We start from the raw sequence: 72,089 nt of genomic DNA, 5'->3' as shown, positions 1-72,089 counted from the left end.
TAGACGTTGAGGAACTCTGACGGATGTATCCTGCCATCGTACTTCTCGGGTACGTCTGGCTTGAAGTTCTTGGTACTGGGCCACTGGACCTGCCGCAGCTCACGAGTGAACTCAGGGCAACCTACCGCGTACGGCAAGTCGCCGGTTCCCCTGGCGCATGCATATCAACAGTGGGCCCAGCGCGCTGGTCAGACTGACGTCGCGCTTCTCTTCGACGCTCGAGTACGAGCGTCTTCTTGTCGTCATTCTTGGAGAACTTGACGTTGATCGCGGCGAGATCGCGGGTCCGACGACGCGGTGGAGTCGGTGTCAAGGTTGGCCCAGTGAGTCGGCGATCTTGGCCTTCGGGGTGGGGAGTGCACGGTGGTGGCACCCCCACCAGTCTTGTCGCCATCGGCTTGCGCCTGGGCATCTTGCCGCGGCTTTGACGTGCTTGGTTGCTGGGGCTTGTCGCCATTGGCGAAGTCGATGAGGCTCTGGATGGTGATCCTCCAGTCGTCGATCTTGTCCGGCGCTGGAGGGTAATCTAGTAGCAGTTGGGCTCGAGCCATGGCTTCTTCCGGGGTTTTCGGCGGTGGGGCCGAACGACGCGAGGAGCGGGATATGCTCAAACTTCTAACAGTGTTAGAAGGAGCAATATCTCGTCCAGGCGACCGTGTTGCGCTCGCGCCAACGTGTTGACGTGCATGTTGGCCTTGAGCGTCCCGCGACCCACCGGCTTGGCCTTGTCCCAACGCAAGCACGGTGCCAGGAGCACCATGACGTTGTCGATCCCGCGCCTCCTGAGAGGGGCGCGGCGCATGTACGGACGCCGAAGTTTGCGGGGCCTTGTCCTTGGATCTGGTGACGATGTGAGTCCCCCCATCGGCGCCCGTTCCTCCGCCGGTGTCTACCCCACCGCCCGTTTGCTCCGGCGGCGGCGGGATCGACGTGGACGGAGCGGCCACCTCCGAAGCCTTCCTCTTCGGTGGCATGTCGATGAAGATGTTGATGTAGCGCGCGCGAAGACCGGATCAGGTTCGCACAACCTCGACGCCCCCTACCTGGCGCGCCAAAGATGTCGTGGGAAACGAGCACCTATGGGGCAGGGCCCCTTCTCGGTCCGGCAGGGAGCGGAGGGCGCACGAAGAGCAGATCGAGGTGATGCACGCGAGGGATTTTTACCCAGCTTCGGAGCTCTCCGGAGAGATAAAACTCCTACTGCTGCTTTGTGTTTATATTCTGTTCTGGCTTGAGAGCGTGGGTGTGTTGTAGTTTCGAATGAGTCGAACCCCCTCTACGTGCGCATGGGCCTCCTTTTTATAGGCTAAAGGGGTCACCAACAAGTGGCAACGCAGAGAGGGGTAAAAAGTAAAAAGAGGGGTTGGTACAACCGCTATCTACAGTGCCCCCTACCTAACTCTGACGGCAGGGGACAAAGGCATTTAATGCCCGTCTGGTCGCCCAAACAGTGCAGGAAACGACCGTTAGGGGCGCCACCGATCGCCACGATGGCCTTCTCGTCATCTCCACTTGCCACCTCGCACCGCTTGGCTGCACAGCCGCCCGACACGTGCGCCAGGAACGATCTTGGGGCGACACGTCGTCGGATGCGCTGGAGCATGGGCGCAGAGTGGTGGCTTCGCCGTGGCAAGCGCCTTGCCGCGTTCGTTGTCTTGCTGTACCCGCAAGCTTGTCGCTCGCTGGGTCTTGCCGGGACGTGTGGCGCATCGCGGCAAGCCTCTTGAAATGCCGTGGTTGGCCTTCCCGGCAAGCTCCTCTTGCCGGGGCCTTGTCCTTCCCGACAAGCACCTCTTGCCGGGGCCTTGTCTTTTCAGTTAAACACTTTGTTCTTGAATGGCACAAATAAGAATGGCGGAGGATCTTGGCGGACGCCCGGCAAGCCTTGCCGCGGGACGCTGCGACTGCCCGTGCACAAGTTCGGGATACTAAGGTACCCCTACTTTAGTACACCGACACCATATAAGGGTAGAGTGGTTGTGCATGTAAGGTTGGGGCAGTCATCAAATCTTAAATCTAATCTGTTTTCGAAAACAACACACACACTTGCCTCGGTACACCACTTCGTCATCAAGTGGTTACCCATTTCATCATCTCCCTCAGGCATAAGTGGCACCCGACGGGGTTTTCGAAAAAGTCTTTTGAAAATACTTTGCCTCCTTCACCATGCATATACCCGTCCTTTTTTGCGTAGCACTACCTTAGCATCCTATCTACTCCCATCGTCATAACCCTCATAGGAAGGTAGGGTCATGCACAATGCAAGTATCAACGAGGAAGTACGGTGGCAACCATCAAAGTGGATACCACCTCATCATGATTCCGTTGCAACAACAATATGGTGTTGTATGACATGCATAAAAAAGGGTTTCATAGACATGGTCAAAGGGCTGCTTGCCTGGTTCATCAGAGTCTTGAAATCTTCTGGTCCTTCTCCAAGTACTCCGTCTACTTCGTCAACCAACGTCGGAAACAAACACAATAAGCAACACAACAAGGCAGGAAATAAAAGTGCTCTAAAAATATGAGTTGGACTTTTCTGGGATACCTCTGGTCATATGAGGGATGACCAAAGTGGTTTCATTAGGATTTGATTAATGGACATCTCTGAACATTTCGATATGATGGAATCAAGGGGTTTATGGAATTGCAAGAAGTGTACAGAAATATATTTTGGAAAAATGAGCAAAGGCACCCATTTAACAAATGATGATTTTAGAAGCATCTAGGAATTGGTTTCACTGGATTTGGAGTTGAGATGATTTTCCTATGAATTTGCAAAGTTGGCTATATATAAAGAAATAGACCATTATTTGAGGTGATATAGAAAGTATTAGAAAAAATGTTCAAAAACTAAGTTTTGAACTTATAGACATCTAGGATTTTGAATCATGGAATTTGGATAAAAAATGGGCTCTCTGTGATTTTCTAAAGTTCATCACAGAAATGGAAAAATAGGATTTTCTAATTATTTGTGAAGGAAATATTTCTGGAAAAATGTGCAAATAGCACCATGTGATAGGGAATGATTTTAAAAACTACTAGAAATTTGAATCATTGGATTTGGAGCTCTGTTGAATTATTTATGGATTTTTGAAGTTGACATGAAAAAGAAAAAGGAAAAAGGCTTAACCTTATCATGCACGCAGGGCGAGAGATAGGCAGCGGGCCGGCCCAGCGGCTCGGCTGCACGCGCGCAGGGGCCACGTCGGAGGCGGCTTCCTGGAAATACGCCTTCGCTGCGGGGACGCGGGAGAAAGCGACTACACCTCCACTTGCCAGCGTGGGCCCGTGGCTGGGCCACTGACGAGCGGGGCCCGCCTGTCAGGTTCGTCCTCCACCTCCCGCGCGGGTGCGACAGGAGACAGAGGAGGCGCTCGACGCCGGTCGCCGGCGCTACAGGGCGTCTCCGGTGATGCTCTGCCCACCGGCGCACTTAGGAGGCGATGCCGCGCCCATCCATGGGGGGCACGACCGCCGAGGAGCTCAGGGTCGAGCATGGTGTTGGCCGCGGCGGAGGAGGTCATCGGTGGCGGTGGTTACGGCGCTACGGCCACAGGGAGGAGGGGGAGAAGCACGGGAGGGGCTCGCGGTGATGGTGGTGACACTCTAGTGCGGTCCAGAGGGAAGGAGGAGGAGAGATGGGTGCGGATTTAGGCGGAGGTCGACGGCAAGGCTCCGGCCATGCAGGAGGATGGAGGGCACGGGAGGAAGGATGGGTTGGCCTGGGTGATGTTCGGGAGAGAGAGACAGCAAATGGAGCAGAGAGGGGGCTCGGGGGCGGCCTCAAATAGGAGGGGCGAGGTGCACAGCGGGCCATGCGCCGGCGAGGCCGTAGCCATCGCTGGAGGCCACGGGAGCTCGTGGGCGCGTGTCTAGGGCATTTGTGGGCGTGGACTACGCCCAGGGGAGAAGAGAGGGAGCGAGAAACGCGGCAAAGCGGGTCCCCGCCGTGGCCAGCGACTGGCGCGCTCGGGCGGCGCTCTGTCCGCACGCGAGGAGAGTCGGAGAGGGAGAGAGAGGAGGGGGACGACAGCGTAGCGTGCTGCAGACGTTGAGGTGACCTCGGGGGACACGAGGGGGAGGCCCTAGGTGGTCCGGTGGCTCGGGCAGAGAGCGGCTACAGTGCTAGGGCGCACTGTAGCGCGCTCTGGAGCACGCCTTTGGCATGCCATGGCATTAAGAAAGGGGAGTGGGCGCGGCCACTTGTGTCCAGTAGTGCCAGGAGGTATTAGGATAGCAGGGGGAAGCCTTGGATGCCTTGTGGAACCAATGGAGTGAGGAGGGAGGTGAGAAAGAGAGAGGGAGGTGCTATCCAGAGGGGTAAATGGGGGTGTTTCACCCCTCAATCATTGAGCTGAGGCCAGGGAAGAGTTACTGGAGATAGGAGAAGACTAGGAGGAGCTGTGGTAAAAAGTTGAGGTCATGGAGAAGAGTGGAAGTGGTCAAAATGATGATTTTGGAAAAATGGCAGAAGGTGTTTGTTGTTGGTTTGGGCAAGAAAATTAATTCCACTTGCCATGAGAATTAACAGGATGGAATGGCACATGGAAGTAGGGTGTTCCACCAAGTTTGAGCTCATTTGGGCAAAGTAGCCAATGCAACTTTGGTAAACCCCAGAAATCAGCAGAAATGGCTTTGCCAAGATTTAGTCATGCAAATATATTCTCCTTGATGCACCACTTGGTGTAGTATCATCATTTGAGGATTTGACCATGTCCACAAAAATTCAGATCAAAAGGACACACTTGGCAATGTAGAGTTGTCCAAATTTGGTTCTGGACAGGAAGGGTTTTGGGGCACTTTGATCAAGTTAACTTGTTCTCCAACTTGTTCCATTTGGTCTAGATTAATTATTAGACCATTTGAGCATGTTCACAAGGTTTGAGAGCATTTGGACATGTTTGGCAATGTAAAGTTGCTCAAACTTCAAAATGGACAGAAATGGTTTTGAGGGGATTTCATGGAGTTTTACTATTCTCCATGACATGATACTTGTCAAGATCATCAAACATGTCATATGTGACATGCTAGAATTTTCTTGGAATTTTTAGAGAATATTTCCTTTGTAAATATTTCAAAAGCTTGAAATATCCAAAAAGGGTTTTTGAAGGATTTGACCAATACTTTGAACATGACCATGTGTTGAAACTCTTATATATGGACAATATATGTCCACTGAGTTTCCCTAGGTTTTTGTCAAATATTTTTGAAACAATAAAATAATTTTTTCCCAATTAAAGACCATTTCTGGACTTAAGAAAAAGCTTTTAAATAAAATAGGAAAATAACTTTTATAATTATATTTTTGTGGTTTCTGGGTATACTATACCTAATAGGAGTAAAATATATTTTTGGAAAGATTTTTACTGCCCTTAATTAAGTACTTGCAGTGCAAACCTCAATTCAGGGGTTTTTGAAAAACTAATTTTTGAAAATATTATTTGGCCAAATTATTTTTGCAAGAAACTATTTTTATGTCCTATACACATGGCATGATCATTGGGAAAGGTTTTTGGAGCAAGGAGATGAAGTATAGAAGTTGGAGGATTTATTTGATTTTTAGAGCACTTGCAAACAACAGTCAAACATTCAATCAAAGCAAAGACAAAACACTCAAAAGTTTTTGTCAAACCACATTTTAGCATGATTTATTGACTTAAGTGTTGTGGCATGAAAATCAGGGTGTGACAGGAAGGCAAGCTTGGCGATACGGATATGTAGATCTCCTACCATTGTAACCGACTTTGTGTAACCCTAGCCCTCTCCGGTGTCTATATAAACCGGAGGGTTTTAGTCCGTAGGACAACAATCACAACAACAATCATACCATAGGCTAGCTTCTAGGGTTTAGCCTCCTTGATCTCGTGGTAGATCCACTCTTGTACTACCCATATCATCAATATCAATCAAGTAGGAGTAGGGTTTTACCTCCATCGAGAGGGCCCGAACCTGGGTAGAAACATTGTGTCCCTTGTCTCCTGTTACCATCCACCTAGACGCACAGTTCGGGACCCCCTACCCGATATCCGCCGGTTTTGACACCGATAGGCACGTTCATCCATTTTCCTCGGGCGACCGGTTTTTCACCTCGGCTATAAATACCCCTCACCCTCCTCAGACTGCATTTAGCCCGCTCGACCTCACTCCCTTCACTCGAGCTCTCAAGACCTAGCGCCGCCGCTACCTCCATCATCGCCGGTGAGGAAGAGCTTCACTGCCTCGACCTCATCGTCGTCCTACTCGCGCCGGCCGCGGAAATCTTCACATCCGCCACCGCCGTAGTTGTCTTCCTCTTCCAAGTTAGGGCGTGGAAGATCTGGACTGACGAACTTCCAATCTACAACTCTCAGTTCGTCGTGTTCTTCGTCAAGGGTAATTAAAAGTTACTTTTACTGCCCTTGTTGATTCCGATGATTTCCATAAAATCCTCAAATGGTGTTTATTCTTCAATTTCCACACTCTAAACACCTCACACAAGTATATGTTCTTAATATGTTTCTCTAAGCAACATTTTTCTTCAAGATTCCTCAATTGTGTGGATTTTTCAATCCATACAACTCTGGAACCTAAGTCAAAGAACGCTTAGTGAAATTCCTCAAGACACCTCTGGTCAAATTCCTCAAATTTGTTCTTTTTGCAAAAACTTCTGAGAACGCATATGACCTCTCCAAATTCTTCGCACCTATACTCTGTTCACATGTACTCATGTCCGGTGTTGAATCACTAGGTTCTCATCAACTTAACTCGTTTGCAGCGTTCCTCGAACACAAATTACATACCTCTTCAGAGAACTCGTTTGTTCAAAATCCTTAGCTGAAGAAAATGGCAGATGGCAAGAAACCTCAGAAGGGAGGGAAGAAACTGGAAGTGAACACTACCTTTGAAATCCCTGACGACATCTATGCAGGGTATTGCACTCCCGATGAGTCAATTCATGGAAAGGAAATGAAGAATGAGTGCAAGGTGCGCATTCAGAGAATAGAAAGAAGATGGGCATGGGAATGGAAGGAATACCGATATGTTACTCCTAAGTACATGAAGAAATTCGCTGTACACCCTCCTTGCCCAAGACCTCCACTGGCTCCTGGCCAAGAAGCTGATCCCACCAGCCTCAAGCGCGGTGAGGACTATCCCGATGAATGAGCCAAGAGACAAGCAAAACTGGCCAAAGTGGCCAAGGAAGCAGTGAGGAAATTCAATGAAGACTCTGTTGCTGCCGCTGCTGTGGCCTCTGCTAGCAAGCCCAGGAAGTCTATGCAAAAGAAGCCTGCTCGCAAACCACCTTCCTCAGCAATGCCCTCACGGCCAAGCTCATCCATGCCCTCACGGCAAATTCCTCAAGTTGCTCCAGTTCCTCCACCTGCAAAGCCCTCAGCTCCTCCGGCAAAGTCCTCGGCACCTGTCGATCTCGCCTCTTGCCAAAGGACCACAGGCATCTCAATTGCCTCAGGAGCCTCTGCAGGTTCTTCAGCTCCTCCTCAGTCAGGCCCCACCTTGCTGAAGACCAAGGCCACTGCTGGACGAGGCACTAGACCAAGTCCTCACAAGAAGCAAGTTGCCTTCCATGTACCGTCAAGTGAAGACGAAGCTGATGATGATGAACTTGCTGATATCATCAGAGACAGACATCAATGGGCCGCTAAAGTCAAGGGTAGTGTTGTGCCAATTTTGCTGGATCCGAAGAAGATCCTGGACTTCATTGATCTATGGCACAAAGATCCAAACACTCTCTTGCCAGAATTAAATCTCTCACATAGCCAAAGTCATATGTTGACTGCTTTCATAGCTGAAGAAAAATGGAAATTTGAGAAAGCCAGGACGGTGAAGAAAGCTCAATACAAGAAAGAGCGCTTTCTGAAGAAAAATGTTCTAAAGCTATCACCTGATGAACTTGTTGCTCTCCAATCAGAAATCAAGAAACTCGGTGATGAATTTGAAGCATACCGTGCAGAATGGCTGGGAGCCAAAGTCAGATTCGTCAGGATGGCGAAGGGATTTACATCCAATGTTGCTGATCTAGCGCACATTGAAATTCCTCAGGCTGAAGCATCTGCCCAGCCTACTGAAGAACATGCCAGCACCGCTGATGATGATCAGGTTGCTGATGAAAATGAGAGTACCAGGGCTGATGAAGCTATTCCAGCCGCTGATGAAATTGCCAGGGCAACCACTAGTGTTGCGCCTGAGGATCAAGCCAGGCCAGCTGAAGCATCTGTTGCTATGCCTAAAGACACTGAACAAGCCATGGCAACTGCATCAGTTGCGCCTGAGGAAACTGCACCAATTTCCTCTGCTCCTCCCGCACCAACACCAAGCCTATTCTTCCTTCTACAATAGAAGCAAAGAAAACCAAGGCTGCGGAGCAAGCAGCTATGAAGAAAAGGAAAGCATTTGCCGCCTCAGAGTCCTCAGTACCAAAGAAAATGAAGACTTTGACGAGCTCTTATGACAATCCTATAGATGATGTTCCTGTTTCAAGCATGCCATCAAAGGAGATTGTTCCCTTTGGTGAGGATTATGAAATCCCAAGTGGATCAGATGAAGAAGCTCCTTCTGCTGCTTCATCAGAGCAGTTGGATGAAGAAATTGAAGTGGATAACATCCCTTCAATCCCTCTGGTGTCATCACCCATGCCTCAGTTCACGGCTGAAGAGGCAGGCGTTGAGGAAATTGATGAAGAAGATGAAGACGTGGACATTGGGTGCACCACTCCAGTACTAAATGATGACTATTGGGAAAGTCATCACCCAAATTCACCAATGTTCACCCCTCTGCAACAGATTCCTCAGTCCCCAGTCCAAACTGAAGAAATTCATACGGGCTCTGAAGAACCACAAGCTTCTCTTCTTACCATCCCTGAAGAAATTCCAGCCACTAGTGCTGATGTACATGCTGCTGAAGAAATGGAGCTACTGATGAAATGGAAACAGAAATTCCTCAGCCTGCGACTCCTAAGACTATGATTCAAGAGGCTGTGAAGACATTGACTGATACTCCTCAGCCCAAACCGAAGAATCCCTTCTCAAAGAAGCAGAAGTTCAAAGTTGATGATTTCTTCCATGAACATGTTTTCTTCACGGAATATAATCCTTATGACTCTGCTCGTCTTCGACGCAAGCGGTTCTGGACAGCAAGTCATATGAACTTCTATTCTTCACTGTTATTCGATAAAGACAAGATCTTTGACCATGAGCATATTCCTCATATGGATATGGAATCGTTGCCTTGCTTCACTCTTGTCCTCAGTGTTCTTCATGACGCTGGGCTGCTCAATTTCTGCACCGACATCTGCGACTGGAATGAAGAGCTAATTCTTCAGTTCTACGCTATGTTGCACATCACCGGCAATGCTGAAGATGTGAATTCATGGGTGTCGAACTGGATGACTGAGAACACTCACTACAAAGCACCAGCCTCTGAATTGCTTCATGCCCTACCAGTCAGTCCTCCCCTTGAAGGTGCAAGGCTTATCTACCATGAACCTGAGCTATCTGATCATTTCATGCAAGTGCTGATGAAGCCTCTGAAGCTTGGCCAAGCTCCAAGAACCAAATTCCTCATGAAGGAATTGCTCTATGTGCCAAGGACTATATACAGTATATTGACCAGAACCCTCAGTCCAATTAAGGGTCACAACTCTGATGAATAATAGGTTGTTGGCATCATGAAGAATTTGCTTTTCAATATCATCCATGGAGTCCCAATCAAGTTCCACGATTTATTCATGAGGACTATGGCCAATGTTGCTCTTTCACCGTTTGAATTGAAGCCTTACGCTCCCTGGATCATGGGATTCATCAGATCAAGGTCTTCAATCAACTACAAGGCTGACACTCTCAATCATGGCAGCTTCTTACCCCCAATTGAAGTCCTCAAACGTACTATGTCCTCAGCTTATGAGAAGGGCAAGGTTGTTGTAATTGATGAAGGCACACGTCCATTGGATGGACAGTTTCGCAAAGCTGCATCCTACTCCACCAATGATGACTCTGCCACTCATGACTCTGCCGCAAATGCTTCAAAGCAAAATCCTCAAGCTAATGCTCCAAGGGTGATGACTGATCATGAGCTTCTCCTCAGTCTTCATCAGAAGGTCGATCGCACGCAACCACAAGTGGGTCAAGAGACAGTTTGGTGCTATTCTTCAGAACATGACTGTTACACAAAATTCAGTGAAGAAGAACCACTACTACTTGCATCAAGTCTTCGGCCGCACTTGGTACATACTTTCACATCTGTATTCTGATAAAGATCTCAAGGAGATGGACTTCCAACAGGACTTTGACTGGTCTCAGCCACCTTCGAAGAAATTCAAGAAGGTCAAAGTTCCTTAGCTCGTCACCAGTTCATATTCTTCATCACGTGAGACGGAATCAACTAAAGAATTGGACGACACTGCGACAGGCCCTACTTCAACAACCGACCCCAACAATGCTGGCGCTCCTCCATCGACTTCGTGATGATATTCTTCAGGGGCGTTAGTCCTCATTTTTCATCCCTTTTGGTCATTCGATGACAAAGGGGGAGAAATTTGAGTTAGTCTTCAAGCGGGTCTATATATGGGCGTTTTTTTCTAAGTTACAACTCTTGTTTTTTTTTGAAGTCTTTATTGGATCGAGTTGTAAACTTAAACCCGATGGTGGTCTGCTACTTTTGCTATGTTCTTCTGCATGCTATTTCCTCATATATGTTAATGCATGCATGGTGAATTACATCAGTCATCATATTTCATCATGCATTTAAAATTCTTCATATCATATGTTAAATGCGTGTATGAATTACAAGACATAGGGGGAGATCTCCATGATTCTACTCTGTGTGCATTGCTTCTCAAAAGAAAATTCCTCACATATGCACAACTTCAGGGGGGGCTCTTCTATATCTTGTAATCAAATTCCTCAATATTAGTATTTACACTTCATATGTTTATCCCCGTTGAAAACTTAACCTATATTGTCATCAATCACCAAAAAGGGGGAGATTGTAAGTGCATCTAGTGTCCCTTAGTGATTTTGGTGTATTGAAGACTTATAGGTTAAGGGACTAATGCGTTTATGAGTGTACACAGGTCTATAAGTCTATGACGAGTTTGATATTTACAGAGAAAGACGACCCTAAAAATGAATGTCTTCAACTAAAGACTTTGGCTTTCTGAAGACTTTGAAAATGAAGAAATTGGTGTGACCGTGAAGACTTAATATTCATGCGAGGAATATGAAGCGTGAAGACTTTTGTTTTCGTAGTTTCGTTTTTCTCTTTCTTGATTCATAGGAACACCGTACTGTTAAAGGGGGTCGAGGAAAAACTAAGGAAAAGTTTTCAAGTGATGCTCATCTCAAAATCCTACACCTACCAATCATTTCAAGTAAAGCCATTGGAAATCTCATGCAGTTCCGTCAATTTCTTCAGTGACAGAGACGAAGATCTTCTGACGCTGAGGAATTTGTTCTGACTGAAGAGTTAGGAAATCGCCAGTGCGGATTGCCTACAAGTGAGGAACATGATAGCCCTGAGGAAGTTGATAGTCAAATTTCCGATCGTTGTTGTGCTATCGCCAGCTGTCCCAAAATATCTATCCACCTAACGGTCATATCATTGAAGAGCATTTATGTCTTATCATGTCGGGTTGCTCCCTAGCCTATAAATAGCCGCCCCCTACAACCACTAGTTGGTTGGCTGCTCCAAGAGAAACTAACACTTGTCATTTAGAGCATCCCATCCTCCGAGGACTTTGAGCGAAAATCATCAAGTGAGAAAAACCCAAACCCAAACACCTACAACCCAAAGTGATTGAGCATCACTGAAGAGATTGTTCCTGTGTGGATCCGACGCTTGTTACCTTTGAAGACGGTGCATCTTCCAGACGGTTAGGCGTCATGGTCTAGAGCATCCAAGAGGAAATTGTGGATCGCCGAGTGACCGAGTTTGTGAAGGTTTGGAAGTCACCTGAAGACTTACCATGAGTGACTGGGCGAGGTTTGTGTGACCTTAGCTCAAGGAGAATACGGTGAGGACTGTGTGTCCTCAGGTTTAAATACCTAGCCGCTCCAACCAGATGTACAACAGTCACAGCAGTTGGAACTAGTCTACCGAATCACTGTCTTCACCGAGCTACTGGTTCTATTTCGTCAACCCTTCCATTTCCTCAATTACTTACTGTTGTACTTGATTGTTACTGTTTGAAGACTTTTACTGAAGACTTTCTCAATTTCTTCAATCCTATTTCTTCAGTCAGTTTGTCTTCTGCCTGCTTATCCTGTGTTTATGCTTTCTGTACTCTGTGCTTGTTTTCATTTCATCATGATGACTCTGATTCTATTATGTTATGCTTGCATTTGAGTACTTATTCCGCTGCTAGTCGTTCGTGACTTAGGAATTTCCTCACCCTGAAATTCCTAAAATCGCCTATTCACCCCCCCCCCTTCTAGTTGATATAACACACTTTCAAGAAGAGCCACGAGGCGGTCACAAGGGCGGAGGGTGCGCCCAGGGGGGTAGGGTGCGCCCCCCGACCTTGTGGGCCCCTCGGTGACCCCCTAACCTAGATCTTCCTCCTATATATACCCATATATCCCAAAAACTTCCGGGGGAGCCACGAAACCACTTTTCCACCGTCGCAACCTTCTATACTCATGAGATCCAATCTTGGAGCCTTTTCCGGCACCCTGTCGGAGGGGGATTCGATCATGGAGGGCTTCTACATCAACACCATAGCCCCTCCGATGAAGCGTGAGTAGTTTACCATAGACCTACGGGTCCATAGTTAGTAGCTAGATGGCTTCTTCTCTCTCTCTTTGATTCTCAATAAAAGGTTCTCCTTGATGTTCTTGGAGATCTATTCGATGTAATACTTTTTTGCGGTGTGTTTGCCGAGATCCGATGAATTGTGTATTTATGATCAAGCTTATCTATGAATATTATTTGAATCTTCTCTGAATTCTTTTATGCATGATTTGATATCTTTGCAAGTCTTTTCGAACTATCAATTTGGTTTGGCCTACTAGATTGGTTTTTCTTGCCATGGGAGAAGTGCTTAGCTTTGGGTTCAATCTTGCGATGCTCGATCCTCGTGACAGAAGGGGAACCGACACGTATTGTATTGTTGCCATCAAGGATAAAATGATGGGGTTTACATCATATTGCATGAGTTTATTTCTCTACATCATGTCATCTTACTTAATGTGTTACTCTGTTCTTATGAACTTAATACTCTAGATGCAGGCAGGAGTCGGTCAATGTGTGGAGTAATAGTAGTAGATGCAGAATCATTTCGGTCTACTTCATATGGAAGTGATGCCTATGTTCATGATCATTGCCTTAGAATCGTCATAAATTTGCGCTTTTCTATCAATTGCTCGACAGTAATTTGTTCACCCATCGTAATATTTTTTATCTTGAGAGAAGCCTCTAGTGAAACCTATGCCCCCCGGGTCTATTTTCCATCATACAATCTTCTATTTTCCATCATACAAGTTTCCGATCTATTATTTTGCAATCTTTTACTTTCCAATTTATAAACCAAAAAATACCAAAAATATTTACTTTACCGTTTATCTATCTCTATCAGATCTCACTTTTGCAAGTAACCGTGAAGGGATTGACAACCCCTTTATCGCGTTGGGTGCAAGTTGGTGTTTGTTTGTGCAGGTATTCGGTGGCTTGCGCGTTGTCTCCTACTGGATTGATACCTTGGTTCTCAAAAGCTGAGGGAAATACTTACTCTACTTTGCTGCATCACCATTTCCTCTTCAAGGGAAAAACCAACGCAAGCTCAAGAGGTAGCAACCCGTTACAGTGGATGCCACGTCAGTTACCCTTGACGAAAGCACTTCCATGACGCGTCATTTATCGTCATGGAAGTGGACACTTCCGTGATGATAATTTTAGTATTGTCATGGAACACTTCTAGACAGCACAAGTATGACTATCTTGATTTTGTCATGAAATCGTCATGGATGTACATGCATGACAGAAAACGTGACCTACTATGACAAACACGTATCATCGCGGAAGTGTATTTTTTCTGTAGTGTTTGTGGTGACTCTCAAGGATCACACCTACTTGACTCATGCTCAGAAGTACCCTTCTTGAAAATTGATGTCAAAGGGGGGTAGAGAGCACATCAAAGCTTATCATATGAGGACATCTAAGCTCTTCTACAGATGCTTGTTAACAAAGAGGAGAGAAGTCACATGTCTTTAAGAGGGGAAAGACATGTAAATTTGCTTGATCTTAGCTATTGCTAATATTCTTGTTGCTTTGATTGTGGTTAATATTACTCTTTCTTGCTCTAATTTTCTCTCACCTACCTTCTCCCATTATCCAATATTAGATTCAGGGGGAGAAAGAGTCCTTGTCTAGGGGATTGCATATATTTAGATCTTTGGGGACATGTCAATATCTAAATGAAATACTTAGTACTCACCCATTACATGTCATCCCAGTCTTGGTATTCTTGGGGTTCCCTAAAAGTGCTTTACTTAGAGTGTTCTTGTGTTATCTAACCATGTTTTCTCAAGCCCACTCTCTCCAAAGCCAGCTCAAGACCACAAGGTAAGTATATGCATCACACTCATGTGCATGATGATCTCTTGCTAATTATAAGTATTGTTTGCTAGATGGATTCATAAACATGGAGGTACAATTCTTGACCATATCATTTGCTCTAATGCATATAGCCAAGATACATGTAACTCATTGCTTGCTCTGTCATGCTTATGCATTCACATGTCTAATATTCTAACTTCACATGATTGCATACATGTAGGGGGAGCTTATGCATGTTACATATCTTTCCAAAGCTTTACCCATTACTATGTATATCTTTAATCTAAAGCTTTGATGTATGTTGTCATCAATTACCCAAAAGGGGGAGATTGAAAGCACAAGTGCTGCCTGGGTGATTTTGGTAATTAATGTCAACATATCTCTTGTTGGACTAATGGTTTTATCTAGTGCATTTCAGACAAAATTCAACAATGGCGTGGAATTGACAAGAGGATGTGGAACTCCTACAAAATGCTAAGGACACATGTTGGCTAAAGCTCAAGACTCTTCATTTATATTTTAGCGATCCGAGATCACATTGAGTCCATAGGAAAGCCAATAATATTAAAAGGGGATGAGGTGTTGCTTAATGGTCTACTTTGTCGTGGTTCAACACAATCACCTATGGGGGCATCGGCCCCTTGTGGTTCGGCAAGGCGGAAGGGCGCGTTGCACAAAGAACGGAGACCATAAAGTAGCACGACAGCAATGACTCGCCAGTTTTTACCCAGGTTCGGGCCGCCGCGAGGCGTAAAACCCTACTCCTGCTTTAGTAGATTGATGAGAGGACTGTGGTGGAGATGCAGCGCTCAAGCCCGGCAAGGTCCCCTTGGGACGAGAGCAGCTACGCGCATATGCCGTGCTATTCAACCACCTTCTCGCCTGCATGTGTGACACGCCTCTAGACGGGTGTCATTTTAAGGATGATCTTCCTCAGAAATGGCTGCACGTGCCAAATGACAGCCACTTAATCATTTGGGGGCTCGACACCGCACCAATAGGTGACTTGCGTTGCTGTGAGGTGGAGCGGTGAAGCCTTGGCGGGGAAATGGGCCGCTAGCATCCCGGCAACCCTTGGCGGGGAGATCTTGGGACTTGTCTTTGGGATGAGAAAAAGAAATTCAGTTCTCGTAGTACATGCGAATTATCAGCCAGTCAGCCTTGAGCAAAAGCATGACAATGTAGCATGGTGAAGTGTCGCTGCTAAGGGTGTGTGAGCATTCGCGATGCATTGCACAAACATTACTAAGTGCAGCTGGGTGAGAGTGACAAGCAACCAATCAATAAAAGCCACCAAGTTACTAGGTGCAACGGTAAACGATGGAGATTAATTAAATCCTAACCAGAGTAACAACACGCCACCAAGTGGTGTTCTGAAGATGGAAGCTATTCAGTAAAGTTCCATTTCACTAGTGTCAAAAACGCTCTTATACTATAGGGCGGAGGGAGAAGTTCCTCCGTCGTCTAGCCGGTATGAAACTTGCGCCTTTCCTCCTTCCCTTCCTTGATCATACGTCTCACCCTATCCTCCTCTTCTTTCAGCCAAGCTTCATCACGCATGGCAAATAACTGCAAAATGGGGAGAACAATGAAACTTGAGTGCTTGCCGCAGTCAAATGGACAAGCTATTTCATCAACAAATTCAACTGTATAGAATTGAAAGTAAGATCATGCTTTGATTGTAGATTCGTAGGTAAATCCCTTCGTTTTAGTTGGCCTAAGATGTTTGAATGTTGTTATGAATGATCTTTTATATACCATAAGAACAAGATGGCAATTTTTTCTTCATACTAGGTATTTTGCTAGCTTTACTTAAATTTGAGTTGCTCTGCCATGATGGCATGCTGATGTGTTAGAAACAGAGTACCCCTTTCTACAGATTAGTGACTTCATATAACTAATAACTCATTTATTAGTAGCTGTGATATTCAACTCCCGGCTGGTATTCTTTCTCACCTACAGCAGGGTCGTTGAATGCTTTGATAAATTTCGAGGCAACCTAGGAAATTTTGGATCCTCACTAGAGGCAGTGATATTTACGTTCTGATGTATGGTCATCTATCCTAATTTGCAGCTAACTTACAAGTGAAAAATATAATGATTTAAGCTGCAGCCTGCAGGTGGCTGTTTCCTTGGCTAATTAATTTTCACTTTGCTAGGAAAATATTGCACACAACAGTCAATCAAACATAAGTATGAAAGGGTCAGCTTGGGGGGAACACACCTTCTCAAATAAAGGAACTCCACGTGGACGTCTACCATGTCTATATGAAATAAAGGGGCGGCCACGGTTGTATCCATCATGAGCAGGGTGCTTCATGTCAGCTCCACACACATGGCATTCACCTTCAAAGAAAAAGGGTGAAAATAGGTGAATAAATAGAGGTCAAGAAAACATTGCCATAGCTGGCTAGCATCAACGCTTAGGACGAAAACAACGCTCAGGACTTGGCGTTCGAAACTTGTCATCAAAATGGATAAAAGGAGATGTATCTAGACGTATTTTAGTTCTAGATACACTCTTTTTTATCCATTTTGATGACAAGTATTTTCGGACGGAGGGAGTAGTATTTTGTTCCAGATCCTGTTTCATACACGCTTCAAGATCAAACAGTGATAGTGCATGCAATTTCCAACATAGCAAAACCAGCGAACATGATATGGAAATTGCATGCACTATCACTGTTGCTAGATTATAAATTATGAGTGCAACCGTGGAGCTGGGCTAGACTCTAAATTCTATGGCTCTTCACCATCCAGGCTTTGCAGCAACCGAACCTTGACAATTGCAGTTATATATTGGAATTGGTGGTCCATATTGTGCTCTTAAAACATAACTGCTTGCCAGCCTCATGGGGTCGTATTTTCTTCTTAGTGCATATAGCCAGATAATAAAATTTGAACTGAAACTATGCTATTGCTAGATACGATATGTTTCCAACAACAATACTTTTTTTTATAGGTTCAACAAAATACACACATTGCCTTTGTTATAATCTTCACTAAACGTTGAAGGAGAGGATATTTTGGAGGATACTCGACTAAGTGTAATTATGTTTACATGAACAACAGGAGCACATGCATTCAACTATTTATTATTAGTTTGTCTCTTTATTAAAGAGTGCCCTACTGCATGCAAATGCTACAAACTGGAAACAAATTCGAGAAATTAAAATTCTAAATCTCAAAGCAGATGAAGTTAAGTATATAATACCATTGTCATCAGGTTTGACCATGCAGAAACAGGTGAGCACATACGCTTCATAATCACCGTCCATACGTGTGACTTCAGCAAAGTACAGATCCTTGTTCGCAGCTCCTTTAGTCTTCATAGTGAGATTGAAATGAGCGTAAGATCTATAAATGCAATCTTTCCCGTCAAAACATGCTTTGTGCCTCACAATATCTTCTAGTTCATATGCAAGATCCTGAAGTATTAAGAATGGATAATATCAACAAGTGAAACATGTATTTGATGACATCCGAGGAATCATGGAACCAAAAAAGGACAGAGTGGGAGAGCATACTCCGACAAGACCATTGTCCTCGTTGTATTTGTCGAGTACAGCCTTAACCAATTCCTTTGTAGGGAGATTGGTCGTACAGGAATCAAAAGCTTCTTGGGAGTGCTTTCGTGTGCCATTATGATACCAGTAAAGAGCATATCGGATAGCCCTCTCCTCGTCGGTAAGTCCATCCATGCATCTATTTCAGATATAAGAGGATTGTAAATTATTAGCGTATTTTATAGAATAACCAATGATAAAGCATTTGGGTTGATGAGTTTGCATGCAAGGTTTTTGTTCAAATAGGAACCAAACAGCCCCGGAGATTAACACAACTCGTTGTTTAATAAACAAGAAAAAGGCAAAACAAACTGAACTGCTTAAATGCTTATAAGACTAAGTGCTCATCACATTCTTTGTATAAAAGAGAATAAAAGTTATCACCATTTGTTTTTCGGATCTCCAAGTAGTGTGTCTGACTACAAGCAGTATTGGTTACAGAACAAAAACAAAACCGTCTCAAATTATTAATGGAACTAACTGTTCTAGTTACCACCAGCTTTATCAGAAGAAATAGAGCTACATGGGTGTGGCAGGCTAAAAGCTATCCAACTGTACAAGTTACGAGTGAGCATAAAAAATATACCTATAACATAGCATCTATATAGACCTTTTGAATTCAAGCTATGCTAACTACTTTAACAACTCTAAAACAATTCATAAGATATTCCTTTAACTTCAGAAATACCCGGGGTTTTCAAGGTGTGAACACACACAGATATGAGATATCTAATAAAATTGAGAGACTTTACATGTTTTTTCGCTGAACAGCATGGTGGGAGTCAATGGCTTCCTGAACTTCCTTTATGCTCTCAAATGGTCCACCACAGTCAGGATACGTATGGAAAATTCCATCATTGTCAACTCTCACAAAATATTTTATCATAAGACCAGTGGGCACCAATGTCGAAATACATGAATCAGCCAAGAGATTTATGTCAAGCTTCAATGACAAGAGATCTGGCACCTTAAACCTGAAGTGGAACACAAAATGTTTGATTAATAGGAAATAAAGTGGAACACAATCTTCTAGTACTTCATGCATGCATTGCAAAATTGGTTTTAACGCCATAATTAGTAAATCTTCAGGAAAATGCGTCTAGTCAGTAACTAAAAGCACCATTACGACTACACGCACCATTACAAGACAGATAACTCATTCCAAACCATCTATCTTAGACCAAATTAGCTGCTGACTATAAACAAAAGACAGATCAGAGAGAGGAGAGCACGCGCGGAAGTTGCATACCTTGTGGTTTGTGTAGAGGAAGAGGAAGTCTCCTCCAGTGTTGTCTCTCTTTCCCTCTCCTCATGCCTGAAGTAAAAATGGGGGCAAACAGTCATGTAGCAGCAAGCAGCACTGGCAGTGACTCATTGTTTAAAACAGTAGCGGGCACATTCTGCTTTGCAAGGAAATACCTACGCATTCAATAATAGGGAGCGCCGTATTCTCAGGGTATATAAAAAGGCCTATTTTCTGTTTTAATGAGAAAGGTTTAACACATGTAGGATAAAAAGGCGCATACATTTGAGAAATCTACAGCTTGCGCAGCATGTGTTTAAAACCCAATTGTTCTGATGATCGAGTTGGATTGCTGTCGTCCTCAATGCACCGTTAAGTGAGTGAAAGGGAACGTAGTTCAATAAAAATGCTAATCTGATTGAGTTGAAAGGCTAGTAGAACAGTTGTCTCAAGTTACCTACCGGGTCGTAGACCCAGTTATTGAGCAATGGTTGAGAGGGCGCGCGATAGTTCCATACCTTGTAGCTTGTGGCATAGAGGAAGAGGAAGTCTCCAACAGTGCTGTCTCTCTTTCCCTCTCCTCGCGCCTGAAGTAAAAAGGGGCAAAGCAGCGACTCGTTGTTTAAACAATGATTAATAAGGAAACACCATGATTCAATGATTAATAAGGAAACACCATATGTGTTAAAGGACCAAAACAAAATAATCAAGGGAATAATTCCATAACAATGCAAGCAAACTATTGAGATGTAATGAAGACTAAAACCTTCAAATAATAAGGATGCAGAGATAAACAATTTTAAGTTATTATCTTTCATGAAGTCCTAATAAAAGAAGTTGGGTACACTGGGAAAGAGGTAGGCACTCACTAACAGAGTGTCAGCGAGCCTCTGCTTCCCTGAACAGGTCGATCAAAGCGTTGAAGAACACTTGATGAATTTAATGGGATGCTCACTGATCAGCCGACTAGATCGGCAGTGGAGCGAGTCAACACACGCCATCGAGTTGTGCCTCGACCTATCCATGCTACCGCAGCTCTACCATGTCCAACAATACTTCCTGCATCAATTTTGTGCCTCACATCGCTTGCTGCACATGACGACAGCGACGCAGCTATCACCAGCCTGATCGATTACGGTGATACAGACCACTGAAGTTTTTGTTCCCCTCCCCACTTCCCCTAAGGAGACGTACCAGATTATTAGGTGGTTCCACTGTATCGTTCAAATCAGTTTTACGAGATCAGGTTCCCTGATTATCTAATCTGAGCTTCTAAGTCAGGTTTGTGATTAAGTTATCTACTTATTCCTGCTGGACTGCCGACGAAGGCATTCTTGCAGCTTTTAATGTGCTCTCGCTTCCCTAGTTGTTTATGTTGAGGCATCCGCTATACGTTTGACAAGTGACACAAATTGGACGTGGAAGAGAATTGCTGGAGGGGGCTTGATTTTTTAAGACAGCCTACTAGGGAATACACAATTTTATCTGACTGAGGTTTAATATATGTCATACATGTTGGACGACTTGCCGCAATACATTAGATCAGGTAGCTTAGGTTGATTCACTCACCCTGAAACTTTGTAGCATTCTATATTACTTGACCATGATAAAAAGTGCATACCATCTTGACATGTGCAGCCGTGGACGGAGAGCGTCGCCGGTGGAGGGGGAGGGGGAGGCGTGAGGCCTATCTTGGGAGGCAGGCATCAGGTCGCCCGCCGAGGCGGCGGCGGAAGTTGCTTGGAGATTTCCATAGGAGGAGGCAGGCATCAGGTCGCCCGTCGAGGCGGCGGCAGAAGTTGCTTGGGGATTTCCATAGGAGGAGCAGGCATCAGGTCGCCCGTCGAGGCGGCGGCGGAAGTTGCTGGGAGATTTCCATGGGAGGAGGTGCGCTGTGGCATGGGAGGCGGCGGCGAGGGAGGACAGGAGGTGAGCTCTGGCATGAAAGGCGGCGGCGAGGGAGGACGGGAGGTGGGCTCTGGGCTCTGTGCTCGGCGGCGGCCGCGGCCGCGGCGTCGGGGCGGCATGAAGGCGGCGGCGGAGGAGGGAAGTGCTAGGGATTGGAGAGTTTCCCTGTGGACGGGGTGGGGAAAGGGAAAGGTGCGATTTTGGGTCGTGCCCCTGGACTCGGTTTTATTTTAGTCTTTTCATTGTATTGTTGTATAAAAAAAATAATAGGAATATGGGTTCATCTCGAATCGAAATCGATGCTATCATGTCGAATCGAAATCCATACTGTAGTACTAGCACGTGCTGCACTTGTGTTTATCGAAAGAAGGAAGAAAGTACGCACGTCTCGAAACAACGACGGTCATCCAAAACCAGAAACCCTAACAATTGCGCCGACGCTCATCTGCGTCGACCAAAAAAGAATGGATCCGAGGAAGAGGAAGGGACTGCTTACATGATGGTTTTTCTTCTCCCCGCCCACCAACACGACTGATCGAGACCAACGACAGATCGATTGAGTTTAGGCTGCCTGCGACGATCGATTTGATCCAGACGATGGTGTGTGCGTCTCTTCTCTATCTCTACCTAATATTAAAGCACGGATCATTTCTTCACTTTTTCTGTCAGTCGGTTCTGTCAGCTAACTAACCCGCTGGGTGGAAGAACAAAGAAAAATTGGCTTTTATTCTGTACTTACTATTGAAACTCTTACCCCGATTTTTTCCGTATGTTTTGTACGGGCTCATGGGAAATCCTTTTTTTTCATCCGCCACCCTTCTCCAGATCCCACCTGCGGTTGCCCTCTTGGGCCTCAACCCACTGCTCTATGGCCCAAGTAAATCCATGCAAATTGGGGGAGAAAAAAAGGAAAGAAAATAAAAGAAGGAACAAATTTAGCTTTACCTCAATAAGCAATAAGGAAAAGAATTAAAAAAGGAATAAAATTCGCCTTGCCTTTGGAAGGAAAGAAATTAAGGGAAGGAATAAATTTCGCCTTGGCTCAGGAAGGAAAGGAATTAACAGAACTTGCCTCAGGAAGAAAAGGAATTAAAAGAGGAATCGAGTATACCAAGAGGTGATAAATATATGTTGGTGAGTCCCCTAGAAAATATACAATGGGCGTGCATACCTCTCCTGATCACTTGCAATCCAAATCAAATTAGTATTCGCAAAAAAATTGGGCATCCTCACAAAAAGTTTTATTTTTTTGTGTCATTTAGAAAGTCTTCTACCATTCGAAAAATATTATGTATTTTTTGAAATCATTGATGCATCTTAAAATATTTGTGTAGTATTAAGAAAAGTGTTCATGTATTTAAATAATGTTTACGTCATTTAAAATATATTCACCCTTTTCTAAAAATCATGTAATTCTAAAAAGTGTTCACGTGCTTAAAAATATATTCATAATTTTAATAAGATGCATGCTCTTTAAAGAAATTCATGTGATTTAAAAAGTGTACGTGTTTAAAAAAACATTCATGTGAGTTGGCATAAGAGGGATACTATATGGATATGCAATAGCTCGAGAAGGATAGTTGTCACGCCCAGTTTGACGAGATTAGTTTTAAAACTATTAGACGTTCACTTGCGAGCATAGTTGTGAGTGCGGTGGCCTAGATCATCACCTTGGAATTGACCATGTTCGGACGCATTGTGATCAGGCGGATACCGTGACCATGGTCAGTGAACACGGGAAGGAGGATAACCCACAACATAGATGAGACACTATGTTCAAATAAATAATTTGGACCTGCGAAGGGATTTAAATAGATAACTTGGACCTGCGAAGGGGTCTTGAGTCGTGCTTATTGTGCTAGGAATATGCCGTTGCAACGCACGGGCATATTTGCTAGTCTTATATAAAGATAGGAGGTCGGCTCTTTTTTTCCTTTTTGCGGGAAGATAGAATATCGACTTGCCACCAGCAGACTACAATCTATATCTATATCTATATCTATATCTATACCTATACCTACTAATAAAGCAAGGTGTATTTCTTTGATTTTTTTCATCCGTTCACCATCAAAAATATTTTTATCTATTCGAGGTGGTACTAAATTTATGTCTGTTCGTGTATCAGAAAAGAAAAACGCCAGAATTTCGTACCTGGGCCGCCTGCAATGTGGCCCAGCAAAGTCAGCCCATTTTTTTTCATGCCCACCTGGAAAACCCTATTAATCGCATGTGGCGTCAAATAGTCGCAGCTTGGCAGTGCGCCCACGCTGGGATGAACCCTTTTTTTACTGTATTATGTTTCTATTTTGTTTTTCCTTTCTTTCCTGATTATTTTGCCTTTTCTCCTTTCAAGTTTATTTTTCTCTCACCCCTTTCTTCAAAAATTCACAATTTTTAAAAATATTCATAATTTCAGAAAAACCAATTTTTTTAGAAATGTTCAGAATTCCAAAAACTATCATGTTTTGTAGAACTTTATATCTTTGTTCTCATTCCAAAATTGGTTCAAATATTAAAAAATGTTCAATTTTTTCTTTGCGTTTTCCAAAGTTGTTCAGGATTTTCCAAAAAAATGCATTTAAATTGCCAATACGAAAAATATTTTTTTAGTGAAATATTCGCAAATTTAAAATAATTTCCGAGTTTAAATAAAAATCATTTTCTGAAATTGTTCTGAATGTTTAAAATATGTTTCATTTCAACAACACAAATTCAAAAAATGTTCATGTTTTTATAAAAGGTTCTTGTTTTCAAATAAAATTGTGAATTTCGAACATGTCAAATTTTGTTGTGTATTTTTGAAAATGTAAAGAATTTTTAAAAAATGGGATTTTCAAAATTATTCATGTTTCCGAGAATATTCAGCAATTTATATTTTTTAAATGTTCAAAAAAAACAAAAATTATTTCGAATCTGACTTTGGAGTATGTTCTTAACGGTTCGAGCTGGCCATTGGTTGATAGGACTCGTTTCTTTGAGTGGCTAGCAGCACATAGTCGTTCTTTGAGGATATGGTTTTGATCCTTCAACACATTGTTTTTGGATTTTTGCGTGCCTTACAAACATTGGTCGTCTTGGAGCCTGCCAGTGTGTTGGGCCATACACAAACTGATGTGTGTCCCACATGCTATTTTACGCAACTAGCGGCATATAGTAGCCCCCACGCAGTTGGCCCAAGAAAAACATTGCGTCGCACGGGCAGTATTGGGCCTCAACTGCACTCCTCTACTGGGTTGTCCGCCTCCGGCCCATCAATCCTCGTCGAGGGAGCCAAAAATATTTGTCGGTCGTAAGGAATAGAACTTGCGATATTGCATCCACATCCTTAGGCGAATGCCAACTGAGCTAGAGCGGCTTGGGTACATAAAAATTGATGGTCCTTCTATTAAATATACATATAGGTTTTGTTCCGCCCGCTCATAGTTCCTGAAAGAAAAATTGTTTGTACCCCAGGTGGGACGAACTGGGCCTACCCATGCATTTCTTTTTCTATGAGATGAATGAGCAACAAAAATTTAAGCCCCGATGGAATTGAACTATGGACCTTCTGTATTATGTCGATGGACAAAACTAGCTCATCTATCTTTCAATTATAATGAGAATAGTATCGCTTTGGAACTTTATAGTAAATTCCCACCAGTTTGTATATGTTCATAGGTTGTCTGGTAATAAGAAGTTTATATAAAATAAGGAAGTTATCTCAAGAATCATGAGCAGAAGGAGGGACTCTATAAATTATTGCGGTGCTAGCTTGCAAGTGCCAATAAAACAGAATATGTTGGTTTGGCTCGAATAAAAATATTACGGGCACATGAGCGCTAAAACAAAGAGAATAAACCCTAATAAAGAAGGGTCATTGATATCTGGTTATGTGCTAATTATGCTGATGAAACGGGGTTTATGCGCTACAATTAGTAATCCATCTGGTTACGCCATCGTGAGAGTGATCGAAGCAACCGTGCCCCGAAGGTCGCCGCATAGCTATCAAATAAGGAGGCAGACACAACAGCCGCATAGCTACCAAATGAGGTGGCAGACACAACCACATGACGGAGGCGGACCCGAAGGAAAAAAATGCACGAGTAGGATGGTTGCCGCCACACCGACTATCAAGATCTCGCGGAACAAACATGACCCACGAGAAGACCACAACTCCTCGCTCTATTGCACCATTGCGGAGATCATTTTTGCTGGGCACATCAATTATCTGTCCCATTGCTTCTCGCAAAGAAATGTCTCTCCCGTTGCAACGCATGGGCATATGTGCTAGTCTTTTCTCTCCTCTCTCCCTAATAATAAAGCACGGATTAAGTCTCTGGGTTCACCGTCGAGGCGATTTTACAGAAAAGTCTATGTGTTTTTTGGTATTCAACGCGTCGTCCCCTTTTAAGTGAGAAAACGTTTCGCTTTAGAAATTTTGCAAAACAAACTGTAGTTTGCTGTATTCAACCCGCGGTCATTTTAAGTTACAAAATGTTTTGTTCTTTCTCGGCTTCGGCCCACGTAGCGGACGCGAGGGGGAAAACACGGTGCGGCGGCGGCACGGCGCTGGACTTCGCCGGAACGGGCAGGCGGCCGGCGGGCGATGCGAGGCGCGGCGGCGGAGCGGCGCATGACTTCGCCGGAATGGGCAGGTGCTACGTCTTGAGCTTGCGTTGGTTTTCCTCGAAGAGGAGAGGGTGATGCATCAAGTGTAGCGTAAGTATTTCCCTCAGTTTTTGAGAACCAAGGTATCAATCCAGTAGGAGGCTCCTCAAAAGTCCCACGCACCTACACAAACAAACTGAGAACTCGCAACCAACGCGATAAAGGGGTTGTCAATCCCTTCACGACCACTTGCGAAAGTGAGATCTGATAAAGATAGTATGATAAGATAAATATATTTTTGGTGTTTTATAATATAGATGCAAAAAGTAAAGATGCAAATAAAAGTAAATTAGAAGCAAATATGATAAGAGATAGACCCGGGGGCCATAGGTTTTACTAGAGGCTTCTCTCGAGATAGCATAAGTATTACGGTGGGGAACAAATTACTGTCGAGTAATTGATAGAAAAACAAATAATTATGAGATTATCTAGGCATGATCATGTATATAGGCATCACGTCCATAACAAGTAGACCGACTCCTACCTGCATCTACTACTATTACTCCACACATCGACCGACTCCTGCCTGCATCTAGAGTATTAAGTTCATAAGAACAGAGTAATGCCTTAAGCAAGATGACATGATGTAGAGGGATAAACTCATGCAATATGATATAAACCCCATATTTTTATCCTCGATGGCAACAATACAATACGTGTCTTGCAACCCTTTCTGTCATTAGGTAAGAACACCGCAAGATTGAACCCAAAGCTAAGCACTTCTCCCATGGCAAGAAAGATCAATCTAGTAGGCCAAACCAAACCAGTAATTCGAAGAGACTTGCAAAGATAACTCAATCATATAAAAGAATTCAGAGAAGATTCAATTATTATCCATAGATAAACTTGATCATAAACCCACAATTCATCGAATCTCGACAAACACACCGCAAAAAGAGATTACATCGAATAGATCTCCATAAGAGAGGGGGAGAACATTGTATTGAGATCCAAAAAGAGAGAAGAAGCCATCTAGCTAATAACTATGGATCCGTAGGTCTGTGGTAAACTACTCACAACTCATCAGAGGGGCAAGGATGTTGATGTAGAGGCCCTCCATGGTCGGTTCCCCTTCCGGCAGAACGCCAGCGAAGGCTCCAAGATGGGATCTCGCGGATACAGAAGGTTACGGTGCTGGAAATTGTGTTTCGGTTGCTCCCTGGATGTTTTCGGGGTACGTAGGTATATATAGGAGGAAGAAGTACGTCGGTGGCCGCCCGAGGGGCCCACGAGACAGGGGGAGTGCCCTACAGGGGGGGCGTGCCCTCCTATCTCGTGGCCGCCTCGGCTGCTTCTTGGCTTGCACTCCAAGTCCTCTGGATCACGCTCGTTCCAAAAATCACGCTCCCGAAGGTTTCATTCCGTTTAGACTCCGTTTGATATTCCTTTTCTTCGAAATACTAAAATAGGGAAAAAAAACTGTAAGTGCATCTAGTGCCCCTTAGTGATTTTGGTGTATTGAAGACTTATAGGTTAAGGGACTAATGCGTTTGTGAGTATACACAGGTCTATAAGTCTATGAGGAGTTTGATATTTACAGAGAAAGTCGACCCCTAAAATGAAGTTCTTCGACTGAAGACTTTGATATTCTGAAGACTTTCTGAAGACTTTGAAAGTGAAGAAATTGGTGTGACCTTGAAGACTTAGTATTCATTTGAGGAACATGAAGCGTGAAGACTGTTGTTTTCGTAGTTTCATTTTCTCTTTCTTGAGTCATAGGAAACACCGTACTGTTAAAGGGGGTCGAGGAAATACTAAGGAAAAAATTTCATGTGATGCTCAACTCAAAATCCTACACCTACCAATCCCTTCGAGTGAAGCCTTTGGAAATCTCATACAGCTCAGTCATTTTCTTCAGTGACAGAGACGAAGATCTTCTGGCTGATGAATTTGTTCTAACTGAGGAGTTAGGAATTCGCCAGTGCGAATTTCCTACACAGTGAGGAACATGATAGCCCTGAGGAATTTGAGAGTCAAATTTCCGACCATTGCTGTGCTGCGCGCCAGCTGTCCCAAAATATCTTATCCACCTAACGGTCATATCATTGAAGGGCATTTATGTCTTATCATGTCAGGCTACTCCCTAGGCTATAAATAGCCGCCCCCTACAACCACTAGCTGGTTGGCTGCTTCGAGAGAACTTGACACTTGTCATTTGAGAGCAACCCATCATCCGAGGACTTTGAGCGAAAATCATCAAGTACGGAAAACCCAAACCAAACCCCTACAAACCCAAAGTGATTGAGCATCACTGAAGAAATTGATCCTGCGTGGATCCGACGCTTGTTACCTTTGAAGACGGTGCATCTTCCAGACGGTTAGACGTCATGGTCTAGAGCATCCAAGAGGAATTGTGGATCGCCGAGTGACCAAGTCTATGAAGGTTTGGAAGTCACCTGAAGACTTACCACGAGTGATTGGACGAGGTCTGCGTGGCCTTAGTTCAAGGAGAATACGGTGAGTACTGGGTGTCCTGAGCTGCGTGCTCAACGACTGGGTGTCCGGGACTGCGTGTCCTCGAGTTTAAATACTCAGCCGCTCCAACCAGACGTACAACTGAGACAGCAATTGGAACTGGTTTACCAAATCATTGTCTTCACTAACCTAACTGGTTCTATTTCCTCAACCCTTCCATTTCCTCATTACTGTGTTGAGTGTTTGTTCATATCTGTGTTTGAAGACTTTGACTGAAGACTTTCTCAATTTCCCCAGTTCAATTTCTTCAGTCTGTTTGTCTTCATCTTGTGTTATCCTGTGATTACGCTTTCTGTACTCTGTGCTTGTCTTCATTTCATCATGATGATCATGCTTGTATTCTGTTATGCTTACTTCTGAGTACTTATTCCGCTGCTAGTAGTTCTTCGCTAAGGAATTTCCTCACCGGCAAATTCCTCAGTGAAGAATTCATAAAAATCGCCTATTCACCCCCCCTCTAGTCGATATAACGCACTTTCAATTGGTATCAGAGCAAGGTACTCCCTTGTTCTGTGTGATTTTGGTTTAACCGCCTGGAGTTTTAGTTATGTCGACCGCAGGTATGATCAAGGTCTCGGCTGGGTGTCCTACCTTTGATGGGACGGACTACCCCTACTGGAAGAACAAGATGCGAATGCATCTTGAGGCAATTGACAACGATCTCTGGTATGTTGTGGAAAATGGTGTTCCCTCTGTCTCACCCTCACTGAACGCTACCAATGTGAAGAGATTCAAGCAACTCGATTCTCAAGCGAAGAATATCATATGTGGCCATCTGAGTAAAGGACAGTATGGAAGAGTGAGTGCTTTGGAAACTGCTAAGCTTATCTGGGATAGGCTGTCCAAAGTGAATGAAGGAGTCTCAACTCAGCGTGACTCTCGAGTTGATGTTCTTTGGAATCTCTTCAACCGCTTCAAAAGACTCGACAATGAAAATGTCCAACAAACCTTTGATCGCCTCACTGACATCTCAAATGAGCTTCAAGCCCTCGGTGCCACTGACATCACTGACCATGAAGTGGTGAAGAAACTGTTGAGATCACTTGATTCCTCATTTGATACTCTGGGACTGATGATACAAGAACGGGCTGACTACAAGTCTCTTGATCCTGCCGATATCCTCGAAAGGCTAAATACTCACGAGTTCCAGCTTGCTGAAAAGAGAGATCTCTATGGTTCGAGCTATGGCAAACCACGTGCCCTGAAGGCCAAGGCTGTGTCTGACTCTGAATGTGAGGATTCTGGTAGTAGCCTTGGTGATCCTGAAGAATTGAGCCAGGAGCTAGCACTGCTCGTGAAGAAATTCCAGAAGTTCTCAAGACGTGGTCGCTTTGGAAAATCCTCAAGAAGCAGTGATTCCTCATCCAGTGACTATAAGAGAAGGCTGTGCCACAAATGCAAGAAACCTAGTCACTATATTCAAGATTGTCCTCAATGGGAAAAGGAAATGAAGAAGAAGAAATGCAAGGCTTATAGTTCTGATGATGCGAAGAAGAAGAAGAAATCGTGAAAATCTTCGTCATTAAAATCCTCAAAGTATTCATCTCACAAGAAGAGCAGCTCCAAGAAGGCTCAGGCATTCATTGGCAAGGAAATGGACTCTGAAGTTGAATCTGAGGAAAATGAGGAAGAGGAGGCGTCTGAAGAATCTGAATCTGGTGTGGCGAGTCTGGCCTTCCCTACTGCTTTTGTTAGCAAGTCCATCTTCAACACTGAAGAAACTGACCCCACCAACCAGCCTGATGAAGATAATGATGACTACGCTCCCACCTATTGCTTCATGGCGAAAGGTGCAAAGGTACTCAAATACACCTTCTCTGAATCTAGTGAAAATGAATCTGATGAGGATCTCAAGCCCAGCTACTCTAAACTTGCTAAGATTGCTGTAAAACAACAAAGGGCTTTTGAAAAGGTTCAAAACATGCTAGACAAAAGTGATGATATGTTGGGTGAAGAAATGAATCGCACCAAAGCCCTGACTGAAAATCTTCAGAGACTTCAGTCTAGGTTTGATAACATTCAAGGTCATCATAACACTCTCTTATCTGATCATGAGAAACTTTCTTATGAATTTCTTCAAAGAAAGCAAGATCTTGAGAAGCTAAGAGTGAGTTATGAAGATCTTCAGAAGGAGCGCGATTCATTACTAGCTCAACAAATCAGCGCTTCTCAGGAAGAATTTGTTCCTCCATGCTTAAAGTGCATTGAACGTGAATCTGCTAATTCTTCACCCGAATGTTCAAATGCTTCAACTGTTACAAATTCTTCATCTGCCTCTGCTATCACTAATTCCTCATCTGAGGACATTGCTAGTATCACTGACAATGCAGGGCTGAAGGAATTGTACATAACAGGCATGTACAAAAGCCTCAAAGGGCATCAGACTCTTTGTGATGTGCTTAAAAAGCAGATCCTCAACAGAAACCCTAGGAAAGAGGGTATTGCCTTTGAGAGGAAACTCACTGCTGATGGAACATATTGGAAGCCTAAGCAGTACCCCAAAACCTCATGGGTTGCTGCAAAGGGACCTCCAGTTGATCCATCTAACTTATCTGGCTTTACAAGTGAATCTCCTCATTCTTCTGATGAGTCAATTGACTCCAACTATAAACTGTTCAAAAATCAGAATGGTGAAGTATTTGCTAGATATGTTGGCACTAACCGCAGGAATGGTTCTCCCATGAAGAAAATCTGGGTTCCCAAGAAAAGCCTTGAAAGTCTTCAGGTGAATGTCCTCATGACACCACCAGTGAAGAACAGGAACCCCAATAAATTCTTCATATGGACCAAATTCTTCATATGGATCCAAGTCCTCATACGGACCAAATTCCTCACGTGGATCAAATTCCTCAAAAGGATCAAAGTCCTCATATGATTATCATTGTGCTAACAACTCTGTTTCGCAGGGTAGAGCTAAGGGCTATGAATATGTGCATTATTCTTCAAACCATTATGTTCATAAGTCCTCGAAGAATTTCTCTGCTTATTCATATGCTTACCCTAACCCCTCTTATGTGAAATGAAATGGTTTGGCCTCTATGCCACCATTCTCGTATGGTGCTCGCAGAATGATGAACTCTTTGCCACCCCTTCAGATGTGGGTGGTGAAGAAAAAGAACTAATCTCTTCTGCAGGGTCAGGTCTCCAGACGTGCTTTAACGTCTGAAGAATTTGCTGGGGACCTGACAAAAATGCCTGAAAGGACGCAGGCGAATCATGATGAAATGAACTTTCATTTCACACGTCCTAATACTGCTATATCTGTTTACTGCTTGATGAAATTCATCTGATGAACTTGATATCATATTCTTCACTGATGAAGCATATGAGATTGTAAGCTACACTAATTCATCTACAGGATGATCAACCCAAAGCTAGTGAGTGGGTCCTCGATAGTGGATGTACGAATCACATGACTGGTGACAAGAATCTATTGATGGATGCTCCCTTATCACCGTCACATCTGAAGCATATCATCTTTGCTGACAAAGGCAAAAGTCAGGTATTGGGTCTTGGTAAGGTTGCAATCTCTAAGGATAAACACATGGACAAAGTCATGCTTGTCGAGTCCTTAGGATACAACCTCATGTCAGTCTCAATACTTTGTGATCTTGATATGGTTGTTGTCTTTGGCAAGTATCGCTGTGTTGTGATTATGGAAGCTGACAATTCCAAAGTCTTCGAAGGCTTTAGGAGAGGAGATCTGTATATTGTTGATTTCTCTACAGGACCACAACCAGCCGTGTGTCTACTTGCAAAAGCTTCAGAAGGCTGGCTATGGCATCGACGACTTGGTCACGCAGGCATGAGGAATTTGCACACACTTGCGAAGAAGAAGCATGTCATTGGCATTGAGAATGTCAAATTCCTCAAGGATCACTTATGCGGAGCCTGTGAAGCCGGAAAAACGACCAAGGCCAAGCATCCAGCAAAGACTATCATGACCACTACTCGTCCATTCGAATTGCTTCACATGGACCTCTTCGGACCTAATCATTACTCAGCAGTCACTAATGATGTGTCTCTCTATGGTTTTGTCATTGTTGATGATTACTCTCGATATACATGGGTACACATTGTTACTTACAAACATGAAGTGCAGGAAGTCTTCAAACGATTTTCCTCGAGGGCTTCAACCAACTTTGGTGTGAAGATCAAGCACATCAGAAGTGACAATGGAACTGAGTTCAAGAATTCCGGTCTTGATGACTATCTTGATGAACTTGGTATTACTCATGAGTTATCTGCTCCCTATACTCCTCAGCAAAATGGCGTCGTGGAGTGCAAGAACAGAACTCTTGTTGAGATGGCTCGCACTATGCTTGATGAATACAAAATGCCTCAGCGTTTTTGGATTGATGCAATTGATACTGCGTGCCACATCATCAACAGAGTATATCTTCACAAATTCTTCAAGAAGACGGCCTATGAACTCCTCACTGACAAGAAACCCAATGTGAGTTATTTCAAAGTCTTCAGTGCTAAATGTTGGATTAGAGATCCTCACCACAACTCTAAATTTGCATCGAAAGCACATGAAGGTTTTATGCTTGGTTACGGAAAGGACTCGCACACCTACAGAGTCTTCAACATTGTTCTTCACAAAATTGTTGACACTGTAGATGTGCGGTTCAATGAAACTAATGGCTCGCAAAGAGAGCACCTACCTTCTGTGTTAGATGAACGAGCACCTGAGGATTCTATCAAGTTCAAGGCAACTGAGGATGTCATTCCTACTGAAGAATCTGCTGAAGAATTCATTCCAGTTCATGAAGAACGTCGAGCTGATGCACCTGAAGAAAATGGTGCTGAAGAAAATGGTGCTGAAGAAAATGCTGATCAAATTCCTCAGCGACAACCAGCTCATCCTCGCGATGCAAAAGAAGTGCAAGTGGAGAAGATCATCGATGACATTAGAGCCCCAGGTCCTCTCACACGCTCAAAAGCTTCACATTTATCTAACTTTTGTGGGCACTATGCTTTTGTCTCTATCACAAAGCCCACTAAGGTAGATGAAGCATTTCTGGAGCCGGAGTGGATTCAGGCTATGCAAGAAGAATTACATCAGTTCGAGCTCAACAATGTCTGGGAACTGGTCAAACGTCCAGATCCTCGCAAGCATAATATCATTGGCACAAAGTGGATCTACCGCAACAAGCAAGATGAAAATGGCCTTGTGGTGAGGAATAAGGCACGACTAGTAGCTCAAGGCTACACACAGGTTGAAGGAATTGATTTCGATGAAACTTTTGCACCTGTTGCTAGACTTGAGGCTATTCGCATATTACTTGCTTATGCTAACCATCATGATATCATCTTATATCAAATGGATGTGAAAAGTGCATTCCTCAATGGTAAGCTTGAGGAAGAAGTATATGTTGCTCAACCCCCAGGTTTTGAAGATCCAAAGAATCCTGACAAAGTCTTCAGACTTAATAAGGCCCTCTATGGCCTCAAGCAAGCCCCTCGGGCGTGGTATGATACATTGAAGGAATTCTTCGTGAAGAATGGTTTCACACCCGGTTCACTCGACCCTACTCTCTTTACTAAATCTTATGATGGTGAACTGTTTGTGTGCCAAATATATGTTGATGATATTATCTTTGGCTGTACTGACCAACGTTATAGTGATGAATTTGCCTATATGATGAGTGAAGAATATCAAATGTCTATGATGGGAGAGTTGAAATTCTTCTTAGGTCTTCAAATTCGTCAGCAGCGCAATGGCATATTCATATCTCAGGAGAAATACCTCAAAGATGTACTGAGGAAATTTGGCATGCAAGATTGCAAAGGCATCAAAATTCCTATGCCCACAAATGGCCATCTGTGCACTGATGAAAATGGTATTGACTTCGATCACAAGGTATACCGCTCCATGATTGGTTCTTTATTGTACTTATGTGCATCTAGGCCAGATATAATGCTTAGTGTTTGCATGTGTGCCCGATTTCAAGCTGCACCGAAGGAATCACACCATAAGGCTGTGAAGCATATTCTTCGATATCTAGCTCACACACCAACACTAGGATTATGGTACCCCAAGGGCTCTGCTTTTGATCTCATTGGATATTCTGACTCTGACTATGCTGGTGATCGTGTGGACCATAAGTCAACATCTGGCACTTGTCATTTCCTCGGACGATCTTTGGTCTGTTGGTCCTCGAAGAAACAGAATTGCGTATCACTGTCTACTGAAGAAGCTGAATACATTGCTGTTGGCTCTTGCTGTGCTCAACTGCTTTGGATGAAGAAAACCCTCAAGGACTATGGCGTCAACGTGAAGAATGTGCCTCTCCTCTGCGACAATGAGAGTGCCATCAAGATTGCTCACAACCCAGTTCAGCACTTGAAGACAAAGCACATTCAGATTCATTATCATTTTCTTCGTGATCATGTGTTGAAGGGCGACATCTCCATCAAGCACGTGAACACTGAAGAACAGCTAGCTGATATCTTCACTAAGCCCTTGGATGAGAAGAGATTTAGCAAGTTACGGTGTGAGCTAAATATCTTAGAATCTTCGAATGTTCTTTGAAAAGGACACACATCCTAACACTTACGCAAAATTGATGACTTAGATGTGCAACACATGAAGAAACGTTTTTCTTCAATCAATGAAGGATAACACTCTAAGTGTGAAGAAATTAATGAAGAATTTGATTCTCGGAACCCTACGACAATTGTACGCGGTGTCTGAAATCATCATTCTTATACAGTGGGTCACGCCACCACAAAAAGTTGAAAATCTTCAATTTGAGTTTTTCCTCAGTTTTGAAATTCTTCAGTTCTTCAAATTCTTCAACTTCGCAAAATCTTCACTGTTTTCGTCGTTTTTCTTCATTGGCTATATATATATATATGAGTTTATGTCCTCTACAGCATTCACTTATAGCTATTTCTTCAAGTTGTTTTTTTCTGCTAAGTGAATGTGATCGGACCCTTCCCCCTTTATGCTATACTCAACCCAATCTATTCACAAATTCTTCATGTGCGTTCTATTTGAAACTCGTTCAAAATCTTCACTGTGTCCTTGTCAGCTGAAGAAATTGTGAACGAAACTTTAAAACAAATCTTATCCAGATTTTCGGTTTTGTCGCTCAAACTGTTCCGCATCCCACGATACATTATTTTATTCACCCACGATCGTACACGATCTTAACTACACAGTACGTGGGTGACACATGTCGCGTGAAGGAGAAAGGGCAGGGGCATGTTCGTCCCAAAATCTTCAGGCGAATAGTTTTTCACCGTGACTATAAATACCCCTCTCCCCTTCCTCACTTCATTTACTCCGCTCGACCGCTGTCTCTCGCTCGAGCTCCTCAAACCCTAGCACCGCCGCTACTCCATCGTCGCCGGTGAGGAAGAGCTTCGCTGCCTCGACCTCGTCGCCGTCGTACTCGCGCTGGTTGCGGAAATCTTCACTCCGCCGCCGCCGTAGCTGTCTTCCTCTGACAAGTTAGGGCGTGGGAGATCTAACCTGACGAACTTCGCATCCGTTCTTCTCAGTTCGTCGTGTTCTTCACTTCGGGTAATTAATAGTTACTTTTATTACTCACTTTGATTCTCAAACTTTCCTGAAAATCTTCAAAGGTGTTTATTCTTCAAATCTTCACACATATGAACACCTCACACATCATATGATCTTGAACTGTTTCTCTAAGCAATCATTTTCTTCAAGATTCCCTAATTGTGTGGATCTTCGATCTATACAACTCTGGAACCTAAGACAAGAACGCTTAGTGAAATTCCTCAAGGTTTATCTGGTCAAATTCCTCAAAACTTGTTCTTTTCGAAAAACCTTCTGAGAACGCATATGGCCTCTCCAAATTCCTCGCACCTATACTCTGTTCACAGGTACTCATGTCTGCTGCTGAATCACTAGGTTCTCATCAACTTAACTCATTTGCAGCGTTCCTCGAAGAAAAACTGCATACTTCTTCAGAGTGTTCAATTGTTCAAATTCCTCATCTGAAGAATATGGCAGACGGTAAGAAACCGCAGAAAGGAGGAAAGAAGCCTGAGGTCATGACTGCTTTCGAGATCCCTGATGAAATTTATGCTGGCTATTGCACACCTGATGAAGCAAAATTTGGCAAAGAAACCAAAAATCAGTGCAAGGTGCGCATACAGAAGATTGAAAGAAGATGGGCAAGAGAATGGAGGGAGTACAGATATGTTACTCCAAAGTATATGAAGAAATTCGCTTTAAATCCTCCATGCCCAAGAGCTCCATTGGCACCTGGCCAAGTAGCTGATCCCACCAGCATCAAGCGTGGTGAGGACTTTCCTGATGAATGGGCTAAGCGCCAAGCTAAATTGGCAAGACAAGCCAAGGAGGCAGTGAAGAAATTCAATGAGGATTCTGCCACTGCTGCTGCAACTGAGGCCTCGGTCAGGCCGAGGAAATCAATGCCAAAGAAGCCTGCTCGTAAGCCAAGTGCTTCACCAACAGCGTCCTCACGGAAAATTCCTCACACTAACACTGCTCCACCACAGTCCTCAGTAGCTCCCTCAAAGTCCTCAACTCCTGTGCATCTGGCTACATGTCAAAGGACTACGGGCTTCTCGATTGCCTCTGGTGTTTCAGTGAGTTCCTCAGCTGCACCAATTTCCTCATCAGGCCCCACACTGTTGAAGACTAAAGCAACAGCTGGATGCGGTCTTCGGCCAAGTTCAAAGAAGAAACAGGTCGCATTCCACGTGCCATATGATGATGAAGCTTCTGATGATGAACTTGCAGAAATCATCAGAGATAGACAGGTGAAGGCCGCTAGAGCCAAAGGCACATTTGTGCCACTGCTTTTGGATCCGAGGAAAATCCTCGATTACATTGATCTCTGGCATAAGGATCCAAACACCCCAATGCCTGATCTTCCTCTGACTCCTGGTCAAAGTCACATGCTGACCCATTTCATCACTCAAGATAAATGGAAATTTGAGAAGGCAAGAGAGATCAAGAAAGCTCAATACAGAAAGGAGAAGCTCCTGAAGAAAAATGTTGTCAGAATGACACCTGAGGAACTTCTCAAGGCTCAGTCTGAAATTCAAGCCCTCAGCAAAGACTTTGATGTCTACTATGCTGATTGGCAAGGAGTCAAAGTCAGATTCGTCAATCTAACGAAGAAATTGACAAATGTTGCAGCCTCATCGCAACAAGAAAACCCTCAGGCTGCAGACTCTGCTCAGCCTGCTGAAGAACATGCCAGCACCACTGATGACGTTCAGCTTGCTGAAGAAAATGCTAGTTCCAGGGCTGATGAAGAAATTCCAGCCGCTGAAGACATTGCCAGGGCATCCACTAGTGGTGCGCCTGAAGAAATTGAAGAGATCAGGGCAGCTGCATCAGTTGCGCCTGAAGTAAATGAACCAGATTCCTCAGCTCCTCCCGCGCCTACACCAACTCCAATTCTTCCATCTGCCTATGAGGTGAAGAAGACCAAGGCTGCAGAGCGAGCTGCAGTGAAGAAAAGGAAGGCATCAGCTGCGTCAAATTCTTCGGCTGCGAAGAAAATGAAGCCAATGACCAGCTCACTTGAAAATCCAATCGATGTCGTTCCAATTTCCTCCATGCCATCAAAGGACCTTTTTCCTTTTGGAGAAGACTATGTGATCCCGAGCGGATCTGGTGAAGAAAATCATTCTGCTGCTTCGTCAGAGCAGATTGATGAAGAAATTGAAGTGGATGCAATCCCTTCAACGCCAGTCATTTCCTCACCTATGCCTCAGTTCACAACTGAAGAGGCTGGTGTTGAGGAAATTGAAGATGAAGATGTGGATATTGGATGCACCACTCCTGTGATGAATGATGACTTTTGGGAAAGTCAGCATCCCAATACTCCTCTATTCACATCTATCCAACAGATTCCTCAGTCCCCGGCAACAACAGTTCAAATGGGCTCTGAAGAAACTCATCCCACTCCCTCTGTTCATGAAGACAGTCCAGCGGCTAGTGCTGAAGAACCTGCTGTTGCTGATCATCAGGTTGCACAAGAAGAGGAACCAGAAATTCCTCAGCCTGAAGAACCTAAGCTCGCGATTCCTGAGGTGGTACTGCAACTCACTGACACCCCTCTGCCAAAGCCGAAGAATCCGTTCTCAAGCAAATAGAAGTTCAAGGCTGAAGACTTCTTTTTCGAGCATGTATTCTTCACTGACTACAACCCCTATGACTCTGCTCGCATAAGGAAGAGGCGTTTCTGGACTGCTAGTCAAGCCAACTTCTATTCCTCAGTGCTGTTTGACAAAGACAAAATCTTCGATCATGAACATATTCCTCATGTGGATATGGAATCTTTGCCATGCTTTGAGCTAGTCCTCAGTGTTCTTCACAATGCAGGATTACTGAATTTCTGCACTGACATCTGTGATTGGAATGAAGAACTCATTCTTCAGTTCTACGCCACACTGCATATCACTGGAGACGCTGAAGATGTCAACTCATGGGTGTTGGATTGGATGACTGAAAACACTCACTACAAGGCACCGACAACTGAATTGCTTCGTGTCCTTCCTCTCGATCCTCCACATGACAGTGCACGTTGCATCTACAATGACCCTGAACTGACAAATCACTATATGCAAGTGCTCATGAAGCCTTTGAAGCCTGGGCAGGCCCCACGAACCAAATTCCTCGTCAAGGAATTACTCTATGTGCCTCGGACTGTCTATCGCATTCTGACGAAGACAATTAGTCCTATCAAAGGTCACGACTCAAATGATGAAGAAGTCGTTGGCATCATGAAGAATATAGTTTTCAACATCATTCATGGCGTTCCCGTCAACTTCCATGATTTCTTCATGAGGACTCTGGCAAATGTTGCTATGTCACCATTCGAGCTGAAGCCCTATGCGCCTTGGATTATGAGATTCATCAGGGCAGGATCTTCACTGAATTACAAAGCTGACACTCTGAACCACGGTAGCTACTTGCCTCCCATTGAAGTCCTCAAACGGACAGTTTCATCATCTGATGATAAAGGCAAGGCAGCTGCTGTGATCGATGAAGGCATTCGTCCATTGGATGGTCAATTTCGCCTGGCTACATCTTACTCTACCAATGACGACTCTGCCACACATGACTCTCAAACACCTCAGCCAAGCAAAATCCTCAAGCCACAGCACCCAGGGTGATGACTGACCGTGAGTTACTCCTCAGTCTTCATCAGAAGGTTGATCGCAATCACAAATGGGTAAAGCGTCAGTTTGGTGCCATTCTTCACAATATGACCTCAACACACAATGTAGTGAAGAAGAACCACTACTACCTTCATGAAACCTTCAACCGCACCTGGGCTGTCCTCACCCATGTCTATAGCGCTGAAGAACTGAAGACTATGGGTCTCAAGGAAGAATTTGACTGGTCTGCACCTCCTCCGAAGAAATTCAAGAGGGTCAAAGTTCCTCCACTGGTGGCCAGCTCTTATTCTTCATCACGTGACACTGATGAGTATGAAGATTTGGACGACACTGCGGCAGGCCCTGCTACAACAAACAACCCCGACAACACTGGCGCTCCTCCATCAACTTGAAATTCTTCAGGGGCGTTAGTCCTCAGTTTCAATCCTTTTGGTCATTTGATGACAAAGGGGAAGAAATCTGAGTTAGTCTTCAAGCGGGTCTATATAAAGGGCGTTTTTTTAAGTTCCAACTCTCGTTCTTCCGAAACTTTTATTGGATCGAGTTGTAATCTTAAATCCGATGGTGCTCTGATACGTTTGGATGGTGCTCTGATACTTTTGATGCACTATGCTCTGAAACCTTTGATGCTTTCGGCATGCTTATTCCTCGTTAATGACATTGCACGCATGCTGAATTTCATCAGGCACCATATTTCATCATGCATTTCAAATTCTTCATGTTATATATCAAATGCGTGTATGAATTACAAGATATAGGGGGAGATCTCCATGATTCAACTCTTCAAATGTACATTGCCTCAAAAGCAAATTCCTCACTATGCACATCTTCAGGGGGAGTTCTTCTATATCTTGCAATCAAATTCCTCAATATCAGTATTTACACTTCATATGTTTATCCCCGTTGAAAACTTAACCTATGTTGTCATCAATCACCAAAAAGGGGGAGATTGTAAGTGCATCTAGTGCCCCTTAGTGATTTTGGTGTATTGAAGATTTATAGGTTAAGGGACTAATGCGTTTGTGAGTATACACAGGTCTATAAGTATATGAGGAGTTTGATATTTACAGAGAAAGTCGACCCCTAAAAATGAAGTTCTTCGATTGAAGACTTTGATATTCTGAAGACTTTCTGAAGACTTTGAAAGTAAAGAAATTGGTGTGACCTTGAAGACTTAGTATTCATTTGAGGAACATGAAGCGTGAAGACTGTTGTTTTTGTAGTTTCATTTTCTCTTTCTTGAGTCATAGGAAACACCGTACTGTTAAAGGGGGTCGAGGAAATACTAAGGAAAAATTTCCGTGTGATGCTCAACTCAAAATCCTACACCTACCAATCCTTTCGAGTGAAGCCTTTGGAAATCTCATACAGCTCAGTCATTTTCTTCAGTGACAGAGACGAAGATCTTCTGGTCGCTGATGAATTTGTTCTAACTGAGGAGTTAGGAATTCGCTAGTGCGAATTGCCTACATAGTGAGGAACATGATAGCCCTGAGGAATTTGAGAGTCAAATTTCCGACCGTTGCTGTGCTGCGCGCTAGCTGTCCCAAAATATCTTATCCACCTAACGGTCATATCATTGAAGGGCATTTATGTCTTATCATGTCGGGTTGTTCCCTAGGCTATAAATAGCCGCCCCCTACAACCACTAGCTGGTTGGCTGCTCCGAGAGAACTTGACACTTGTCATTTGAGAGCAACCCATCCTCCGAGGACTTTGAGCGAAAATCATCAAGTGAGGAAAACCCAAACCAAACCCCTACAAACCCAAAGTGATTGAGCATCACTGAAGAAATTGATCCTGCGTGGATCCGACGCTTGTTACCTTTGAAGACTGTGCTTCTTCCAGACGGTTAGGCGTCATGGTCTAGAGCATCCAAGAGGAATTGTGGATCGCCGAGTGACCAAGTTTGTGAAGGTTTGGAAGTCACCTGAAGACTTACCACGAGTGATTGGACGAGGTCTGCGTGGCCTTAGTTCAAGAAGAATACGGTGAGGACTGGGTGTCCTGAGTTGCGTGCTCAGCGACTGGGTGTCCGGGACTGTGTGTCCTCGAGTTTAAATACTCAGCTGCTCCAACCAGACGTACAACTGAGACAGCAGTTGGAACTGGACCAAATCATTGTCTTCACCAACCTAACTGGTTCTATTTCCTCAACCCTTCCATTTCCTCATTACTGTGTTGAGTGTTTGTTCATATCTGTGTTTGAAGACTTTGACTGAAGACTTTCTTAATTTCCTCAGTTCAATTTCTTCAGTCTGTTTGTCTTCATCTTGTGTTATCCTATGATTACGCTTTCTGTACTCTGTGCTTGTCTTCATTTCATCATGATGACCATGCTTGTATTCTGTTATGCTTACTTCTGAGTACTTATTCCGCTGCTAGTAGTTCTTCGCTAAGGAATTTCCTCACCGGCAAATTCCTCAGTGAAGAATTCATAAAAATCTCCTATTCACCCCCCTCTAGTCGATATAACGCACTTTCAAAAACAGCAATACGGGTTGGGCCTCCGGTTAGTAGGTTAGTCCCAAAATGATATACAAGTGTAAAATAAAGCTCATAGACATCCAAAATAGGTAATATAATAGTATGGAACAATAAAAAATTATAGATACGTCATATCAAGCATCCCCAAGCTTAATTCCTGCTCGTCCTCGAGTAGGTAAATGATAAAAAAGAAATTTTTGATGTGGAATGCTACCTAGCATAATTCTCAATGTAATTTTCTTTATTGTGGCATGAATGTTCAGATCCAAATGATTCAAAATAATAGCTTATAAAACATAAAAATAATAATGCTTCAAAGCATACTAACAAATAATCATGTCCTATCAAAATAGCATAGCCAAAGAAAGCTTATCCCTACAAAATCATATAGTTAGGCCATGCTTCATTTTCATTACACAAAATACTCCCATCATGCACAACCCCGATGACGAGCCGAGCAATTGTTTCATACTTTTTAACGCGCTTCAGCTTTTTCAACTCTTACGCAATACATGAGCGTAAGCCATGGACATAGCACTATGGTGGTATATGGTGGTTGTGAGGACAAAAAGGAAGAAGATAGTCTCACATCAACTAGGCGTATTAACGGGCTATATGGAGATGCCCATTAATAGATATCAATGTGAGTGAGTAGGGATTGCCATGCAACGGATGCACTAGAGCTATAAATATATGAAAGCTCAAAAAGAAACTAAGTGGGTGTGCATCCAACTTGCTTGCTCACGAAGACCTAGGGCATTTTGAGGAAGCCCATCATTGGAATATACAAGCCAAGTTCTATAATGAAAAATTTCCACTTAGTATATGAAAGTGACAACATATGAGACTCTCTATCATGAAGATCATGGTACTATTTTGAAGCACAAGTGTGGAAAAAGAGATAGTAGCATTGTCCTTTCTCTCTTTTTCTCTCATTTCATTTTTTTTCTTTGGCCTCTTTTTTTCTTCTTTGGCCTCTTTTTTTTCTTTTTGGCCTTTCTCTTTTTTTTCTCATATTTTTTCTTTTTGTAAAGTCCGAAGTCTCATCCCGACTTGTGGGGGAATCATAGCCTTCGTCATCCTTTCCTCACTAGGACAATGCTCTAATAATGAAGATCATCACACTTATATGGATTTACAACTCAAGAATTACAACACAAAGCTAGAATAAGATATTACTCTATATGAATTCCTCCGGCGGTGTACCGAGATATGCAATGAATCAAGAGCGACATGTATGAAAATTATGAAGGTGGCCTTGCCAAAAATACGATGTCAACTACATGATCATGCAAAAGAGCAATATGACAATGATGGAATGTGTCATAATAAACGGAACGGTGGAAAGTTGCATGGCAATATATCTCGGAATGGCTATGGAAATGCCATAATAGGTAGGTATGGTGGCTGTTTTGAGGAAGGTAAATAAAGGGTTCATGATACTAGCAAAAGTTGCGCGATAATAATAAAGGCTAGCAAAGTAAAAGGATGAGTGTGCATATGTCCATGGACTCACATTAGTCAAAAAAGAACTCATATACTTATTGCAAAGGTCTACTTCGCACTCGAAGCAAAGTACTACTACACATGCCCCAGGAGGGATAGATTGGTAGGAAAAGACCATCGCTCGTCCCCGACTGTCACTCATAAGGAAGACAATCAAAAGAGCACCTCATGCAACAAATCTGTCACACAACTTTTAACATACGTGCATGCTACGGGACTTGCCAACTTCAACAAAAGTATTTCTCAATTTCATAATTACCCACTAGCATGACTCTAACATTACTACCTTTATATCTCAAAACAATTATCAAGCATCAAGTTGATCATAGCATCCAATTCTTTTTCTATGATAATTTTTATTATACCCAACATGGATGCTCATCATTCTAGGACCAAATTATAACCATAGCAAATCCCATGTTGTTTTAAAAGACTCTCAAAATAATATAAATGAAGCATGAGAGACTAGAAATTTCTTCAAAATTAAGACATTACCGTGCTCTAAAAGATATAAGTGAAGCACTAGAGCAAAAACTATCAAGCTCAAAAGATATAAGTGAAGCACATAGAGTATTCTAGCAAATTCTAATAAAGTAGGCTTTTCCCAAAAGGTGTGTACAGCAAGGATGATTGTGATAAACTAAAAAGCAAAGACTAATATAATACACGACGCTCCAAGCAAAACACATATCATGTGGCGAATAAAAATATAGCTCCAAGTAAAGTTACCAATGAACGAAGACGAAAGAGGGGATGCCTTCCCGGGGCATCCCCAAGCTTAGGCTTTTGGCTATCCTTGAATATCTTGGGGTGCCATGGGCATCCCCAAGCTTAGGCTCTTGCCACTCCTTATTCCATAGTCCATAAAAGCTTTACCCAAAACTTGAAAACTTCACAACACAAAACTCAACAGGAAATCTTATAAGCTCCGTTAGTGAAAGAAAATAAAACCACCACATAAGGTACTACAATGAACTCATTCTTTATTTAATTTGGTGTTAAACCTACTGTATTCCAACTTCTCTATGGTTTATAAACTATTTTACTAGCCATAGATGCATCAAAATAAGCAAACAACACACGAAAAACAGAATCTGTCAAAAACAGAACAGTCTGTAGCAATCTGTAACTAACGCAAACTTCTGGAAATCTAAAAATCCTACCAAAATAGGACATACTGGACAATTTGTCTATTGATCAGCAGCAAAAAGAATCAATGCAAAAGCACGTTTCTGTGATTTATTAATTTTTTTCTCGTGAGCGTAAAGTTTCTATTTTTCAGCAGAATCAAATCAACTATCATTATAGTTTATCCTATTGGTTCTACTTGGCACAAACACTAATTAAAAGATAAAAACACATCTAAACAGAGAGTAGATGCAAGATTTATTACTAAATAGGAGCAAAAGCAAAAAACATAAAGAAAATTTGGGTTGCCTCACAACTAGCGCTATCGTTTAACGCCCTAGCTAGGCATAAAAGCAAAGATAGATCTAAGTAGTGCCATATTTGGCACTCAACTTTTTAATGGAGTTGTGCTCAGGTCCGGGAGGCTTTTTGCGTTTCCCTTCATGCTCAGAGATCCTTTGATCCAAAGCATCCAACCACTTATTACAAAGTACAATCAAGTTATTCATGCGGTTGATACTCCCACCAATATTCTTAAGTGGTTCAACAATTTTTTGCAATTCACAAAGTTTCTCTAAAATTTGATTTCCTTCAAGAGAGAAGGATGATCCCTTTTTTACGGGAAGTACTCCTACAATCCCTTCTATAATTTCATAAGCGAAACTAGGATCAATTTCAATAACATCCTTTTGCGGCAAAATCAAGAAGTTGTCTATGGGATGGGGTTAACCCAACATAAAAATTGCGCATTAAAATCTTGAAATCTCCTTCCACGGCACAACTGCGATAAGATTCTAACATCCTAAACCAAGCATCTTAAATTTTCTCCTTGTCCTTGCTTGAAGTGAAGAACTTCGAAGTCGGGAGACGAAGGGATAAAAACCGAGCTAGCCATGACGACAAGGTAAACGAACTAACACACGGACAAACGGAAAAAGGCAAGCAAAAAGAGAGGAGGAGATTGGAAAAGGAGGGTGAATAAAACGGCAAGGGTGGAATGGGGGAGAGGAAAATGAGATGCAAATGGCAAATAATGTAAATGCGAGGGAGATGGGTTTGTGATGGGTACTTGGTATGTCTTGACTTGAGCGAATACCTCCCCGGCAACGGCGCCAGAAATCCTTCTTGCTACGTCTTGAGCTTGCGTTGGTTTTCCCCGAAGAGGAGAGGGTGATGCAGCAAGTGTAGCGTAAGTATTTCCCTCAGTTTTTGAGAACCAAGGTATCAATCCAGTAGGAGGCTCCTCAAAAGTCCCACGCACCTACACAAACAAACTGAGAACTCGCAACCAACGCGATAAAGGGGTTGTCAATCCCTTCACGGCCACTTGCGAAAGTGAGATCTGATAGAGATAGTATGATAAGATAAATATATTTTTGGTATTTTATAATATAGATGCAAAAAGTAAAGATGCAAATAAAAGTAAATTGGAAGCAAATATGATAAGAGATAGACCCGAGGGCCATAGATTTCACTAGAGACTTCTCTCGAGATAGCATAAGTATTACGGTGGGTGAACAAATTACTGTCAAGCAACTGATAAAAAAACAAATAATTATGAGATTATTTAGGCATGATCATATATATAGGCATCACGTCCATAACAAGTAGACCGACTCCTGCCTGCATCTACTACTATTACTCCACATATCGACCGACTCCTGCCTGCATCTAGAGTATTAAGTTCATAAGAACAGAGTAACGCCTTAAGCAAGATGACATGATGTAGAGGGATAAACTCATGCAATATGATATAAACCCCATCTTTTTTATCCTCGATGGCAACAATACAACACGTGTCTTGCAACCCTTTCTGTCACTGGGTAAGAACACCGCAAGATTGAACCCAAAGCTAAGCACTTCTCCCATGGCAAGAAAGATCAATCTAGTAGGCCAAACCAAACCGATAATTCGAAGAGACTTGCAAAGATAACTCAATCATATAAAAGAATTCAGAGAAGATTCAATTATTATCCATAGATAAACTTGATCATAAACCCACAATTCATCGGAACTCGACAAACATACCGCAAAAAGAGATTACATCGAATAGATCTCCACAAGAGAGGGGGAGAATATTGTATTGAGATCCAAAAAGAGAGAAGAAGCCATCTAGCTAATAACTATGGATCCGTAGGTCTGTGGTAAACTACTCACAACTCATCAGAGGGGCAGGGATATTGATGTAGAGGCCCTCCGTGGTCGGTTCCCCTTTCGGCAGAACGCCAGCGAAGGCTCTAAGATGGGATCTCGCGGATACAGAAGGTTACGGCGGTGGAAATTGTGTTTCGGTTGCTCCCTGAATGTTTTTGGGGTACGTAGGTATATATAGGAGGAAGAAGTACGTCGGTGGCCACCTGAGGGGCCCACGAGACAGGGGGCGCGCCCTACAGGGGGGGCGTGCCCTCCTATCTCGTGGCCGCCTCGGCTGCTTCTTGGCTTGCACTCCAAGTCCTCTGGATCACGCTCATTCCAAAAATCGCGCTCCCGAAGGTTTCATTCCGTTTAGACTCCGTTTGATATCCCTTTTCTTCGAAATACTGAAATAGGCAAAAAAACAGCAATACGGGTTGGGCCTTCGGTTAGCAGGTTAGTCCAAAATGATATAAAAGTGTAAAATAAAGCTCATAGACATCCAAAAAAGGTAATATAATAGTATAGAACAATCAAAAATTATAGATACTTTGGATATGGATACATATCAGCAGGCGGCCGGTGGGTGACGCGAGGCGCAAGGAAGACTGGCGGATCCGGGCGCAGCGTTGAGGGATCTGGCAGCTGGTGCGGCAGCTTGCTCCGATGGCGGCGTCGTCCTGCTCATCCAGAGAAAGAGAGGGATAGGGCGTGAGGGAGAGAGGAAGGAAGGAGAAGGAGAAGGGGCGCAGGGTGAGGGAAGCGGGCAGGACGGGGTGCTCCTGTTGAGGCGGCGGGAGACCGCGGGACACGGTGCTGGCTGTTTCCGCGGGATCGAGCTTTGGCAGAAAGGATTGAGCAGCCACTGCGCTGGAGTAGAATGTGTGACAGGTTTGCACCTCTCTCTACTGTCCGTGATTGATTTATCTGGTGAAGAATGAATCACCGTGTTTCAATACATCATGGTTGCAGATCGACAAACACTTGGATGCTCAACCTGTATGTCTACATGGCACAGTAATGAAGATTAACCGTTCAATCTATTGATTCAGAGTGAGACAAGGCCAAAACAGAATAAGCTCATTTTTGTGGTGAGTTCCCTAAGCCCCAGACCTAGCTTTTTAATTACAAAATTCAGTATTTGACCACTTTATTTCAGTTTCATTATAGACTCCATAATATGTTTTATGAATTAATGTAAGGTTTATAATATTTTGTGGAGCAATCAGTTCCGCATAGAAAAGAGATCACCTAAATAATGACAGGTTCATCTTATCGTCGATAAAAAATTCCGCCCCCTAATCTTGAGTTCTAATGAGAGTTGCAGAAGGAAAATTCAGCAAATTAACTCTAAGTAGGTGTTTTTGGTATTTCCCAATGTAATTAAAAAATTGCTTCTCATAATATGATGGGTTCATTGTCCGGAAAAAATATCAGCATGAATTAGGCGCTTTCATATGAAGCTGGACATGTTTACAGTGATCGACCCGATATCGTTACACCAGTCTTCAATATGAAGTTTCATGATTTATGAGAAGATGTTAAAAGTGGACATTTGTTTGGTACAATTCAAGCATGTAAGTTATTTACATACTGATATTTCCCTCCTTTGGTTTAATCTTTTCATTTACATAATCTAACTTCATCCATCTATTTCTCTTTCTCATTTTTTGGGTTATCCAGATTTATACATCATGGAATTCCGGAAAAGAGGTTTCCCTCATACTCATACTTTAATTTGGCTTAAAGGGAACAATCATGAGCTGTCGGCCTCCTTCATATATACATGGTTTGATTTCTGCTAAGATACCTGTTCCTTTGGTTGATCCCCTGGGTTATGCTGTTGTGGATGAATTTATAGTTCACGGTCCATGTGGAGAACGCGAAGCTAAGTGCGCATGTATGAAAGATGGATTGTGTTCCAAACGATTTCCCATAGATTTTAATGAGTAGACATCAGTTAACGATAGAGGCTTTCCTATATATCGTAGACGTGATTTGGGTCACTATGTGTTAAGGAACAAGGGTATAGTTAAGCTGGATAATCGATGGGGACTTCTGCATTGCTTATGGCTGCTTAAAAGATTCCAAGTGCACATTAAGGTTGGGTGGTGCAACAAGGCAAATTTTCTCAAATATTTGTTCAAGTATTTTACTAAGGGCCATGATGTTGCTCGCATAATGTTTCAACCTATGGTCGAAATGTAGAGCGTTTGTTGCCCCTGGTGTGCCAACTGGAAGAAATGAATATTTAAATTTTGTTAAGTGCTGGTCATAATTCTGTTTCTTATGTCTTTCTTATTTTGAATTGATTCCTGCTATTGATAACCATTGATTTTCCCCATTCCTTCCACTTTGTTAGGTATCTTTCTGCTTGCAAAGCGTACTGGTGTATGTTTGCTTTCAATATACATGGTCGTGAGCCTTCAGTGGAGAGATTGGTTGTTCACCTTCCTGGTATGAATGCAGTAATTTTTCATCGGGATTCTTGGTTGGGCAAAGTCGTCAAAAATCCAAATGTACACAAAACAAAGCTAACTGAATGGTTTGTGACTAATTAAGATAATGAGGATTCTAAGACATTTTTTATACTTAAATTTCCCATGAGGATGGACTTGGGATAATTCTGATAAAATGTGGAACAAGGGGCAAAGGAAAGAAAAGCTTGGTGGCCGAATCATCTGGTTTCACGATGTGCATCCTGGAACTATGGAACTTTTCTATCTTCGGACATTGCTCATAGTGGTCACAGGTTGCTACATGCTTAGAAGATGTCAGATGTTATAATGGGGTCACTACTGTTGCCTGGTGGACGAACAGACCATCATCAGTTCAAGTACCCATTGAGACTAGAAGCGATCGTCCATGCTCTATTTCCAGAGGTTCTCAGCATGCAACTTTGATTGAAAAAGCCAGTTTAGTCTTGTGGTATGAAGCTCCAATGGTCTATCATCCCTGCTTCGAAACTGTTGACAGAACATTCAGAGATATATTATCAGTGCGCAGTTCTGCTATGCTATTTCCTTTGGTGGCAAGGTTGTTGTTCTTGGTGGGGATTTCAGAAGTGCTTCTTGTTGTGGAAGGTGATGCCAAAAATGAGATCATTGGTGCTTCCTCTGAAGCTACTACATTCTACAACGATTAACAATTTTCCAAGTTGACCGTGACACTGCCACATACAGTTAGCCGCGCAACAAACATATCCGGTTAAAAATTCTCATCAAGGATGATTCCCTCACCTGATTTTGATGGTTATGGCTATGAATACATTGTTCTCTTACTGCTCCGTCATCATCCTGTTGCTCGACCATGTTTCTCAATTTTGGACTCCATTTCAATACTGCTGGAGTATGCAGTATTCGTATTTATTACGTAAGGTTTATTCATTTTAATAATTTAATGCCAAATTACTGATCCGGGGTTTCCTTCTTGCAACTTTTAATGTTATACACTGGCGCAAGCTAGAGAGGCCTCCTCTGCATCTTGTTGCTATTGGCTCTGCTGTATATTCTTTGATTAGTTATAGAAAAGCAACATGGAGAAGCACATGGTGAGTTGGTGACCACTTGCTGATGCGCCAGGTGCCTACATATATCTTGAAAGATCACGGTTGATGATAGTCTACATTTATGTTAAGTGCTTGATGTGGTAACAAAGTTTTTTTTCCTTGATTTATCTGATGAAAAATATGTTTTTTCCCATGAAGTTATTTAGACATTTCTTTGGTTTTTCTGTTGAAGAGCAGTTGTGCTTAGGGCAAGTGGCAAAGCATTTCTTTGGTTATCACCTCTGTCGCATAAGCATTAGATGTGGTAAGAGCTAGCAAATTTAATTTGTATGATACTGAGTCACTTTTGTTAGGGATAACATTGATGTCACCACTTATATCTATTTCAACGGACCATTTGAATGGCGCTCATCCACCTGCAGCCCCGAGCCAGAGCAGTGCACATGAACAGGCAGAACCGCATGAGCCCACGAGTGCGATCAGCAGTGTACTCCCACCTTCCGGCAAGCCCGACTGGGTGGGCGGAGGAGCGGTAGCGACCGCTGCGTCCAGCCAGAGTTTCCGGGAGGTTCTGCACCTGCCAGGACGCTATGTCGCAGGCCACCGCTGCTCCTCCTCTGCTTGCCATGGCGGCGGTGCTGATGGACAGGTGCGCGAGGTAGGGGAAGTTGAGGGATGCGGAGGTGGGCGAGGAGGACATGGCAGTCATCACGGTACCGTGATAGTTTAATCTGTAGTCCACCTCCTTACATTCATTCCCTGCTAAAATAGTAAGTGGCTTGTTCTGTCAGTTACATATATCCTGAACTCTGATATGCAGTAGTCTTCATAAGGAGTTACCTTGGAACCAAGAAAGTTGCTTTAATTTTTGTTGATATGACGACGAAAAAAATAATGAATACAAGAACTTTTTGTCTTGTGTCTGGCATGCTTGAAATTGCTGGATTGAAAAGTAATGTAGGGTGGGTGGATGTGTGAAATTAATATATTGGATTTGCCAGCCGTGAGTACTGCTAGATCGGTGATGGTGCTCTGTTCCTTATGTTGTTTATCTCTGCATCTATAGAGCTTTAGCAAATGGTGCTCTGTTCCTTATGTTGTTTATCTCTGCACCTATAGAGCTTTAGCAAATGTACATATGGTGCTCTGTTCCTTATGTTGTTTATCTCTGCACCTATAGAGCTTTAGCAAATGTACATACTGATTCAGGCATGCACTAACTCTGATTGATACTACAAATGCACACATGGTTGTGTAATTTTTTCCCCTCGAATACACACGAGTGTGCGTACAATATTAAAGGAGAGGATGGGGGTAAAGAGATACAATCCCAACTGCCCACATTATCTAAGCTCTAAATCTGGCGTCTGCCCACGTTGCGAAAGCCCCAAGGAAGTCTTCGACCTCTCCATTTAGGATGCCTGCTCTCTTGGGGACTTTGTGTAAATTGGTAACTATCTTAGTCAGTTATAGAAGTAGTATTGGCGGTGTGAAATTACATCTTTTGTGGCGACACTGCTGCTGAGAAATTATTGGCATATTTGGTGAAGGATAAGGTCTGGAAATCGAGGTTTTTTTTTTACAAGTAAGCTGTATTTCATTCTTCTCCTGTCATTCTCAGCAATAGATAAATTATAAAATGTATGTACGGGTAGGCATGTTATGATTGATGCTACAACACACATAATTATATACTAAGTACTTATCTTCAGAATTTTCTGCATTGTCTAATGTGTGCATATGTACTTGTGTTGATAGGATGCGGCTTCGGTGCATAATCTCTACTCCTAATGGAGCAGTTGGTAGCTTGGTACTCCGGTTTTATTTTCGTCCGGTTTTATTTTCTCTACTCCTAATGGAGCAATTGGTAGCCTGGTAGTCCAGTTTTATTTTCTGTTTTTTATCACACCTCCCACTGGTTTCAATCATTTTGGATCGGTCTCGATCTCTTTCCCTCGATCGCTCCCTCTCCATTCAAGATCTCCTTCCCGATTCTGATTTCTTCTTCCTTTCATGGTCTTTTGTTTCCTTTTATATTGACCGCAATTTCACCCAGAACTGGTAAGTGCTTATTCAATCGAATCATCGAGATCAATCATCCTAACCAGATTTGGTAATTGGCAATCGAAATCAATACACAAGATCTCTCCTTCCTTTTCCACATGATTTTCAATTTCACCCTTTCCATTGTAAAGCGGTAGCCTCCTCCTCATGTAAAGTGATAGCCACAATTGCGTTCGTCCTGAATTTCCCGAAGGTTCTCCTCCTACCGGGACGCCGTGTCCCGGGCCACCTCTTTTCCCCTTTCCATTGCAGGAAGATCTGTGCCCGAACCCCGAGCGACGAGGCCGCGCAGATCGTGGGCTGCAGCAGCTGCTGGTTGTGACACACGTCATCGGTTGGAGGGGCGCATTTGGTGGCCCCATCGCGCTCTGATCAATGGTGACCTAAGGTTCTGTCCATCTTCTCCTCTCTTTCGTCGATGGCTGCTCATAGGGGGACGGCGACCTGAATACGTAAACCATCTATGCATGGGCCGGTGTATTAAGAAAGTTTATCAACAATCACACACCAATGCTTTTGCACTATATGAATTTCCCTTTATGACTGTTTTCGTGGGAGCCTTCTAGATGTACTTCTGTAGTTCCTAACATGGTTGTAGGTTAAATGTTTCTGCTGGTTTATTTTTCTGTGGAATCTGCCCCTATTCACATGTTACTACCATCTTCATATGTAGTTGTGGAAATAAAATCAGAGAATGATCTCGCTGCTTTACTCCTTATTTCTTATTTGAAATGCATTTCTTCATGTGAACACCAGGGTTTGTTGAGTGGCAACACGTGGTGAGATGGACAACAACTCAGCTTGGCATCAGGCAAAGGAGAATAATGCACATGTGATATTATCTACATTGATTCCCTTCTTAAAATTGTTGTATTATGTTAACTTGCCATCTACGTACTAGAATTGGTCACAAATGATAGTGCAGTTTGAAGGTAAAATATATGTGTTTTCATTCTGTCATTGAATAGTCAGATCGATCCTTAATAAAGCATGTGCATCTAATGTCACCACTATAGAGACTTGATCTATTCATTTTGTCGTGCTTACACATTAATATTAGTGTCTGTTGCTGGTAAGACAAGGTACACCTTGACGGTTGATTATTTTCTGTTTCAAATTCTAGAGCACAACATTTATCTCTAGCGCCAGCATGGAGTTTGATACCAACTGTTAGTTAAGCTTCGTCTTCTTTTTTTGCATGGTCTGACTGCTCACATATCCACCTTTCCAGAACACCCAACTATTTCCTCCGGTGAACTGCGTAGAGCTTCTATGTGCATCTCTGTTATGTTTAACTACGACAGGCTTATGTAATCTTATCATGAAGTCATTTTTGCCATTTGTGCACAACGTGACTGCATGTAAATATGTAATGCACCAACTTTGTTCTTCCTTTTTATGTAATGCACCAACTTTGTTCTTCCTTTTTTGTTGTTTTATTGACTCAGTTTACCATCTCAAATGACATTCCCTTTATAACTAGCACATCATCTCCAGAGAATCTTTTTAAGTTGAAATCCAGTAATTAAATGTTGATTGCATAAGCAGGCTGATGGTATCTTGTTCAAAGAATTTTATTCCTACTGGATGGAACTAAATCTGTTCTTTCCTGAAATATATTGGCACGCAAAGAACTAAATCTATCTACAATGTCTTTGGGCATATTCTGAATTTTGCAGAGTTAGCACAAACCTGAAAGCATTTATGCAGCTCCCAGATGTTGCAGGCAAGAGGAAGGGTACGTACGTCATGCGATACCATGTATCTGGTAGTGGTTTCGTCCCCCAGATGCTATGCATTTATTGTCTGGTTTGTACGTATTTGTGATTTTCCAACTAATACGGTGTTAGCTCTATGTTAACCTTCTTTTAGATACTTCCCATGATTTTCTTTGTTGGCAACCCCCAAAATATAAACAGGTGTATTTTCCCATGAAGATGCTAAATTTTGTTTGTCTTATCTATAATACCTAAATAGTTCATCCCCACTACCCTATTTCTCTAAACATGCAAGCTATCCAACTCAGCAGCCTTGCCACATCAGCAATAACTCTTATTTATCTTCACTTGCCAGCTTGCCACATCAGCAAAAAAATTCAACAAGCCGTGTTGTCATTTGTTTCAGGGTTAACAAAATCATGCTGGTAGCCGAAGCGTGCCTCTTTGGGCTTCCGTAACAGATGAGGCAGAGTAATAAGCAATAAAGAGAAGCCCAAGAGAAGCCCACCGATGGATCTCTCTTATCCCTTCCTCTTCCTGGCAGCAGAACAGACGATGCCACCCACGCACCATCGATGCCCTGCAGCCGACTGCTTCGGCGTTCTTCCACGCGAGCGAGCAGAGGCACCCCATGGCGCCTCCTCCTCTCCTTCTCTTGGCGCGCGAAGACCTCGACGGAGCCACCTCCATCGCGTCATCGATCTGGCCGCCGCCTCACCTGCGGCTCGATCTTATCTGGGAGAGATGGTGAGGGGTGGGGGTGGCGGAGTAAGGGGAGCCGGAGAGGAAGATCCGGTGCAGGACTCCCACGCTGCAGACTTGAGGCACCCAACCACGGCCACGTCGACGACTCTGCCTCCTGAAGGACGACATCCACCACCTCCCTCCCTGCCGCCCAGAAGTGACGAGGTTGCCGCCTCTCGGCAACTTTCTGTGCTCTCGCAGAAATTCCCCTTCAGATAGTGGAGCGCCGTCGCTCCCATAGTCTTCAGCATCAGGTTGGTGTCTGCACCTTTGCTTCAAAATTGTGTCATGCCAGCCAGTTCATGCAAAGTTAATCTGACGTTCCCTCTTGCATTATATTGGTCTCAAAAGCACATGTGTTGTATCATAAAGGATTACTGATCCATACCATTATGATTATTTCAGTGTCATCACAGATCTGTTCTCTTTTTCATGAAGTTGGCTGGGTGCTTTGGCCACATGACAACTTCCATTTGAAATATAAAATATATAAATCAGTGAAGTTGATGTCATACAACTCATGTTTCGTCACTGTACGAACAAACTTTGAGATCTATATTGCCATCCCAACAGATCAAGACATGGATTACATATTAAAAGTGCATCAATGTTTTGTCGTTTAACACCATGTGTGGATATATCATTGACAACCAATGGTTTTTTATGCTTGAAAAATACTTCATCGCTGCAATATGATGGTAAGATATGTTTTGTTTTCCTCTAGAGAAACTTCATAACTCAAAAACGGTTTTATTTTTGCAGCATTGTAGAGTTCTTTTGAGCGTATGCGATTCCAAATCATATTCTGATTTTTCATTCACAATGCTTTCTTCATTCCCATTATCTTGACCTTCATGGTAATAATTTCCACCTAAATCTAGCAAATAATCACCGGTTATGTATAGTTCAATATTTGTGCATCACCAGTTGTAAAGGGTTCAGTATATCAATTCGTTGAAGTTTGTTGCTATATTCATATGTACATTTCTATCAAATGTACATGATTTCATTTTTGTTGGTGGTCTAGATTCATTGGATTATTCTATTTTTTGGTCAATTTGATTGTGGGAATGACCCAAAATTTGTCAAAGGAGCAATGGAGTGGGTGCTCAAATCTTCATCTTTCGGCTGCTTTAAAATGATTCGGCATCTGCAAGTAATGTTCCCTTCTTATGTGAGTAAGGTGGGGCAAAATCTTCATGAAATACTGTAGAGAACTAGGACATTACCAATCTAGGTGCCATCAGCTTTGTGACCATGTTTATTTCTCTGACTTAAAATTTTGTTGCCTTTTACTTGTGGTCTGGCAAGGGATTTTTTATGTACCATCTCATGGTGGTATTTTTTTCTTCTAACTGTATAATTCATCTATGCTGAGAATACATGCACAAATAAAGTGGGTTGTGTTCTTGCCCCGTTCTGCTACTTGATGCATCTGTCTATTTTCCTCCCATGTCATAATTGTCGTGCGATCAATCTTTTTGTTTGGAATACTAATATATCTATTGCTTTTTTTATCTTTTTGTTGATCTATTCATCCATGAAATATATCTATTGCTATTTTGTACAACCATGAGCTTCCTTATTGACATATATTGTTACTAATCCCGCAGGGCTCCTGATTCCATGGCGTGCCTTAGTCTTTTGGCGGGCATATTTAAAGTTGAGGGATCTTTTATTCCATTTCAATTTTCTTTGGAAATCTTCTGCCGGCTCAAGTGCTCATGTCAAGGAATATAGCTGTATTTTTCTTGGATTTTTCATTTGCCTTGCAATGCTAATGGAGAAAAGGCAACAAAAACTATTCGAGGGAGAGATTGTTAACGAATAGATCAACAAACTATTTGTCATGGAAATTGCTATTTGGAGACCTGGTGCATTTTGAAAGTATGTAACGACCAAGTCTTTGATTGTGTACTTCCAAACTTTGGTTGGTGCAGGATTCCTGTTGTTAGCAGTAGCACCTACACATAGAACTGTACTGGAGAGTGAAAAGTAATTTGCTCTTTCCCCATTAACTCATAACATTATTCCATGTGACTGAAAGAGTGATTTGATCATCAAAATTATCATTTTACATGATCATCAAAGTTTATCCATACATTCCCGCAGCAACGCGCGGGGAATCATCTAGTTTATGGGATAGCGAAACCATTTTTGTGTGCACTTAATTGTCAGGTTGGACGTGCCGGGTGTTGGGAGTTTTGACCTGATTAACAAGAATACTGCTTCTGTATCCACCTCTACTATTATTGCTTCAATATGTCTTTATTGCATGTCGTTGTTTCCAGAAAGTAGGCCGCACCATCCTTTTCTACTAAGTTATATACACCATTTGTTGGTGTTGTGACCTGTATGTAGACGAAATATTTTAGGTCTGTATGAATAATTTGTATGTGATTTCATACAGTGATTTGTATGAATAACTTGTTTGTGATTTCATACCCTTTTCTTTTATGTAAAATATATGATTTTCTCTGAAAAATTGATTCTTTGAACTTCTAGACCATCTACCTTTTTTGGGACACTGCAGGACATGGTTGATTATCATGTCAGTGAACTCTGGCGGAGAATGAACCAAATGAGCTTTTGTAGGTGGTCTATTCAAAATGGATGGAAGGAGTCAGTTACTGTACATATAAGTTTGCCCTGTCTTCCTGCTCATTCGTGTAATGTGTTCATGGGAGACCTATTTTATGAAAACATTAAAACAATTATTCTTTCTGTGCATAGTTTTGCATCTGATCTTAAATTTTAGAATATTATTTTATGCCAGATTTCAAGTGCTAGGCTTCAATAAATCTGAAAATTCTGTCGTTCAATTTGCAGTGTTTATGTTATGCTTACCACTGGGAAATGCTTCCTTTTAATCATATTTATCTGTTGCACACCATTGTAAGTGTATTATTATAAGAAATAGCTGGAAAAATATTCACCATTGATAGTTTTAAGTTTTGTTGAAGCCGAATGTGTACATTCATTTTAAATTGTTTAACGGATAATAGATTGTTCTGCGTAAGAGAACATCATGCTTACAAAAAATCAAGCTGGATTATAATGTAATGATGAGTGATGCTACTTGGGATGATGCTCGGTAGAGGACACATCAATGGTGGAAGCTAGCGAAGAAACAGCAACCTTGGAGCGAGAAGAGACAAGGAGCAGGAATGGAAGAGGATTTGGAGAAGATGGAAGCCAAGGTAGAAATTTAGCGGATTAGGAAAATGGTGTGCACATGATGGCAATATGATGTAGAGTAAGCAAATGATAGAACAATGGTGTAGCCGAATGTGACGAGGGGCGGGAGAAACCAGTTAAGATGGCGTCCAAGGCGCTAGGAACCATGAAACCATGGCGGATTTTATCGGATAGTAAAAGTTATTCACATGACAATGTGATGATATGGTGGCTTCAGAGAATCTAATGAGCGGACAAACATGGAGAAAGATTGTAGCTTGTATTCTTAATATTGTACTCCCTCTGTTCCTAAATATAAGACTTTCTAGAGATTCCAATATGGCAAAGTTCCCTCCTAGCTCGAGCTACCCGGTACCTACTATCTGTACCGTTGGTTTGCTTCAGGATTTGTGCGGTGAAGACGCTTCACGAGCCCTGCAGCTTTTGGCAGCAGTGTCATTAGCATGTTTTGTCCTGTCAAGCTAAACAGTAATCTCAAGTAGACATAGCCCTGCAAGCCAGTCCATGTGGGTCCTCCGGTTTCTGGAGTACTCGGTCGCTCCTCACATTTACTTTTGTACTGTCTTTTCAGGTTGTGTAGTGGCTTGCAGGCGTGTACAGTGGTTTTGTTTATTTGCGCTGTTCCTTGTCCAGTTGGTCCCTCCATGCAGGAATCTTTGCGTGAGAGAGTGGTTTGCATGAACATTTTCTTATATCTTTGTCCCATGTGCATTGAAGAATCAAAGGCCATCCCATGCTATAAAATAATACTAGTACTAATGCCAGATTCAAGTGAGAGACTTTTCGGATTATTATTTTTGTTGAGATTTTTGGGATTCAAGGAAGAGACCTTTTTCTACTATGTTACTATGACAATACTACCACGAGTGTTCGTTGGGTTGTGAAGGTGCCAGGAATTGAAATAAAGAAAACGAGAGTGTGTGTTGCATGCATGCGAAAATTAGGAGCGACAGTGTATATGTTGCATCGAGAGCTTTGTTGCATCGAGAGCTTACTAGATCGAAAGAGAGAAGAAAGACAGAGAGAGAGTTGCATGTAAAGCTCAGGTGGGACAGAGATGTGCGCTGCATGCAGATTATTTTTATATGTGGCATGCAAAGGCGAAGAACCTGACTCAGGTTGATACACTGTTCACATGTGATTGGTCTACACAATACTCCGGTGCGGACAGATGTAGCCCTGCAAATCATAATGTGGTTAGCAGGCAGGGTTTGGATCTCGAGGCAGAACAAGCACAGTGTGAACGGTCCTGATATAGGGTGCCATGTAGCTCGATCTATGAAAAACCACACTCTTCCAATATGGCCTACATATGGAGCAAAATGAGTGAATCTACACTCTATACTACATCTATATACATCCTTATGTAGTCCATACTGAAACTCTAGAAAGACTTATACATTTAAGAACTAAGGGAGTAATAACATGTGACAGGCCGTCCCCCCTCCCCCGGCCGGCCGGTCGGCTCCCCTCCCCCCGCCCGCTCCCCTCGCCCCGTCCCTCCGGGCTCCCTCCGCGCCGCGGCTGGCCATGCCGCGGGAGTGGAACGACGCGGCTCCCCGGACGAAGCGGAAGGCGGGGGAGCCCCTGCGTGACTCGTCTCGCCCCTCCCCTGACTCCCTTCGGCGTGAGGAGGAGCTCCGGCGCGAGCTCCGGGAGCTTCGTGACAGCCGCCGCTCCCCCTCCCGCCGGGATGACCGGGCTCGGTCCCGGTCGCCGCGTGCGTCGTCGGGGGACTGGCGCGCCCGTCGGCGCTCCCCATCGCCGTCCCATCGTCGGGGACGCTCCCCGTCCCCTCCCGTCCGGCTCGGGCCGGCTCCCCTCGCCCGCGGGACGGAATCCTCCCTACCCAGGATTCTCGCCGCTATGTCCCTCCGCACGCGGTCTCCACTGGGGTTGCGGCCCCGGCCCCTGCTCATGGTGGTGGCACCACCCGCGGCCGACCTGGGCCTGCCAAGAAGAAGAAGCGCCGTGGTGTCTGCGGCACTCCGGCCGTGCCCCCTCCCGCGGGTCCGGGATCCTCCTCCGTTCCGGGCCCCGTCTCCGGTCTCCCTCACCCCCCGTGCTTCAACTGTGGGGTGAGGGGGCATTCACAGGTTGCTTGCGTCAACCCCCAGCGCTGCTACCTCTGCAAGGATCCCGGCCACCCCGCCATTCTATGCCCGGATAGACCGGTGATTTCGAAGCTTATGATGTATGGGCATGGGATCGAGGGATTGGGTTTCTTCCACCTCGAGGTCCCGGACGCCCCTCCGCCGTCGCCTTCCCTTCAGGCGATTGTCACGGTCGTTGATGGGGTGGCGTCCCCAGAAATGATCGAGGCTGAGCTCAACCACCTCTACCGGCACCAGTGGGACTGGGTGGTCACCCCCACCGCCGGTCACGTCTTCTCCGTCGTCTTCCCCGACTCCGTCAGCTTCGGCTACGCGACGCGTAGTGGCCGGATCACTCTGCTCTCAACTAGCTGGTTGTCGAGATATCCGAGCCAGTGCTCGACGCCCAGGCCGTAGCTGTCCTCGACACCGCCTGGATCCTCATCTCCGGTCTCCCCGATATTGCGCGATCCTAGCTTGTCATCCGCCAGATGTCTCGCCTCTTGGGCAAGGTGGTGGTGGTCGACGAGCTCTCATTGCGCAAGGAGGAGGAGGTGCGGGTCAAGGTCAAGTGCCTTGACTCCTCCAAGCTGCGCACTTCGGTCCGGGTCTTCTTCAACGACCAGGGCTTCGACCTCAGGATCGCCCCCAAGCCTCCCAACCACGTTGGGCGTCCCCGCTCCTTCGATGTTGGCCCCCCTGGTGACAACCCGGGGGCCGGCGAAGACTACCGCGGCCGCCACCGTTCTCGGTCTCACCGCTCGGATGAGGAGGGGGCGTCCGAGGACTCCCGCTCCCCCTCCCCCTCGCCCCCCTCCTGCCGCGGGGGGCAAGGGCCGCCAGGCCGCCTCTCGCCCCCCGGTGGATGGCCCGCCGATCTCTGAGGCGTCGCCATCCGAGGGGAGCGACATCTCCAGTGTGGGCCTGGTGGTCTGCCCGGCCTCCTCCCCGCGCTCCCCCGCCTCGTCTCCGCCTCCTATGCTGGACCCGGTGGGCCTGCGCAGCGACCTGCTCTCCGACTCTCCGACGGCGCCCGCGGTTGGGGGGACACCTCATGTGGTTGTCCCCCCCACTCCGGCTTCGCCTCCCCTCGTCGCCATCTCCTCCCCGCAGCCTGACGCTCCTCCGGTCCCGTCGTCTCCACGGGCTGCCACAGATGCCGTCTCTCCGGCCCCCAGTGCGCCACCTCCCCCTCCGGCCGCACCATCACCCCGGCCCAGCTCTTCCTCGGCTGTGCTGGGCTGGGTCAGCTACCCTCCCCTCCGTCGTCTCCTGGGGTGGGGGCGGCCCAGATCATCACGCCTCTGGCAGCCCAGCCCCCCTTCCCCGGTCCGCCGCCTACTCCCGTCGCGGTCGGTCGGCCTCCTCCCCGGTGGTGGCCTCCCGCCGGAGTGCTCGGCTGGACGCTGCCCACCCTGAGGGCAGCCCGGCGTTGCCCATCCCCGAGCGGGCGGAGCTCCGCGCTGCCGCCCGTAACTTGGAGCCAGCTTTGGCGGCCGCTTAGCCGCCCCCCGAACCGGGACGCCATCTCAGCCTTCATCGCCGATCTCCGCTTGATGGCCGTCCGCCTGTCGCCGCCGCCCCCGCCGCCTCCGCCGGAGCCTGACTAGATTACCTGCGTTGGACAGGCTTTGTTTTTTCTCTTTCTTCTGGGCTTGTTGAGCTGTGCCCTCAGCACAACCTTTGTACTTTGTTGTGGAACTCGGGTGGTGTGTGTTTGTGGACCTGCTGTGGTTGTATGTCTTGTGGCGGTTTGCTTTATTTATAAAGCGAGGCGAAAGCCTTTTTCGGTATAACATGTGACATACATAAAGATAGTTAAATGAAACATATTGTGATCGATGATTATATTGGCCCGTTGTTCTGTAGCGACATATTTTATATGAACTATTTTATAATGATAATGCTAGCGCAGGGTCTGGTGAAGGAAGATTACTAATAGAATAATAAATTATTTCTCAAAAGGTGACAATGACTCATGAGACATCGGATATGCCTTCTTGGCTCGGGGGTGTCATGGGTGGCTAACGCCTCCTCCCACTTGATGTTGGTGGTGAATCAACACGAACACAGGGGATCAGGGCAGAGGGCGGGGCGGTTGGCGGTGGACTCCTCCTTGGCGGTCCATGGGGAAGTATAGTGTGAAGGAGAGAGGGCGTCATGGAGAAGGTAAGGTGGGCATCATCCTGTTTTAAAGGAGAGGGTTCTATCAAGAAATGTAAGTGGAAAGGGGAGGTTCCGACAGGAAAACAGAAGGGTGTGTTCTGAGGTGGGGTTTTTGCATTGGGACCGTGTGTTAGATAAGTATAGTCCGGACAACCCATTTCTCTCCAGCATATGGGTTGGATGTGGGAGAGCTCGGACTATCCAGAGGTTGAATTTTAGAGAGCCCGCAAGCGTCCGTTTGGAGTCGGAATACGTCCGGACGTATGAGGGAGAAATGAGTTTCGGATGACCTTAATTATTTACCTGATTCATTTATATGCATTGTAGCCCGTAGCAACGCACGAGCATTCTACTAGTAATTCTTAGAAAAATTGAGTGCATGCTAAAAAAATATCTTTCGTTGCAACGCACGGGTATATGTGCTAGTGAAATTTTATTGTGTTATATACTACTTTTTTTAGAATACGATACAGATGCGAACGCTCATATAGCACACACTCATCCGTATGAATACACACACAGACCCTATTTTTATGAAATTGTATTCAGCTACTAGTTGAATGCACATGCGATTGACACGGGTCCTCAAATTTGTTTTTTCGTTGAATATGTAAACATAATGCCAAGAGAAGGCACCGCGAAAAAAATAATGCCAAGAGAAGGAGCACATAATGCGGGAGGCATTAGATTTGAACTCCTCTGACGCTCCCACGCTCGCGCAACCACGACGACTCCACACATCCCGCCCGCCATTGCCCCCGTCGCAGATCTAGCCGCCCCGACCTCGCGGCATGCCTCCGTGATGGAGAGGACCGAGGATGGTGGCCGAGGCCGCTCCCCTCCCCCGCCCCCTTCCCCCATTCGATTATCCCACGAAGCCTTCAAGGAGATGGTGAGATTGATTTCACCGATCTCGCAGGCGGTGCTCATGGCAACCGGGGCTCAGGGGTGGGTGGAGAGGGCGACCAGTATTCGCGATGCTGCTGCAGCATGGATCCGGCGTGTCCAGGAATGGAAGGCGGCAGATTAGGCGGTGGCGGCGGCGAGAGATCCGGAACCGCGAGCCGCGGAAGCCAGGTATGCAGAGGCTTGCCAGAGGAGAGCAGAAGGGGAACAGAGGAGATTGGTGAAGTAGATCTACGACGAGGCCACGAGAGGTGGAGGATGTCGGCCTACCCTCACTCCTCGCCGGCCACGTTCGTGATGTGGGCGAGGGCGGAGGCAAAGTCAAAGGATCCCCGGAGGGCGCTGCGATGGGACTGCTTGCTGCGGGTGATGCCATCAGGTGCGCCACTGCAAATCTCATCCTGGCCATCGCCGTCCATCCGGGATTAGTGCAGTCCACGCCGCTAGGCTCTCCAAATCAGTTCGCTGGTCAGTCATCGCCAGCCAGTAGGCGGGCCTCGCCGCCGCCGTTGATACCAAGCAGAATAGTCAACGGCAAAGCCAGGAGGGCTCTTCTGCTTGAGAGAGGCGACATCGGACAGGGCGAAAAGGGGCCACATGGCGCAGGGATGACCGTTGATGCCAGTGTGATACGTCTCCAACGTATCTATAATTTTTTATTGTTCCATGCTATTATATTACCCGTTTTGTATGTTTATGGGCTTTACTTTACACTTTTATATCATTTTTGGGACTAACCTACTAACCGGAGGTCCAGCCCGAATTGCTGTTTTTTTTTTGCCTATTTTAGTGTTTTGAAGAAAAGGAATATCAAAAGGAGTCCAAACGGAATGAAACCTTCGGGAGCGATCTTTTTGGAACAAACGCAATCCAGGAGACTTGGAGTGGACGTCAAGAAGTCGACGAGGCGGCCACGAGGGTGCCCGGCGCGCCCTAGGGGGGGGCGTGCCCCCACCCTCGTGGGCCCCTCGTGGCTCCACCGACCTACTTCTTCCTCCTATATATATCCACGTACCCCGAGAACATCCAGGGGCACCACGAAAAACTATTTTCACCGCCGCAACCTTCTGTATCCGCGAGATCCCATCTTGGAGCCTTCGTCGGCGCTCCATCGGAGGGGGAATTGATCACGGAGGGCTTCTACATTAACACCATAGCCTCTCCATTGAGTTGTGAGTAGTTTACCACAGACCTTCGAGTCCATAGTTATTAGCTAGATGGCTTCTTCTCTCTCTTTGAATCTCAATACAAAGTTCTCCTCGATCTTCTTGGAGATCTATTCGATGTAACTCTTTTTGCGGTGTGTTTGTCGAGATCCGATGAATTGTGGGTTTATGATCAAGTTTATCTATGAGAAATATTTAAATCTCCTCTTAATTCTTTTATGTATGATTGATTATCTTTGCAAGTCTCTTCGAATTATCAGTTTGGTTTGGCCTACTAGATTGATCTTTCTTGCAATGGGAGAAGTGATTAGCTTTGGGTTCAATCTTGCGGTGTCCTTTCCCAGTGACAGCAGGGGCAGCAAGGCACGTATTGTATTGTTGCCATCGAGGATAAAAAGATGGGGTTTATATCATATTGCTTGAGTTTATCCCTCTACATCATGTCATCTTTCTTAATGTGTTACTCTGTTCTTATGAACTTAATACTCTAGATGCATGCTGGATAGCGGTCGATGTGTGGAGTAATAGTAGTAGATGCAGGCAGGAGTCGGTCTACTTGTCGCGGACGTGATGCCTATATACATGATCATGCCTAGATATTCTCATAACTATGCACTTTTCTATCAATTGCTCGAAAGTAATTTGTTCACCCACCGTAATACTTATGCTATCTTGAGAGAAGCCACTAGTGAAACCTATGGCCCCCGGGTCTATATTTTATCATATAAGTTTCCCATCTATCTTTTATTTGCATCTTTACTTTCCAATCTATATCATAAAAATACCAAAAATATTTATCTTATCTTATTATCTCTATTAGATCTCACTTTCGCAAGTTATCGTGAAGGGATTGACAACCCATTTATCGCGCTGGTTGCGAGGTTCTTGTTTGTTTGTGTAGGTACGAGGGACTTTTGAGGAGCCTCCTACTGGATGGATACCTTGGTTCTAGAAAACCGAGGGAAATACTTACGCTAATTTGCTGCATCACCCTTTCCTCTTCAAGGGAAAACCAACGCAGTGCTCAAGAGGTAGCACAGTGTAGTGATGAAGAAGGCGCAAAATGAGAATACGCCTTCCAGTGGCAAGTCTCGTGAGGCCGATAAATTCCCCCATGCTAGGGTTCACCGCCGGAGGGCAAATAGCCGCAACCTGGTATGGATCAGGAAGGAGTTGGTAGTGAAAGGCGAGTTCTCTGCCGATGACTGCCACCCTATAGGGAGATCAGACCAGCTACCACCTCCAAAGCAATTCAGTTTTTCGAGAGATATGTGGTCTAGGCAGACTGGGCGGATCCCGTTTGTGGAGGTTGTGAAGAAGATGGCTGGTGGAGGAGGTCGAGAAAATTCAAGGGGAGGAGGAAGATATGCAGCGGGAAGGGGGAGGAACGAGGTGGGGAGACCTACAGCTCCGACGATCGTCCCCTATGTTCCTCGAGCTAGGCCCCTGCGCAAAATTCAGCCCCCCCCCATGAATATCTTCTCCAGGCCACAGATTGCGTCGCTGATGCATGGTCTAAATATGGGGCCTCCTAGACACATGTTCTCCGGCTACCATGGAGGGGGCTGGGGCAACCAATACAATTAGTTGCCGCAATGGACGCAACAGATGCAGTTCCCGTACCAGTACATCCCCCCATCTGCTGGCCCTCCAATTAGTTATCAACAACAACCTACGGGGAGCAGCAGTGGGCAGACTGGGGGGAGTATGCAGTCTGTGCAGTCGGGGCAAGCTGGGACAAGTAAGTCCAAGAAGAAGCAGAAAGCTAAGTCACTGAAAAATCAAGAAGCTGGAGTTGGGACAAATCAAACAGCTGACACTGTTGATGAGACAGGTAGTTATCAGGTGGATCCTAAGTTCATTGGGGCTATATGCTACAACTGTGGGGTTCCATGCCACTTTGTTGGTATGTGCCCGGTTCCTAAAGTCTGCTTCATGTGTAAAATTCCTGGACATCACATGGATGTCTGTCCTGCTTGGTACAAGACATACCCTGTGATACGTCTCCAACGTATCTATAATTTATGAAGCATTCATCCTATTTTATTATCTATTTTGGACGATTACGGGCTTTATTATACACTTTTATATTACTTTTGGGACTAACCTACTAACCGGATGCCCAACCCATATTGCTGTTTTCTGGCCTATTTCAGTGTTTCGAAGGAAAGGAATATCAAACGGAGTCCAAATGGAATGAAACCTTCGGGAGCGTGATTTTTAGGAAGAATATGATTCGGGAGACTTGGAGTTCACGTCAGAAGAGCCTCAAGGAGGCCAAGATATAGGAGGGCGCCCCCCCATAGGGCGTGCCCCCCTGTCTCGTGGGCCCCTCGAGCACCCCCCGACCGACTTCTTTCACCTATATAATCCCATATACCCTAAAAACATCGACAACGAAGATAGATTGGGAGTTCCGCCGCCGCAAGCCTCTATAGCCACCAAAAACCTCTCGGGAGCCCGTTCTGGCACCCTGCCGGAGGGGGAACCCATCACCGGTGGCCATCTTCATCATCCCGGCGCTCTCCATGACGAGGAGGGAGTAGTTCACCCTCGGGGCTGAGGGTATGTACCAGTAGCTATGTGTTTGATCTCTCTCTCTCTCTCTCATGTTCTCTCTCTCGTGTTCCCTCTATGGCATGATCTTGATGTATCGCGAGCTTTGTTATTATAGTTGGATCTTATGATGTTTCTCCCCCCTCTACTCTCTTGTGATGAACTGAGTTTTCCCTTTGAAGTTATCTTGTCGGATTGAGTCTTTAAGGATTTGAGAACACTTGTTGTATGTCTTGCCATGCTTATCTGTGGTGACAATGGGATGTTCACGTCATCCACTTGATGTATGTTTTGGTGATCAACTTGCGGGTTCCGTGACCTTGGGAATCTATGCATAGGGGTTGGCACACGTTTTCATCTTGACTCTCCGGTAGAAACTTTGGGGCACTCTTTAAAGTACTTTGTGTTGGTTGAATAGATGAATCTGAGATTGTGTGATGCATATCGTATAATCATGCCCACGGATACTTGAGGTGACAATGGAGTATCTAGGTGACATTAGGGTTTTGGTTGATTTGTGTCTTAAGGTGTTATTCTAGTAGGAACTCTATGATAGATTGAACGGAAAGAATAACTTCATGTTATTTTACTATGGACTCTTGAAAGATAGATCAAAAAGGATAACTTTGAGGTGGTTTCGTACCCTACCATAATCTCTTCGTTTGTGCTCCGCTATTAGTGGCTCTGGAGTGACTCTTTGTTGCATGTTGAGGGATATTTATGTGATCCAATTATGTTATTATTGTTGAGAGAACTTGCACTAGTGAAAGTATGAACCTTAGGCCTTGTTTCCTACCATTGCAATACCGTTTACGCTCACTTTTACCACTTGTTACCTTGCTGTTTTTATAATTTTAGATTACAAAAACCTTTATCTACCATCCATATTGCACTTGTATCACCATCTCTTCGCCGAACTAGTGCACCTATACAATTTATCATTGTGTTGGGTGTGTTGGGGTCACAAGAGACTTTTTGTTATTTGGTTGCAGGGTTGTTTGAGAGAGACCATCTTCATCCTACGCCTCCCACGGATTGATAAACCTTAGGTCATCCACTTGAGGGAAATTTGCTATTGTCCTACAAACCTCTGCACTTGGAGGCCCAACAACGTCTACAAGAAGAAGGTTGTGTAGTAGACATCAAGCTCTTTTCTGGCGCCGTTGCCGGGGAGGTGAGTGCTTGAAGGTATATCTTTAGATCTTGCAATCGAATCGTTTTGTTTCTTGTTTTATCACTAGTTTAGCTTATAAAAGAAAACTACAAAAAAATGGAATTGAGTTTGTCTCATACGCTTCATCTTTTTAATATCTTTCATGAGAATGATGGGAAGGAAAATTGTGCTCAAGTGCTAGAAGAAGAAATCTATAAAATGTTTTGCGTGAAATCTTTGAATGATGAGCATGATTGCAATGTTGTTAGTATGAATTCCTTGAATATCCATGATGCTAATGATATGCAAAGCCACAAGCTTGGGGATGCTATGTTTGATGAATATGATATTTTTTGTCCCCCAAGTTTTGATGAGCAAATTTATTATGATGAAAGCATGCCTCCTATTTATGATGATTATATTGATGAAAGTGGGTTCGGAAGAGTGTCAACTTTAGGAAGTAATGATCCCACTATTTTGGAGGATGTTGAATCTTATTGTGATGAATATGGAAGTGGATTTGGAAGAGTGTCAACTTTATTTAGTGATGATTCCACTATCTTGGAAGAGGTTTCAATCGATTATGATGAGAACAAAGTTGCTACTTATGATGATTATTGTGATGAAACTTATGCTATAAAAAGTAGTGATGATTATATTTATAAAACTTGTCATGATTATGATTACCTTTTTTCTGAACATTACTCTTTTAATGTGGAAACAATTTATAGTATTCAAGTCTCTTATGATACTCCCACCATTCCGAATGAGAAGAATTTTTCTTATGTGGAGAGTAATAAATTTTCTATGCTTGTAGATCATGAAAAGAATGCTTTAGGTGCTGGTTATATTGTTAAATTCATTCATGATGCTACTGAAAACTATTATGAGGGAGGAACATATGCTTGTAGGAATTGCAATAATATCAAGTTCTCTCTCTATGTGCTTAAAGTTTTGAAGCTATGCTTGTTTTACCTTCCTATGCTAGTTGATTATTGTTCCCATATTTTGTTTGCTCACAAAATATCTATGCATAGGAAGTGGGTTGGACATAAATATGCTAGTCATATTCTTCATGATGCTCTCTTTATATTTCAATTCCTATCTTTTATGTGAGCATCATTGTCATCATCATGCCTAGCTAGGAAGGCATTAAAGAAAAACGCTTGTTGGGAGACAACCCAATATTTAACCTTACTGTTTTTGTGTCTTCACATGATTATATTACTGTAGTAATCATGTTTTATAGCTTTTGTTTCAATAAAGTGCCAAGTAGAGCCTTTGTGAAGACTCGGCTGAAGTCTTTGTGATCTTGCTGTAAAAAACAGAAACTTTGCACTCACGAGATTAGCTGCCATTTTTTTACAGAAGAGTGATTTTAGGTTGATTATTTTTGCAGATTATTAATATACAAATTCCTCAGGTCCAGCAATTTATTTCAGAGTTTTTGGAGTTCCAGAAGTATACGTTTGATACAGATTACTACAGACTGTTCTGTTTTTGACAGATTCTGTTTTCTATGTGTTGTTTGCTTATTCTGATGAATCTATGAGTAGTATGGTAGGATATGAACCATAGGGAAGTTGGAATACAGTAGGTTTAACACCAATATAAATAAAGAATGAGTTCATTACAGTACCTAAGTGGTGATTTATTTTCATATACTAACGGAGCTTACGAGTTTTTTTTTGAGTTTCGTGTTGTGAAGTTTTCAAGTTTTGGGTAAAGATTCGATGGACTATGGAATAAGGAGTGGTAAGATCCTAAGCTTGGGGAGGCCCAAGGCACCCCAAGGTAATATCCAAGGACAACCAAGAGCCTAAGCTTGGGGATGCCCCGGAAGGCATCCCCTCTTTTGTCTTCGTTCATCGGTAACTTTACTTGGAGCTATATTTTTATTTACCACATGATATGTGTTTTGCTTGGAGCGTCATTTTATTTTGTTAGTATTTCATTTCTATTATTTATAATAAAGTTTTGCATCTATAGTTTCAATAAAAATGTTAAGGATAGCCTTTACCATGCTTATTTTGCAAGTATACATGTTGCTGTTTGAAAACAGAAAGTTTACCGTTGTTGCAAAAATTCCCTAGAAAAGTCAGAGAGTGATATAATGTTAAATATTCTTGCATAATGAGCTATGATAAATCTTCTACAGAGTAATATTTTTCTTATAATTTTTGGAGTTAGGGAAGTATGATGAATCTTGCATTCTTTACAGACTATACTGTTTTGGCAGATTGCTGTTATGTTTGCATTGTTTGCATATGCTTGCTTGTTTAATGATTCTATTTTAGGATAGGAGTATTAAATATGCAGAGACATTTAGTATTCAATGTTGAATAATAAAGTTAGTAATTTTTTTACAGTAGAGAATGATAAGGTTTTTGCATTGTTTTATACTAACTTATCTCACGAGTTCCTGTTGGGTTTGGTGTGAATGAAGCTTTCGAGATTCAGGAAACCGTGATATAAAAGGAATTAAGGAGACACAAAAGCTCAAGCTTGGGGATGCCCAAGGCACCCCAAGATAATATTTCAAGAAGTCTCAAGCATCTAAGCTTGGGGATGCTCCGGTAGGCATCCCACATTTCTTCTTCAACAATTATTGGTTAGTATCGGTTGAACCCAAGTTTTTGCTTCTTCACATGAGTTGTGCTATCCTTGCAATGTCATTTTGTTTTTATTTGCTTGTTGTTTAAATAAAATACCAAGATTTGAAATTCTTAAATGAGAGAGAGTCTTCATATAGCTACATAATTATTTAACTACTCATTGGTCTTCACTTATATCTTTTTGGAGTAGTTTGTCATTTGCTCGTGTGCTTCACTTATATCCTATGAGTAAATGGTTGAATGAGTTGAATGTCATAAATCTGAAATTATATATGTCTCATTTGCTTATCCCATGGGGAGTAATGACTTCACATCTAAGAAGTAGAGGTTGTAAATTTATTGAAGGTTAGCAAGCATTGTATTGGTCATTTGAACAATTCATGAAAGAATATTGAAGGAAGAGAGATTTCACATATAAATATACTATCTTGGACATCTTTTATAATTGTGAGAATTCATTAAGTATGACATGCTAAAGAGTTGATGTTGGACAAGGAAGACAACGTAATGGGTTATGTTTTCTCACATCTCAGTTAAAGTATATTGTCATGGATCATTCAAACATGTTGAGCTTGCCTTTCCCCCTCATGCTAGCCAAAATTCCTTGCACCAAGTAGAGATACTACTTGTGCTTCCAAATATCCTTAAACCCAGTTTTGCTATGAGAGTCCACCATACCTACCTATGGATTGAGTACGATCCTTCAAGTAAGTTGTCATCGGTGCAAGCAATAAAAATTGCTCTCTAAATATGCATGACTTATTAGTGTGGAGAAAATAAGCTTTGTAAGATCTTGTTATGGAAGCAATAAAAGCGACGGACTGCATAATAAAGGTCCATATACAAGGGGCAATATAAAGTGACGTTCTTTCGCATTAAGATTTTGTGTATCCAACCCTAAAAGCGCATGACAACCTCTGCTTCCCTCTGCAAAGGGCCTATCTTTTACCTTTTGTCTTTTTATTTATGCAAGAGTCAAGGTGATCTTCACCTTTCCCTTTTTCATTTTATCCTTTGGCAAGCACTTTGTTTGGGGTGATCCTGATATATATATCCAATTGAATGTAAGTTAGCATGAACTATTATTGTTGACATCACCCAAAGGTGAATACATTGGGAGGCGAAACTATAAGCCCCTATCTTTCTTAGTGTCCGATTAAAACTTCATAACCATAAGTATTGCGTGAGTGTTAGCAATTGTAGAAGACTATATGATAGTTGACTATGTGGAGTTTGCTAAATCAAAGCTCTGACATAGACCCTTCCTGAAAGTAAGATGAATTGCAATTGTTTGATGACTAAGAATGAAGTTTGCTAGTTTTCAAGAAAGTTTATGGTCTATGCTTTAACATGTGAATAGCTTGTTACTTGATCATGAAAAGCTTTATGAGATGAACTACTATTATGACATATAAAC

At 43.7% G+C, this 72,089-nt stretch overlaps 1 protein-coding gene and 1 long non-coding RNA gene across 18 annotated transcripts; one reads left to right on the top strand and one right to left on the bottom strand.

Annotated features, from left to right (window-relative positions):
- Positions 1 to 15,848: 15,848 nt before the first annotated feature.
- LOC119350563 lies at positions 15,849 to 22,990 on the bottom strand. Its single transcript, XM_037618329.1, has 9 exons — positions 22,982 to 22,990; positions 20,981 to 21,480; positions 19,878 to 19,946; positions 19,366 to 19,431; positions 18,869 to 19,090; positions 18,078 to 18,255; positions 17,765 to 17,978; positions 16,775 to 16,896; positions 15,849 to 16,119 (listed from the first exon to the last, which is right to left on the bottom strand). Exons 1-9 carry the CDS (start codon positions 22,988 to 22,990, stop codon positions 16,015 to 16,017), a joined length of 1,485 nt encoding a protein of 494 aa, XP_037474226.1. The 3' UTR covers positions 15,849 to 16,014.
- Positions 22,991 to 47,378: 24,388 nt separating this feature from the next.
- Positions 47,379 to 56,689, top strand: LOC119347975. 17 transcript variants are annotated; one of them, XR_005168690.1, is made up of 10 exons: positions 47,379 to 47,676; positions 47,758 to 47,876; positions 48,223 to 48,362; positions 48,469 to 48,574; positions 49,148 to 50,597; positions 50,716 to 52,745; positions 53,114 to 53,189; positions 54,037 to 54,095; positions 54,482 to 55,073; positions 56,433 to 56,689. It is a non-coding gene; the product is annotated as an uncharacterized LOC119347975 (long non-coding RNA). The 17 variants fall into 17 exon arrangements; XR_005168678.1 differs by having other exon boundaries at positions 53,589 to 54,095; XR_005168621.1 differs by adding exons at positions 55,225 to 55,517; positions 55,847 to 56,002 and having other exon boundaries at positions 50,716 to 54,095.
- Positions 56,690 to 72,089: the final 15,400 nt, after the last annotated feature.

This window comes from Triticum dicoccoides, chromosome 1B, assembly GCF_002162155.2.
Source record: "Triticum dicoccoides isolate Atlit2015 ecotype Zavitan chromosome 1B, WEW_v2.0, whole genome shotgun sequence".
Lineage (NCBI taxonomy): Eukaryota > Viridiplantae > Streptophyta > Magnoliopsida > Poales > Poaceae > Triticum > Triticum dicoccoides.
The sequence above is the reverse complement of the archived record's forward strand: the minus strand, read 5'-3'. Positions and strand labels throughout refer to the sequence as shown.

Excerpts from the sequence above, each read along its gene's own strand:
- LOC119350563 (XM_037618329.1), bottom strand. Across the intron at positions 19,947-20,980 it reads CGGCTGCACATGTCAAGATG|GCGCGAGGAGAGGGAAAGAG; the intron begins GTATGCACTTTT and ends TTTTTACTTCAG. Across the intron at positions 16,897-17,764 it reads GGTCAAACCTGATGACAATG|GTGAATGCCATGTGTGTGGA; the intron begins GTATTATATACT and ends TTTTCTTTGAAG.